Source organism: Malania oleifera, chromosome 10, assembly GCF_029873635.1.
Source record: "Malania oleifera isolate guangnan ecotype guangnan chromosome 10, ASM2987363v1, whole genome shotgun sequence".
Taxonomy (NCBI): domain Eukaryota; kingdom Viridiplantae; phylum Streptophyta; class Magnoliopsida; order Santalales; family Ximeniaceae; genus Malania; species Malania oleifera.
Window position 1 is genome coordinate 88,950,194 of NC_080426.1, and position 60,948 is coordinate 89,011,141.

The window sequence follows — 60,948 nt, forward strand, 5'->3', positions numbered from 1 at the left end:
GTACTCCTCCCTTGGTGATTTGAACACCACTTCCTTCCTATAACAGTTAATACTGGCATAACTGAAAGTTAGCCAGTCCTTCCCCAAAATCATGTCAATCCTATGCATATCCAAAAACCATTAGATTAGTAGGTAGCGTCCTCCCTAGAATACTAATTGGATAATCCCTGAGAACCCTTCTACAAACTACCACAGTCCCCATCGGTGTGACCATAGATAAATCTGTATTTAATAGCTAAACTTCTATTACACACAATTTGATATATTCCAGAGATATAAATAAGTGTGTTACCCCGGAATCAAATAATACAACAACTTTATTTGATAATAATAAAACATTACATGTTTTACGTCACTTGTATCATCTGCTTCTCCTGGTGTAAGTGAATTTACTTGCGCCTGGGCGGTGTTCCTCTGCTGGCTGCCTCGGGGTGCTTGGTTGTTTCCCTGGTAGCGGTTGGAGCGGATGCATTATTCAATATCCTATGACATTTACATGCAATGTGGCCGGGTCTACCGCATCGATAACTGGTCACCCTTCTAATCTGACATTCCCCCGAATGTCTCTTGTAACACCTAGGACAAGATGGGAGTGATGGATTGCCTTGTTTAGCTCAGTTTCCCATTCCCTGTCTCTGGACCACCCTATTTCTATCTCTTCTCCATGGGCCCTGACTTGTACCAGCTTGAAAACTAGGAGGTATGGACCTTTTCCACTAATGTAGCAACCCCACATTCCTCTGTAGACTAGTTTCCAATACTATGGCTTAATATACCAGCTCTGCGAAATTATGTACCTGCAAAGCCAATACCTACTGGGTTATACTACTTAGTACAAGATCTGAGTCACTGCCACCCCTACTGGAAGCCCCCACATTGCCACTTCTCCCAACATTTGCATCATTATTCCCAGGGCCCATCTTGAAAATTGGACAGAATACAATCTTAGAATTCCAATACCTTAACGTAGCTGACACAATTATCCAACTAAGAAAACAGTTAAACATCCACAATTCCAAGGTATGTCTCAACACACCACTCAGTCACAAAATCGTCGATGATTTGTACCAGCCATATAAAACCATCGACGGTTTGACCCAAAAACCTTAACTATCCTCCTTCTATGCCATTAGCCATTTTAAGGACCAAACCCTAAATCCACAAAAATTATGGCATACCCAACCAACTAACATCTCAAGTTCCAGTTCCTCTAATCAGAAAAAAAAATCATCAAGGATTTGCCATAATTTTCCTGAAACCTTCGTTTCTAGAAAATCATAGAAGAGCATAAATGGATTTCTGCCTTCAGGTTGCGAGACAAACCTAAAATTTCAACTTACTTAGGATATTCCACTTCACTATACATACTGTCACGACCTGCTCATTTTTCCACATATTTATTCATTTATTTATATTATCAACATCATAAGATCAATACTACATATCCCACAATCCAGCTCAGTAGGTCACTATCCACCTGGACCCGTGGATACCAGGGTTATAACAAAACATACAGCAGAAGCCAATGCAGCAGAAAGTATAAAATCATATACATCTCATCATAATATGCATAACACATACCAGAGTACTACAACCACTAACTCTCGGTATATACATCCCAAAAATAAATCTAGGGATAATTCCCTAAAAAATCTAACTGTCCCTACCAAGACTTACCCTTCGCAGAGGGCAGATAAACAACACTAATTCTGCGGGGCTTTTCCTGCTCTCCTATCAGGGGCTCCTGAAAAGTTAATGAAATTTAGGAGTGAGACACCTCTTAGTAAAGGAAATAAACTAATACTAGTGTGTGGCAACATGAGTAATTCGTGTTCAACATATATCATATATAACACATTTAGTACTGTTTCATCAAATCTGGGAAAACATATATATATATATATATATATATATATATAAATTAACATGGCAGAACATACTGCATTTTCATAACATATCTCAACTGATGTCATAATAATAATAATAATAACATAAAACAATCCTGGTAGGTTAGCTGGCTGTTGTCATGTATTACCCCCACATGACTGAGTTGTGTGGCCCGAAGGCGGGACCTGACAATAGTTGGCCGACCACTGCCAAGTCAATAGTCTAGTCTGTAGGTCCAATGGGTCTACCCAGACTGGTCCGTACACCAAGGGTGATAATAGCACACTTCTAGAAAATAACCACATCGACCATCCAATCTCACACCACTCCGTACAGCAGCGTTAACATAGATATCATAATCATGAGGATCATGGACACATAGCAACGGTACCGTGCAAGTGCTAGCCTAAACCAAGCCAACCAAGTTCTGATATCATATACATATACTGAAACCGTGATACATAAATATCTCATTTCATTTATTTTCACATCAATCATATCATTTCACATATATACATGTATCATAAAAATCATCAGCCCATATGCCGGTATTTCACATTTTATCATAGTTCGGCCCGTACGCCAACTACACATAGCACAGCCCGTACGCTGGCAAACAGTAATCATATAGCATGGCCCGTACGCCGGCAAATCACATCTCATAGCATAACCCATACATCGGCAATCAGAGTCACATAGCACGGCCCGTACGCCGGCAAATCACATAGCATGGCCCATACGTCGGCAAATCACATAACACGGCCCATACGCCGGCAAATCACATCCATATATATATATATATATATATATATATATAAACATCTCGGCCCGTACACCGGTTTTCCATCATAAAAATCCATCTCATCGACATTCCCAAAAAATAGCATTTCACAACATTTTTACTCATGCCACATAGTAGATTTTCCACATATTCAACATACGATCATTTTCACAATATTTTGCAAATATAAGACATATATACATAATCATATACATTTTCCATAAATCAAATGATAACTATATATATATATATATAAACATTTTCCAAAACAATACTAGCTTAGTTTATCCCCTTACCTGATCCCTGGAAAGCCCCTAATAAAACTGCCCCGCACCTACAGGGTTCCTAACTCAACACCCTGAAAATGAAAAATCCCAGAATTAAAGTTCAGTATTTCTAAACATACAATATTTTCCTCAACTGTCAAAAACTCAAATATTGAGTATAAAGTTGTTACCCAAAAGCATTCAAGTTTAATACCTGAGGGGCTCCCTAACCAATACTCTGAAACTGAAAACCCCCAATATTAAACTTCAATATTTTCATCCGCACAATATTTCTTATAACTAGCGCAAGACCAAATATGGCTTAAAAAGCCTTACCTCAACTCTGGGATGATTTCCAACTAGGTTTCTCCCACGATCCGCTTCAGCAGATTTGGAGAGAACTCTGCCAGGAGCGTCGTGGTGACTTCGGATCGTCGATTCGGCATAAAAATAGCCCAAAAATGAAGAGAGAGAGAGAGAGAGAGAGAGAGAGAGCCGAAGGGGGGGAGAGAGAGAAAGCGTTGGCTTCTTTAAGAAGCCAAATTATTCGGATTTTTCATACTTATAGGACAACTGAATTCGTCCACGAGTCCGACCTTCGTCGACGAGTTCTTCACAAATTTCATCGATGAAATCCACCCTTTGTCGACGAAATTCAGTCGGTTCAAAAACCCCTCTCGGCATTTTCTCATCGACGAAGCCCTGTGTTCATTGATGAAATCTCTGAAGCCTTTGTCGACGAATCCCCTGTATTCGTCGACGAAATCCTGCTGAACTCCCCCTTTCTTCTTTTCTTCTAGCTCGTCCAGAATTCAATGTTCGCGTTCATCGACGAAGTCAACGACTTCCTTCTATTTTCGGTCTCCATTTCCCTCTCTTTATTATTCTTTAACTACCATTTTATTTGGGTCGTTACACCCTCCCCTCCTTATAAAAATTTCATCCTCGAAATTTACCGTTCACATAACTTGTCATCCCTTAATAAAGAAAATGGTTTACTCATTTATTACCTACCCTCACTTATGGTGGAGGAATACTGTGGTTACATTCCAAGTAATGGAAGATTACATGCACAAAAGAAAACTTCCTTCAGAACTAAAATACGATGCTAATTAAACCATTACATGTACTTGCAAAAGAAACTACTTAACTACTTACTTTTATCCACTCATACCTTTTGAAATAAATGCGGATATCTTTGCTTCATCTGCTCCTCGGATTCTCAAGAAGGCTTTTCTACTGCATGATTCCTCCACAAAACTTTCACCTGAGGAATCTTCTTGTTACGTAATTCCTGCACCTTCCTATCCAGAATTTGTACTGGTACCTCCTCATACCCCAGTGAGTCACTAAGCTCCAATTCATCGTAATTGATGATATGAGAAGGATCTGGGACGTACTTCATCAACATAGCGACATGGAATACGTCGTGGATCCTGGACAACATAGGTGGCAAAGCTAGTCTGTAGGCTACCGATCCCACTTTATCTAGAATCTCAAATAGACTGATAAACCTAGGACTAAGCTTACCCTTCTTCCCAAATCACATAACCCCTTTCAACGGAGCTATCTTCAGAAACACATGATTGCCCACATCAAACTCTAAATTCCTGCGCCAATGGTCGACATAACTCTTCTGTCGGCTCTGAGCTGCACTGATCCTATCCCTGATAAGTCGGATCTTATCACACGCCTGTTGCACAAGCTTTGGCCCCACAACTCGCCGCTCACCCACTTCATCTAAAAAAAAAGGAGATCCACATCTCCAACCATATAGAGTCTCAAATGGTGCCATGCCAATGCTATACTGATAACTGTTATTATACACAAACTCTACCAATGGCATGAACTGAGTCCTGCTACCCCCAAATTCCAATACACACGCACGGAGCATGTCCTCAAGTATCTGTATTGTCCTCTCAGTCTGCCTATCTGACTGCGGATGGAATGCCGTGCTAAATGATAATTGAGACCCCAGAGCCTCCTGTAAACCCCTCCAAAATCGTGACATAAATCGTGGGTCTCGATCTGACATAATAGATACTGGCACTCCATGAGAACGAACTATCTCCTGAATGTAGATCTCCACTAAACGGCTGAGGGAGTAGTTGATCTTGATAGAAATAAAGTGGGCAGTCTTCGTCAATCGATCCACAATCACCCAGATGGCATTCTGGCCATGCGACGCCGTTGGCAATCCTGACACGAAGTCCATGGATATATGATCCCACTTCCACTCCGGGATAAATAACGGCTGCAATTGCCCAGCCGGCCTCTGGTGCTCAGCCTTTACCTGCTGACACGTCAAACACTAGGCTACATACTCGGCGATCTCTCTCTTCATGCCACTCCACCAGTACGATTCTCGCAGATCCCTGTACATCTTCATACTACCAGGATGAACTGTAAACAAGGATCTGTGAGCCTCCTCTAGAATGGTCTTCCTAATCTCGATATCTGCAGGAACGCATAATCTAAAACGGAATTGCAAAGCTCCGTCGTCTGCAATACTGAACTCCTCCCCCTGACCACTCTGCACTCTATCTATCACCTCTACTAATTCAGAATCCTCATTCTGGGCAGCTTTAATTCTCTCCTGCAGAGTAGGCTGTACCACAAGGCTGGAAATACACACTAGGAGATCACTCTCCACCAACTCTATGCCAAGTCTCTCCAGATCCATCATGATCGGATGCTGAATCCCCATAGCTGCCAACACTGGCTCCCTGGATTTCCTGCTCAATGCATCAGCTGCCACGTTTGCTTTCCCTAGGTGATAGCTGATGGTACAGTCAAAATCTTTAATCAGCTCCAACCACCTTCTCTACCTCATATTCAGTTCCTTCTACGTGAAGAAATACTTTAAGCTCTTATGGTCAGAGAAGATCTCACACTACTTTCCGTACAGGTAATGCCTCCAAATTTTTAACGCTTGTACCACCGCAGCTAATTCAAGATTGTGGGTAGGGTAGTTCTTCTCATATTCTTTCAACTGTCTGGACGCATATGCCACTACCCTGCCATGCTACATCAATACACAACCAAGTCCCTTCAAGGACGCATCACTGTAAATGACATACCCCTCACCCCCAGATGGGAGTACCAACACTGGCGCTGTGACTAACCTCTGCTTCAGCTCCTGAAAACTCCGCTCACAGCTGTCGTCCCACTCAAATCTAACATTCTTCCTTGTCAGTTGTGTCAAAGGTCCTGACAAAGCTGAGAACCCCTCAACAAAACGACGGTAATATCCCGCTAGCCCCAAGAAACTCCAGATCTCCTGGATGTTCCTTGGTCTAGCCCAGTTCACCACCGCCTCAATCTTACTGGGATCTACAAAAATACCATCTCCAGAAATAACATGCCATAAGAACACGACCTTCTTAAGCCAAAATTCACATTTACTGAATTTGGCGTATAACTTCTTCTCCCGAACTGTCTGCAAAACCTGCCTCAGGTGCGTCTCATGCTCCTCATAACTTCTTGAATAGACCAATACCTCATCAATAAACACAACAACAAACTGGTCTAGGTATCGGTGGAAGTCTCTGTTCATCAAGTCCATAAATACCGTAGGAGCATTCGTCAAACCAAACGGCATAACAAGAAACTCGTAATGCCCGTACCTGGTCTTGATGGCCGTCTTCGAGACGTCTTCTGCTTTCACCTTCACCTGATGGTAGTCAGATCTGAGATCAATCTTCGAATACACCCGTGTACCCTGGAGCTGGTCAAACAAATCATCAATACGGGGTAGAGGATATTTGTTCTTGATGGTCACTTTATTAATCTCCCTGTAGTCTATACACACCCTCATAGTCCCGTCTTTTTTCTTCACAAATAAAATTGGAGCTCCCCACGGAGATACACTAGGTCATATAAAGCCCTTATCAAGTAGATCTTGCAACTGATTCTTCAACTCTACTAACTCCACTTGCGCCATTCGGTACGGTACTTTAGAAATCGGCACCGCACCGGAAAGTAGATCAATAGAGAAATCTACCTCACGATCGGGTGGCAAGCTTGGTAACTCATTAGGGAAAACATCTATAAACTCCCTTACTATAGGCGTGCTAGCATGTTTCGACTTATTTTCTGACATCTCTTTCACAACAGCCACAAACCCCTGACACCCACTCAGTTGTAGTCTCCTAGCCTCAATAGTTGAAACTAACTGAGGCGGGGATTGCACTCGTGACCCTACGAACTTGAATTCTGCTTCCCTTGGAGATTTGAATATCACCTCTCATGCACAGCAATCTATGCTGGCAAAATTAGCCGCTAGCCAATCCATGCCGAATATAACATCGAACCCGTGCATGTCTAACACTATCAAATCAACAAACAATATTTTCCCCTAAATCTCTACTGGGCAATCGTGGAGTACCCTACTACACCTCACTACTAATCTAGTTGGCGTAGATACCAACAATTTAACATCTAATGACTGTGTTTTAGCCCCACATAATTTAATACACCCCGAAGACACAAACGATTGTGTAGCTCCTGAATCAAATAATGCAATAACTTTAAAAGAAAACATAATCACCATACCTGTCACCACGTCACCTGCCATCTCAGCCTCACCCGGCATCAAAATGAACACCCTGGCTGGAGCCGTATTCCTTTGCTGGCCCCTACGTGGTGCCTGGTAACCTCCCTGATATGGTCTAGGAGCTGGAATTGCATTTGGTGGTGTAGGGCAGTCTCGTACCATATGCCCCGGTTTACCACAGCGATAACACACTGGAACTGCATCTGATGGGGTAGGACAGTCTCGCACCATGTGCCCCGATCTACCACAGCGGTAGCACACTATACCACCAGCTCGACACTCCCCCCAGTGCCTCATACCACAAGTTTAATAGAATGGAGGACCCTGCCCTGTCTACACCTCACGTCCACCAGTCTCCTGTCTCCGTCCTCTGCCATGATTACCTCTCCTCCACTAGCCTGGTCTATGACCCTGCTGGTAGCCGGTAGATGCAGATCTCTTCTTCTGTCCCTATTCCTCTGCATCAAGAAGCTCCCCAATCTCTGCCAAAGCCGCCCTGTCGACTAACTCAGCAAAGTCTTGGATCTACAGCACCACCACCTGCTTGAATATACTCCGCCTCAAACCTCTCTCAAACTGTCTCACCTTCCTTACCTCATCAGGAACAATATATGGGGCGAAACGAGAGAGCTCAATAAAACGTGCTGCATACTGCTGGATGGATAACTGTCCCTGGTTCAGACTCAGGAACTCCTCTACTTTAGCCTCCCTGACCGTAGCTGGAAAATATCTACCAAAGAACAGATCTTTAAACCGGTCCTATGTCATAGCTATCGGAGTCACCCTCTGCTGCTCCAATAGTCTCACCGCAGTCCACCACCTCTTAGCCTCTCCTGTCAGTCTATAGGTGGAAAAGAGGACCCTCTGTTCCTCAGTACACTGTAGTACAGCCAAGATCTTCTCAATCTCCTGCATCCAGCTCTCGGCGGCTACAGGATCAACTCCGCCTGAGAACGCTGGAGGATTCATCTTCGTGAACTTCTCTATGGTGCATCAATGGCCTGCAGATGGACCACTCTACTCCCTCGAACTCCTAGCGTTTTCAGCCATAACCTGCTGAGCCACGCTACGTAATACCGCATCAGAGTCGATCCCAGATGCACCTGATGGTCCTGCACCATCACTGCCACTCGCATGGGCACTATTTCCTCCTTCTGGATCCATCCTGAAACAACAAACATCACTTAGAAATTCTATCCTCATAATCTACCCACCTATCCTCATCACTTATCTCAAAATTCCTAACTCATTTCAAATCCTCAGTCCTACATTCTAGGAACACAACCCGACAATAGTTTACTATGGTTTTTCTGAAATCGTCACCCCAGGAAAAACACAGAAACTACTACGGAAGTCCTGCTTCTAGACTGCAAAACAAAACCTCAAATCCTTTCCTAAACTCTGGTATTGTTCCTGCGGCACTCTAAAGTCTACAGAACCTAGCAAACTAGGCTCTGATACCAAGCTGTCACGACCTGCTCACTTTTCCATGTATTTATTTTTAGTTTTTTATTTTTTTTATTATCAACATCATAAGATCAATACTACATATCCCACAATCTAACTCAGCAGGTCACCATCCACCTGGACCCGTGGGTACTAGGGATATAACAAAACATGCAGCAGAAGCCTATGCAGCAGAAAGTATAAAATCATATACATCTCATCATAATATGCATAACAATACTAGAGTACTACAACCACTAACTCTCAGTATATACATCCCAAAATAAATCTAGGGACAATTCCCTCAAAAATCTAACTGTCCCTACCAAGACTTACCCTTCGCAGAGGGCAGATAAACAATACTAATTCTGCGGGGCTTTTCCTGCTCTCCTATCCGGGGCTCCTGAAAAGTTAATGAAATTTAGGGGTGAGACAACTCTCAGTAAGGGAAATAAACTAATACTAGTGTGTGGCAACATGAGTAATTCGTGTTCAACATATATCATATATAACACATTTAGTACTGTTTCATCAAATCTGGGAAAACATATATATATAAATCAACATGGCAGAACATACTGCATTTTCATAACATATCTCAACTCATGTCATAATAATAATAACATAAAACAATCCTAGTAGGTTAGCTGGCTGTTGTCATGTATTACCCCCACATGATTGGGTTGTGTAGCCCGAAGGCGGGACCTGACAATAGTTGGTCGACCACTGCCAAGTCAATAGTCTAGTCTGTAGGTCCGATGGGTCTACCCAGACTGGTCCGTACACCAGGGGCGATAACAGCACACTTATCGAAAATAACCACATCGACCATCCAATCTCACACCACTCCGTACAGCGGCGTTAACACAAATATCATGATCACGAGGATCATGGACACATAGCAACGGTACTGTGCAAGTGCTAGCCTAAACCAAGCCAACCAGGTTCTGATATCATATACATATACTGAAACCGTGATACATAAATATCTCATTTCATTTATTTTCACATCAATCATATCATTTCACATATATACATGTATCATAAAAATCATCAGCCCGTACGCCGATATTCCACATTTTATCGTAGCTCGGCCCGTACGCCAGCTACACATAGCACAGCCCGTACGCTGGCAAACAGTAATCACATAGCACGGCTCGTACGCTGGCAAATTACATCTCATAGCATGGCCCGTACGCCGGTAATCATAGTCACATAGCACGGCTCGTACACCGACAAATCACATAGCACGGCCCATACGCCGGCAAATCACATTTATATATATATGAAAACATCTCGGCCCGTACGCCAATTTTCCATCATAAAAATCCATCTCATCGACATTCCCAGAAAATAGCATTTCACAACATTTTTACTCATGCCACACAGTAGATTTTCAACATATTCAACATACAATCATTTTCACAGTATTTTGCAAATATAAGACATATATACATAATCATATACATTTTCCATAAATCAAATGATAACTATACATATATATATATATATATATATATATATATAAACATTTTCCAAAACAATACTAATTTAGTTTATCCCCTTACCTGATCCCTGGAAAGCCCCTAATAAAACTGCCCCACACCCGCAGGGTTCCTAACTCAACACCCTGAAAATAAAAAATCTCAGAATTAAAGTTCAGTATTTCTAAGCATACAATATTTTCCTCAACTGTCAAAAACTCAAATATTAAATAGAAAGTTTTTACTCAAAAGCATTCAAGTTTAATACCTGAGGGGTTCCCTGACCAATACTCCGAAACTAAAAACCCCCAGTATTAAATTTCAGTATTTTCATGGCACAACATTTCTTATAACTAGCGCAAGACCAAATATGGCTTAAAAAGCCTTACCTCAACTCTGAGATGATTTCCAACTAGGTTTCTCCCACGATCCGCTCCAGCAGATTTGGAAAGAACTCCGCCAAGAGCGTTGTGGTGACTTCGGATCGTCGATCCAGCGTAAAAATAGCCCAAAAATGAAAAGAGAGAGAGAGAGAGAGAGAGAGAGAGAGAGAGAGAGAGAGAGAGTGAGCCGAAAGGGGGAGAGAGAGAAAGCGTTGGCTTCTTTAAGAAGCCAAATTATCCGGATTTTTCATACTTATAGGACAGCTGAATTCGTCGACGAGTCCGACCTTCGTCGATGAGTTCTTCACAAATTTCATCGACGAAATCCACCCTTCGTCGACAAAATTCAATTGGCTCAAAAACCCCTCTCGGAATTTTCTCATCGACAAAGCCCTGTGTTCGTCAACGAAATCTCTGAAGCCTTCGTTGACGAATCCCCTGTATTCGTCGACGAAATCCTACTGAACTCCCCCTTTCTTCTTTTCTTTTAGCCCGTCCAGAATTCAATATCATTGACGAAGTCGACGGCTTCTTTCTGTTTTCGGTCTCCATTTCCCTCTCTTTATTATTCTTTAACTACCATTTTATTCAAGTCGTTACACATACTCTACCAAATCAACCATACAACACATAACCTATCTCATTTCTATTCTCATCACCACTCATTCCTATACTTTGGTAGTACTATCCATTAAAGTCTACAGAACCTAGCAACCTAGGCTCTGATACCACAACTGTAACGCCCCAAAAAATATCTGCTGAAATAATAATAATATTCATAATAATAAATCATCGTGACATCTCTGATACCATACTTTTACATTCCCATTTCTATTTTTTTTTCATTTTAATCATAACACATATATACATGATAATATAAATAATACATCTGCCCATTCACTACCTGTGGAAGCAAAAATAGACCTATTCATAACTGTATATACTAGAGTTCTACCTCTTAACCATCACTACACCATCTCCTCAAACAGAACTATAATCCAAAACTCTAAACATTTATATACACATATCCAGACTAACATTTACTCTATCTGTAATATCTACACTCCATCCTTGAGCTCCTAGGCTTGGTTACCTGGAAATCCTGAAATGTTGAAATATTAACAGGGTGAGACACCTCTCAGTAAGATGAAATAAATTAGTCTCAGTGTGTGGCAATGAGTTTATGTATATATATTCATATGATTCATTTCTTAATTAATTTAAATGAAATAGCAATTTAAACTATACTAATACCTATACAATTTCATAACACATATTCTGTTTCAGTTCATAATTCGGCTCAAAAGCCCTGTACATATAAATTACAAGTTATATGATCTGTACACATATAAATCATTCACTGCATGATTGAGGCGTTTCGTATAGCTATCCCTCAATCAGCTAATCATACATTCATTTATTATGATTGAGGCGTTTCGTACCGCCATCCCTCAATAAGCTAATCATACATTACACTCGCTGAGTTTGAGGCATTTCGTATCGTCATCCCTCAAACCAGCCATTCATACCCATACCTTAACAAACAACAATATGTTTTGGTGAGCGTTTTCGTCGTGTGATTTTATTCGCAAGTTTCGGTTATCCTAAGCGTAATTTGTGCATTATCGTTAAATATATGTTTCATGGTTTAAGACTATATGTTTCATGTTTTATAATTTGTCTAATTTATGTTTTACAATTTGCGTATAAGGTGAGGCTTTCTAAATGTATTCGTAAGTGGTGGAGGTACAATGTCCAAGCATTTATATGAATACAACATACTATCATGATTAAACCCCGTATGATTGGGTTGTGTGGCCCAAGGGCTGGACTTAATCATGGCTGGCCTACCAGGCTAAGTCAAACATAACATAATTACGCACGATTGCCCACCCATTATAGTCTGCCCATTCTACTCGCCACAACACTTCTTAGGTCGGCACACAGTGGGTATCATACTCGCAGCAACACTTCGGGGCTAATCAACCTCTGACTCAACACTTTTTGAATAGTGTGGTTGCACTGTCGGCTAAACACCCAACTTGGTCTACCCATCCTACTTGCTGCAACACTTCTCGGGTCGGCACATAGGGGGTTACACTGTCTATATAAATCATATTACATTATCATATCATATCTGTCATATCATAATCGGTAAAATAAAAACTTTCATATCATTAGTCTGTATTAAACAATGTCATATCATAACAAGCTACCATATCCATCATACTCCCAACTTTCCCTAAGTTCAGTACAAAACATGCATTGCTCTATATCATCATAAAATATACTATCAAGCTTACTTATACTGTAACATAGTTATTTCTCATGCCCCACAATTTAGACGATAATTCATATTACAACTTATGCACTATCATATCATTATTATTCGGTACTAATTTCATGCCACACAATTTGAGTATTACTTCATAAAATAAAAATTTTCCTGGGATAATATTATTTTTCTATTGATATTAATGGTATAACAAACTCTAGGAATATATAACTATAACAATAATAATCCAAATTTCCCATTTGCCCAACCATTTAGAAATTCACGTATAACATTTTCGTACTTAAAATCTCAGTTTTAAACGATTTAATCTCAGAAAATAAGTTGACTTAATTTATTCCCCTTATTTGTTTACTAAAGAAATGCCTGCAGGGACCTTGAAACGGTACATGCGGCTTTCAGAGCACAAAACTATATAACCATATATTTCAATTTAAACAGCTCAATCCTAATATAATTACTATTCTAGCATTCCTAGGCTCACACACTCCCATGAATCGGTTAAATTCTAAAAACAACTGAAAAATTCATTTTCCTTACCTCAACTTTAGAGTAGTGCCTAAAATCCTCAAACACCCAATCTAATCCGGTTAAACTGCTGAGAAACGTCACCGAGATCTCAAAATGACGTTTGTTAGTCGATTCGGGTTGAATTCAGGGTATAAATTGAAGAGAGAGAGAGAGAGAGAGAGAGAGAGAGAGAGAGAGAGAGAGAGAGAGAGAGAGAGAGAGTTTATCATTTTTTTTTCTAAACAAATGAGCTACTGCCCTATTTATAAGCCCCTGTTCTTGACAAAACCGTCAATGATTTCCCTGAAATCGTTGACAGTTTGGCTTTTAACCCAGCCAATTATTTTACCATTTTACCTTTACTAGGTTGTGATAACTCAAAACTCTCAATGGTTTTCTAAGCTCATCCAAAACCGTCGACGATTTGGCTTGTGTCAAACCAAATTTTCTCTTTTCTTTATTATTTTTATTATTACTATTTTTCGGGTCCCTACATGGATGATCTTAGCTTGGTCCTCTATCTTTCTTTCTATGCCTTGAATTTTTAAATCTTTTAAGCCCTTATAAACAACTTGTAATTTTACGAATTATTTGGTCATCCTATTTGCTTTACACTCAAGTTCAGAGATTTAAAGATCCTTTTCATTTTCAAAGGAAATCTGGGATCTTAAATTTTCAGCTCTTTTTTCCCACATTGTATTCATGTTATCTAATCTCATGATTTTCAAATATTTTTCCTTATCAACAAGAATTTTAGAATCTAATTCTTTTAGTGATGCATTATTCTTGTTTTTCAAAACAGTATAACAATTGTTTATTTTAACAAAAAACATATGAGTCTTAATATATTCTATTTTCAATTCCTCATAAGTGGGCATGCAATCATCATCAGATTCAGTACATGATTCACTAACAAATTTACTACAAGATATAGCTTATGAATCATCACATGAATCAGCAGTAGATATAGAAGGAGAAGAATATACCTCTTCGTTAGTCAAGGCAATTAAGCAATGATCTTCTCCTTCTTGAACGTTTGAGCTTGAAGCATTTGGAGTAGTGGACTCCTTTTTCTCAATTTCTCCATACCTTCTATTGAGTTCCTCCCAAATATCTTTAGCATTCTAACAAGCTATGATTTCTTTAAAAATATCATAATCTAAAGCACAATAGAGTATGTTCATAGCACTAGAATTAATTTGCAATAAACTATAATGATGCTTGTTCATTTCACTTTCTATCTTTGGAAACTCTACATTTTGAATAACTTTCATTGGGATATAGTTCCCCTGATCGATTACTTTCCAAGCCCTCCAATCAATAGTTTGAATAAAAATAGTCTTTTTTTTTTGTTTCCAAACATTGTAATTTTTACCATAAAACATTGGAGGCCTTGAACAAGATGGACCTAAACATAGATATACCATTCTGAGCCATTGCAATCTTTATGCAAATGCAGTTAAGCTTATTACAACCGGCCTTTGATACCATGTGAGGGGAATGGTGTAATCCCAAGAGTGGGGGGGGGGTTTGAATTGGATTTTAAAAAAACTTTTGCGGATAATTTAAACTATTCACCTAACAATATCCCAATCAAATAAAAATGTGTGTATGTAGAGAAATCATAGAAATTAATAAATAAACATACACTTGCAGGAATTTAAAGGAGATAAGAGAAAGGGAGAGAGTGACATCGATATTTAACGAGGTTCAGCTATACCCACCTACGTCCTTGCCTTGGGCAAATCCCCGAAGGATTTCACTAACTTTACTCACTTAACTGGGAGGAGCAGAAACTGTTTACAATCACTCCTTAAATGATGGAGCCCCTCTCTTTAGGCGATACCCCATGCCTGGCACACTCCTTACAGGATGGAGCCCTCCTCCTTAGGCCATACCCCACATCTAGAACACGATTCACAACCTGAATTGCAAGGATACAAAAGATATGAAAAATGATTTTTATACAATAAATAATGCTTCTAACAAGATGATTTGTATAAGTTAAAACTAGATGCACTCTCAAATGATTTATAGAATGAAGCTCGGTAGAGTATTTGATTTTTCTCTCAAAATATTTTTCAAGTAAAGACTGAGAGTTTGGAAAATGTTTTTCCTTCAAGATTGACCTTTATAAAATCAAATACAAGAAGCTTTTCAAGCAAAAGTATAATATATTGCTTAAAGCTTTCTTGATTTACTCAAAGATTTTCTTCACAAATAAATTTCAATGATGAAGTATATAGGGGAGTTTAATCTTTGAGATTAACACTAAATACAATAAAAGGCTTTTAAGTTGGATATATGAACTTGAATATAAGCTCAAGCTTTTTCCAAGAAACCCTTACAAATTTCTTCAAAAAAATTTTCAAAAGAAAGTATATGGGAGAAATTTGATCTTTGAAATCTCAAGAACAAGAAGCTTCTCAAGCAAGTATATATAAATTATATATGCTCAAGGCTTACTTGTATAACCCCAAGATTTTCTCCAAAAAGATTTTTCTAAAAGAGAGTAGGAGAAAATGACTTTGATCTTTGAAAATGAGTTTGAAATAAGAGAAACAATCAAGGAATAATCAAATATAATTTCAGAGTATTTCTCTAACATTTTAAAAGAGGTTTGGCCAAATATTTATAAGCATTTTGGAAATATGGTCGTTATATGACCGTTGGATATTAAAATAATAATATAATTTGAATTATTCTGACCGTTTTGAGCACAAATTGGCTCAACCTGAGAGGTCTGGCCGATTGGCCCGAGGTCCGATTGACTGACCAAATGGAGATTTCCTTTTTTGCGAGCTTTGGTCTGCCAGACACCAAGATCTGGTCTGCCGGATCATAAGGCCAGTCGACTAGGACATCTTAAATTACAATTTTAGCCTTATGAATTGGCTAGTCGACTAGGCCAAATAGACTTATAAGAGGTCGGTTGACTAGGCCCTTATAAAATTGCCCTTATGGTCACTTCGATTGAATGGGCTTGAATAACCGGTCGACCGAACCTTAACAAAAACTGAGTTTTAACCCTTTATTTGATTTCAAAATCATTTAAACCTTTGGTAGAAGTTTAATCTTTGTATAAAAAGGTTTTCTTATCTTTAGGATTCCTAAGGTCAATCTAGATCAGTTTTGAGCTTCAATATAAATCATGTAAGCATGCATGCACGAATAAAGACCTAATTACTATTACAACTTAAAATAGTGAAGTCTTCAGTCTTTGCTATTTGTAATTTATGGAATGTGCCACTTTGATGTGAACTTTAAGTTCTTTCATGACTTCCATATTACATCATCAATTGTGTTTGCTAACATTTAATCTGTTCATACACTCAGCACACAAATGAGATGTTGTGGTTTGTCATAATCAAAACAGGGATCGGACTCAAAAAGTCAATAGAGAATTTTAATATTTTCTAAATATAAAGTAAAATACAACCCAACAAATTAAACATTGAAGTTCTAGGGAAAAGAGGAAAATCGATGCAAAACATCCGCAAGTTACTCTTAGAATCTCAAAATAAAATTTAGCCTAACATGTTTGTAATATGAAATTTTCAAAACAACTTAAACAAAAAAAAATCATTGAAAATAATAAAAATAAATGAAAATGTAGATAAAGGAAGAGAGAAGGAGAGGAAGGAGGATCAAAAGAGTATAATGTGAAGAGATTGGTGTAATGTGCTAATGTCTTAGAGGTCTATATGACCCTTCATAATCCTTGCAATTAATAAATAAGGCATGTATAAATTAAATAGATAATATATAAATTCAAGGTATTCTCACATAATTAATATTTTGAATTTATAAAACACATGAACTAATGACTCAATTAAATAGATAAATGTTTCATTCTAAGGTATATACACTTTTTTAATATGATATATAAAATTATATATTAAAATACACCACAATTGCATTTGCACATTTCTTTGGTCATCTACTTGATCTATTCATTCATAATTTGAAACTTCTCTTCAATTATGAACGAATGATCCATTGCTACACTATTTTCAACAAATTCCTCACTTGGGTGCTCATATTGGCAGGGGCAATCCCCTTGATCCTTTCTCGGAAAGCTACAAATTGGGTGTGTATAACTAGTTCTAGTAAAGGATTAAAGTGAGCATCTTACAACCAACTTTGAGTGCTTCAATGGGGCAATTGACCTACGACCTCATATATAACATCCTTAGCTCAATGTGATGGCATATTAAAAGATTGGAGACAACAATGATGTGACAACCTATTTAATTTCCACATTTTTTTTTCATATTACAATATCACAAAGCTCAGCAGATCATAATCAACCTGGACCCGTGGGTACCAGGGATACATCAGAAATACATCATGGAAGCCTATGCAGCAGGAAACATAAATCATAAACACCTCATTATACCATACATCACAATAACAGAGTCACTACAATCACTGTATATATATATACACAATACACAACCCAAAAGATGTCTTAGGGCCATTTCCATAAAATACATTCGACCCTATCGAAACACTTACCCTTCTAGAAGGGCAAATCAACCGTGCTAGATTAGCAGGGCTTTACCTGCTCTCCTATCAAGGGCTCTTAAAATGTTTATAAAATTTGGGGTGAGACACCTCTCAGTAAGGGAAATAAACTAATAATAGTGTGTGGCAACATGAGTATTTCCATGTTCTATATAAAATCATACATAAACATAACTGTCTGTATCATATCTGGGAAACATATATTTTCAAATCATTGCAGAATATACATGATTTTCATAAATATAATTCATCTCGTATAACATAATATGAAAACAATCTTAATAGTTAGCTGGTTGTTGTCATGTATTACCCCCACATGACTGGGTTGTGTGGCCCGAAGGTGGGACCTAACAATGGTTGGTCGACCACTGCCAAGTCAAAAGTACAGTATGTAAGTCTGATGGGTCTACTAGACATGGTTCGTACACCAGGGGCGCTCACACACTTCTTAAAAACCACATCGACCATCCAATCTCACACCACTCCGTATAGCGGCATTAACATAAATATCATGATCATGATGACCACGGACACATAACAACGGTACCGTGCAAGTGCTAGCCTAAACCAAGCCAACCAGGTTCTGATATCATATAACATATATTGAAACTGTGATACATGGATATTTCATATCATTAACTATCAAATCAATCATATCATTTTGCATATATACGTATATCATAAAAATCATCGGCTCGTACGCTGGCAAATCATATCCATAGCATAGCTCGTACGCTGGCAAATCATTCCCATAGCTCAACCCACACACTGGCAAATCATATCCATAGCATACCTCGTATGTTGGAAAATCATTTCCATAGCTCGGCCCGTATGTCAGCAAATCATACACATAGATCGGCTCATACGCTGGCAAACATATATAAAAATCTCGGCTCATACGCCGATTTTTCATTATAAAAATCCGTATCATTAATACATTCTCAAAAAACAGTATTTTATAACAATTTCTACATATGCCACACGAAATAGGTTTTTCATATATCTAACATACCATCATTTTCAGCAGTATTTTTCAAATATAAATCATATATAAATATATTTATTTCCTTGAAATCAAATGCTATAATATTATACATACTTTTCATAAAATACTAGCTTAGTTTATCCCCTTACCTATGTCCTGAAAAGCCCCTAAATCAAATACTCCTGCACCCGCAAGGTTTCCTGTTTAACACCCTGAAACAACATTCCCCAGAACTAAAGTTCAGTATTTCTATGCATACAACACTTTCTACAATTGTCAAATAGGCAAATATTAAGTAGAAAGTCTTACCCTGGATTTGGGATGGTTTCCAATTCAGCCCCACCGACGATCCACTCTGGCAGATTTGCAAAGAACTTTCCTATGAGCGACGTGGTGGCTTCAGATCTTCGAACTGGTGGAAATCCAACCCAAAAACTTAGAGAGAAGGAGGAGAAACCGAAGGATGAGAGAGAGAGAGAGAGAGAGAAAGAGAGAAAGAGAGAGATTTTGCGCAGAAAATGAACTGAAAAATCACGTTTAACCCTATTTATACTGCGGGATTCATCGACGATCCACGTCACCTCGTTGATGAGTCCTGTAGAGAGTTCATCGACGAACTTCAACCCTCGTCGATGAATTTCAGGCTTCCAAAAATCCTCTCTCGGTATCTTCTCGTCAACGAGATGGAACTTCGTCGACGAGATCCTGAAGCACCCTCGTTGACGAAACCCCTGTGTTCGTCAACGAAGCTTGAAAAATTTCTTGGGATTATCCCACCCAAAATGCAACATCGTCGACACTACGAAGTCAGTTGTCTCCTTTCGTTCCTTTTTCCATTTTTCTTTCTTTTTATTATTTAAATACCATTATTCTTTGGGTCATTACATTCTCCCCTCCTTATAAAATTTCGTCCTTGAAATTTACTACTCACGTAACTCATCATCCCTTAACAGGAAAAGGGTCTACTTATTTTATTACTTATCCTCACTTATGGCGGAGGAATACGTGATTACATTCTGAGTCCTGGGAGATTACATATACAAATGAAAATTCTCCCAAAACTAAAATGCTACACTAATTAAACCATTACATGTACCTGCAAAAGAAATATTACCTAACTACTTACATTTTACCCAATTAGACTTCTTGGAATAAGTGTGGATACTTCTGTTTCATTTGCTCTTCGAATTCCCAAGAAGCCTCTTCAACTGTATGATTCCTCCACAAAACTTTTACCTGAGGAATATCTTTGTTACGTAACTCCTGCACTTTTCTATCAGAATTTGTACTAGTACCTCCTCATACACTAGTGAATCACTAAACTCTAATTCACCATAACTGATGATATGAGAAGGATCTGGGACGTATTTCCTCAACATAGTAATATGGAATACATCGTGGATCCTGGACAACACAGGTGGCAAAGCTAGCCTGTAGGCTACCGGTCCCTCTTTATCTAGAATCTCAAATGGACCAATAAACCTAAGACTAAGTTTACCCTTCTTCCTAAATTGCATAACCCCTTTCAACGGAGCTATCTTCAAAAACACATGATTTCCCATATCAAATTCCAGATTCCTACGGCGATTATCAGTATAACTTTTCTATTGGCTCTGAGCTGCATTGATCCTATCCCTGATGAGCAGAACTTTATCACACGCTTACTATACTAGCTCTGGTCCCACAACTCGCCGCTCACCCATCTCATCACAAAACAAAGGAGAACGACATCTCCTACCATATAGAGCCTCAAATGGTGCCATGTCAATGCTGGTCTGATAACTGTTATTATACGCAAACTCTACCAACAACATGAATTGAGTCCAACTACCCCCAAAATCCAACACACACGCTTGGAGAATATCCTCCAATATCTGTATCGTCCTCTCAGTCTGCCTATCTGACTGAGGATGGAATGTCGTGCTAAACAATAACTGAGACCCTAAAGCTTCCTACAAGCTCCTCCAAAAACGTGACATAAAACGCGGGTCTTGATCTGACACAATCGATAATAGCACCCCATGAGAATGAACTATCTCCTGAATATAAATCTCTGTCAAACGGTTAAGGGAGTAGTTGATCTTGATAGGTAAAAAGTGGGCGGTCTTAGTTAAACGGTCAAAAATCACCCAAATGGCATTCTGGCCATGTAACGCCGTCGGAAGTCCTAACACAAAGTCCATAGATATATGATCTCACTTTCATTCTAGGATAAATAGCGGCTGCAACTGCCCTGCCGGCCTCTGGTACTCAGCTTTTACCTGCTGGCACGTCACACACTGGGTTACATACTCGGCGATCTCTCTATTTATACCACTCCACCAGTACGACTCTCACAAATCCTTGTACATCTTCATACTACCGGGATGAACTGTATACAAAGATCTGTGAGCCTCCTCTAAAATAGTCTTTCTGATCTCAGTATTGGCAGGAACGCATAATCTGGAACGGAACCGCAAGGCCCCATCATCTACAATACTAAACTCCTCCCCCTGACCACTTTGTACTCTGTCTATCACCTCTACTAACTCTGGGTCTTCCTTCTAGGCGGCTTTAATCCTCTCCTGCAGAATAGGCTGCACCACTAAACTGGCAATGTGAGCCTGAGAACCACTTTCAACTAATTTGATGCCGAGTCTCTCTAGATCCATCATGATCGGATACTAGAACTCAATAGTTACCAACGTTGATTCCCTGGATTCCCTCCTCAACGCATCAGTTACCACGTTTGCTTTCCCTAGGTGATAACTGATGGTACAATCAAAATCCTTAATTAGCTCCAACCACCTTCTCTGCCTCATATTCAGTTCCTTTTGAGTGAAAAAGTACTTCCAACTTTTATGGTCGGAGAAGATCTCACACCGTTCACCATACAGGTAATGCCTCCAAATCTTCAATGCGTGTACAACTGCAGCCAACCCAAGATCATATGTAGGGTAGTTTTTTTCATATTCTTTCAACTGCCTGGACGCATATGCCACCACCCTGCCATGCTGCATCAATACACAGCCAAGTCCTTTCAAGGACGCATCACTGTAAATGACATACCCCTCACCCCCTGACGGGATGACCAATATTGGTGTTGTGACTAATATTTGCTTTAGTTCTTGAAAAATCTGCTCACAACTGTCGTCCCACTCAAATATGACATTCTTCCTCGTCAATTGTGTGAAAGACCCCAATAACGCTGAGAATCCCTTTACAAAATGACGGTAAAACCTAGCTAGCCCCAAGAAACTCCTGATCTCCTCGACATTCCTCGGTCTGGACCAATTCACTACGGCCTCAACCATACAAGGATCCACAGAATTACCGTCTCCAAGAACATGACCTTCTTAAGCCAAAATTGACATTTACTAAACTTGGCGTACAACATCTTTTCTCAAAGCGTTTGCAGAACCTACCTCAAGTGCATCTCATGCTCCTTATAGCTCCTCGAATAGACCAGTACATCATCAATAAAAACAACAACAAACTGGTCTAGGTATTGGTGGAAGACTTTGTTCATCAAGTCCATAAATACTATAGGAGCATTCGTCAAACCAAACTACATAACAAGAAATTCGTAATGCCCATACCTGGTCCTAAAAGCCGTCTTCGCGATGCCTTCTGCTTTCACTTTCACTTGATGATAACTGAATTTAAGGTCAATCTTTGAAAACACCAGTGTACCCTAGAGCTGGTCAAAAAAATCGTCGATACGGGGTAGAAGATCCTTGTTCTTGATTGTCACTTTATTAATCTCCCTATAGTTTATACACATCCTCATAGTCCCGTCTTTCTTCTTTACAAATAGGACTGGAGCTCCCCACGGTGATACACTGGGTCGTATGAAGCCCTTATCAAGTAGATCTTGCAACTGATTCTTCAATTCTACCAACTCCGCTGGCGCCATTCGGTAAGGTACTTTAGAAATCGGTGTTGTACCTGGAAGTAGATCAATAGGGAAATCTACCTCACGATCGAGTGCCAAGCCTGGTAACTCATCTGGGAAAACATCTATAAATTCCTTTACTACAGACGTGCTAGCAAGTTTCAATTCATTCTCTGACATCTCCTTCACAACTATCACAAACCCCTGACAACAACTCAGCAATAGTCTCCTAGCCTAGATAGTTGAAACTAGCTGAGGCGGGGATTGCACCTGCGATCCTACAAACCTAAATTTTGCTTTCCTCAAAGGTCTGAATATCACTTCTCATGCTCGGCAATCTGTGCTGGCAAAATTAGATGCTAGTCAATCCATGCTAAATGTAACATCAAACCCGTGCATGTCCAGCACTATCAAATCAGCAAATAAAATTTTCTCTTGAATATCAACTAAACAACCCCGGAGTACTTTACTACATCTTACTACAGATCCAGCCGGTGTAGACACTAACAATTCATTATTCAACAACTGTGTTTTTGCCACGCATAGTTTAACACACCCCGAAGACACGAACGAGTGTGTAGCTCCTAAATGAAACAATGCAATAACTTTAAAAGAATGTATAATAACCATACCTGTCACCACATCACCTGCCGTCTCAGCCTCACCCAGCGTTAGAGTAAACACCCTAGCTGGAGCCATATTCCTCTATTGGCCCCCACGTGGCGCCTGATAAACTCCCTAGTATGGTCTGGGAGCTGGAACTACATTGGGTGGGGTAGGGTTGTAACGCCCCAACCTGAGTCTGCTAGGGAGCACTGCGTCTCTCCTCCTCCACCTGGACCAGACAACAGGAGGTAGGCCTTATCGGACTAATGATTGGCCCCACAAACCAACACATGTCCTTTTCAGTGTGTTTTTGTCCTCACTCACACACTTCCTGAGAAAACTTCTCAGGTGGTCACCCATCCCAAGATTGCTCCAAGCCAAGCACACTTAACTATAAAGTTCTTATAGGAAGACTCCCCAAAAAAAAGATGCACCTTGTTAATATGGGTAGTAACATCTAGTCTTTTAAGCCTTTCATCCATGGGGTATCACATTCTCCCCCACTTATAGAACGCAATGTCCTAGTTGCGAATCCACATTTCCAAACCCAGGCGATGTGAATCTCATCACACTTCCAGCTGGGTGTTGGCTCTAATACCATTTGTAACAGCCCAACCTGGGTCTGCCAGGGAGCACTGCCTCTCTCCTCCTCCACTTGGACCAGACAATAAGGGGCGGGCCTTATCGGACTAATGACTGGCCCCACAAACCAACACATGTAATTTTCAGTGTGTTTTTGTCCTCACTCACACACTTCCTAAGAAAACTTCCCAAGTGGTCACCCATCCTAAGATTGCTTCAAGCCAAGCACGCTTAACTATGAAGTTCTTATGGGAAGGCTCCCGAAAAGAAAGGTGCACCTTATTGATATGGGTAATAACATCTAGTCTTTTAAGCCTTTCATCCATGAGGTATCACATTGATGTGACAACCCAAATAAAAAATGGAATTTAAATAATAAAGAGGAATGGAAATGAAAACAGTAATAGAAGGAGGAAGTCAACTTCATCAACGAATATAGGGGATTCTTCGACGAGGGTTTAAGAGAATTCGTCGACGAAGACTGAATTTCATCTGCGAAGAAATACCGAGAGAGGTTTTGAGCCGACTGAATTTCATCGATAAGGACTGAATTTCGTTGATGGAATTATTAAAGGATTCGTCGACGAATGACGTGACTCGTTGACGAATCCCCTGTTCTATAAATATTAAAAATTCGATTTTTAACTTCACAATTAAGTTAACTCTCTCCTCTCCCCCCCCCTTCGGACCTCTCTCTCTCTCTCTCACATTGATTTTGAGTCAAATTTACGCCGGATCGACAATTCGAAGTCACCATGACGCTCCTAGGGAAGTTCTCTCCAAATCTACCGGAGTGAATCATTGGTGAAAGCAAATTGGAAATCATCCCTAAGTTGAGGTAATACTTTTTAAGCCAAATTTGATCTTATGATAGTTATGAGAAATGATGTATACGTAGAAATACTGAAGTTTAGTACTGTGAGTTTTCATTTTCAGGGTATTGATTAGGAAATCCTACGGGTGTGAGATCAGAGTTTATAGGGGCTTTCTCAGTAGTCAGGTAAGGGAATAAACTAAAGCGGTTACTTTTCACACAAATTATTATTATTTATGAGTAACTTGATTTCCTGAAAGTATTTACAATATTTGAATATTATGGGATAAATGTACGTTTGAGAAGAATACTGCTAATGTGATGAAACGTATATATATATATATGAGATGCCAGAAATTATGATTTTTAGAATATAATGTATGGTTTTATACAGCAAATGTGTGGCATGAATATTATTTTCCATGGAAGAATATCATGATATGACGATGATATGAATGAAATATATTTTATGAAATTATGAAAGAGTACAGTACATTATGATGATTTTGAAATGCATGGTAATTGATTTAATTTCAGAATGATATGTATGATATGTTCGACACGAGGCTGTAATTATGATATGTTCGACACGAAGCCGTAATTATGATATGTTCAGTAAGAGGCTGTAATTATGATATGTTCGACACGAGGCCGTAATTATGATATATTCGGCACGAGGCCGTAATTACGATATATTTGACACGAGACCGTAATTATAAAAATCCTATATAATCATGTACTATATGTTATCAGAACCCAAATGTTAGTTTAGTTCAATTTAGGAGCTCAATATCGTAGCTATATAGATCAGATATTTATGTTCAGACTTGTGCTAACCATCCCACGAGAGGGTGGGAGACGAATAGTCGATGTGGCTTTCAGTGTAGAGTTGTAGACGTCCACCTAGCAATCTGGACCAGGGTGCCGCGGGCCCATCGTACTTATAGACATTTTTGACTCGGCAGTGGTCGGCCAGCCATTGTCGGGTCTCGCCTTCGGGCTGCACAACCCATCATGGGGCGTAATACATGACATTAGCTAGCTATTCATCCTGGGCATGTTTTTTAGTATTATAAGATATAACAGACGATTTATGAATGATATGAGTTACTAGAAAAATATGAAAGTATATGATGATTCAATATGTTATGACGTATGTTCACAGATATATGAAATGTATTGTATATGTATAACTGCATTATACACACACACACACACACACACACACACACACACACACACACACACACATATATATATATATATATATATATTCATGTTGCCACACAGCTGTATTTAGTTTATTTTCCCTTACTGAGAAGTGTCTCACTCTCGAACATTAAATGATTTTTTAAGAGACCCTGAGAGACCGGCAGTTCGTGGCCGTCGCTGAGTGAGTTGAGCTTCCCTGCTAGTAGGGTAAGCAGTGAACTAGGATCAGGAGATTTTTTTTGTATGATCCTAGTGGTATTTTGAATTTTTGGAGATTATAAACAAATACAGTATTATGATATTGTAGTAAACTCTAGTATTATGCTTATGGATGGACGATTTAGATTTTATGCATGCTACTGCTTAGGTTTTTGCTGTGATTGACAGGTGTCCCCGTTACCCACGGGTTCGGGTCGACTTTTCCAATTATTATGTTTCATTTTATATTAAGGAAATTGATGTCGTTACAAGGGCAGTCTCGCACCATATGTCCCGGTCTACCGCAGCGATAGCAGACCACACCACCAACTCGACACTCTCCCCAGTGCCTCCTACCACAAGTTTGACTGACTAGAGGACCCTGCACCGCCTGAACCTCACGACCACCAATATCCTACCTCCGCCCTCTACCATGATTACCTCTCATCCACTAGTTCTGTCTAGGACCCTGCTGGTAGCCGTAGATGCAGATTTCTTCCTCTGTTCCTGTTTCTCTCCATCAATATGCTCACCAATCTTTGCCAAGGCTGCCCTATCGACTAGCTCAGCAAAATCCTAGATCCGCAGCACCACCACCTGCTTGAATATACTCTGCCTCAAGCCTCTCTCAAACTACCTCTCCTTCTTCACTTCATCAGGAACAATATACAAGGCGAAACGAGAGCTCGATGAAACGCGCCGCATACTGCTGGATGGATAACTGTCCCTGCTTCAGACTCAGGAACTCTTCTACTTTAGCCTCCCTGACAGTAGCTGGAAAGTATCTATCGAAGAACAACTCTTTAAACCGATCCCATGTCATGGCTATCGGAGTCGCCCTTTGCTACTCCAGCAGTCTCACCGCAGTCCACCACCTCTCGACCTCTCCTGTCAACCTATAGGTGGCAAAAAAAACCCTCTTTTCCTCAGTGCACTGTAATACAGCCAAGACTTTCTCAGTCTACTGCATCCAGTTCTCAGCGGCTGTAGGGTCGACTCCACCTGAGAATGCCGGAGGATTCATCTTCGTAAAATTCTCTATGGTGCACCCTTGGCCTGCAGATGGACCACCCTGCTCCCTAGAGCTTCTAGCGATCTCAACCATAACCTACTAAGCCACGCTACGTAATATCACATCAGAGTCAGTCCCGCCTGCACCCGATAGCCCTGCTCCATCACTGGCACTCGCATGGGCACTATTTTCTCCTAGAACCATCCTGAAAACAACAAATGCAACTTAGAAATCCTGTCCTCTTATCTCAACACTCTTAACTTATTTCTAATCCCCAGTCCTACTGTAACGACCCGAAGAATAATGGTATTTAAATAATAAAAAGGGAGAGATATGGAAATAGTAACAGAAGGAGCCAGTCGACGATAACGTTCGTCGATGACATTGCATTTTGAATATAATAACCCAAGGGATTTTCTCATGGCCTCGTTGACGAACACAGGGGATTCGTCGGCGAGGGTACAAGAGGGTCTCATCGACGAGGGCAAGTTTCGTCGATGAGAAGATACCGAGAGAGGATTTTTGGAAGTCTAAAATTTGTCGACGAGGGTGCAGGTTTGTCGATGAACTTTCTACAGGACTCATCGATGAGGTGACGTGGCTCGTCGAAAAATCTCGCAGTAGAAATAGTGTTTAACTCGATTTTCTCGCAGAAAAATCCACTGAATTCACTCTCTCTCTCTCTCTCTCTCTCTATCTCTCTCTCTCTCTCTCTCTCTCTCTCTCTCTCCTACAGCTCCACCTCCTTTTCTCTTCGATTTTGGCCCTGTCAGTCGCCGGATCAACGATCCGAGGCCACCACGACACTCCTGGCGGAGTTCTCTTTAAGTTTGCTGGGGCAGATCGTTGGTGGGATCAAGTTGAATTTCTTCCTAGAATCAGAGTAAGGCCTTTTAGTCAAATTTTGGCCTTCTAGCAGTTGTAGAAAATGATGTAAACAAAGAAATATTGACATTATGTTCTGGCGAATGTTGTTTTCAGGATGTTGAGTGGAGGACCCTGTGGGTGTAGGACCCGTTACAGTAGGGATATTTTAGCAAAAATCAGGTAAGGGAAATATGTTATGCTAAGTTATTCGAGTATGATTTCAGTATAAAATTATATATATATATATATATATATTCTGCCAGAGTATTATTCACAGCAGAGATTTATATAGTTTATCAAGTATAATTAATATGTTTTAAAATTACTGTGTGGCTTGAGAATATAAATATAGTACAGAAACATGTTTTACAGTATTTTTCAGAGATATGTTTTTACAGATTATAAAGACAGTGAATATATTTTATAGTAATTACAGAATACCATGATTATATAGTTGATACAGATACAGTTTACAATACCATGACATGCCGTTTTACAGTTTATTTCAGAAAATACAGTTGATACAGATACAGTTTATCACAGCGTCATGGTTTATACAGTTATTACAAAATCATAGTAAAACAGATAGTTGTATATAGAGTTGTATTATATAGTATCAGACCTTGTTGGACCGTTACAGTTTATAGAGCACGGTACCGTTGCTATATACAATATATAGAGTGCAACCACCTATTCAGATAATACGTGGAATAAAGGTCGATCGTATAGAGCCCACGAGTGGACAGGCTCCCCATCAGATATGGGTTGAGGAAGGCTGATCAAACTGATGGAGTATAGTGATTTATTCCTAGTTGGCTAGTTAGGGTAGATCCCGTCTACGGGCCGCACAACCCTGTCATAAGTGGTTAAATCATGACATACAGTTATCCACATTGAAGTTTTCAGTTATTATTATGTTTATACAGATTTACAGAGACAGAATATATATATATATATATATATTATTAAAAGTATTTTAAGTAGAAACCTAAAGTACAAATATGATAAGCAACAGGAAAAAGGTGATGGTTTATATTTGTGGTATTGTATTTACAGATTTAGTGATACATGATTATATAGTAATAGATTTTCATAATATTGTAACTCATTTGCCACACACTAGCAATAGCATATTTTGTTTTACTGAGCGTCATCTCATCCCATTAAATTCATATTTTTTAGGTGATCTAGCCAGGCGAGCGGGTCAGGCTCGCAGGTAGAGGGGCTTCTGTACTGCCCTGTTAATAGAGTGAGTATTTTGGAAGTATTTTTGTATAGCCCTAGCCCAGTCGAGGGTATTTTGGGGAACAGCCATACATGTATATTTTGGGAACATTTTAGCACTCTGGTATTGTATATTTTGGATATGATTATATGAATTCAGCTTCTTGCTGCTTAGGTTGACAGTTTGGTATCAGAGCATTATAAATGTTATAATATAAAAAAAAAAACTCAATTAAATAGTAGGTCGTTACACCTACCTTCTAGGAATACAACCCGACAATAGCTTACTATGGTTTTCCTGAAATCGTCACCCTAGGAAAAACACAGAAACTATCACATAAGTCCTATCTATAGACTATAGAACAAAACCTCAATTCATTTCCTATACTCTGGCATTGTTTCCGCTGCATTCTAAAGTCTATAGAACCTAACAACCTAGGCTCTGATACCAAACTGTGACGACCTGCTTAATTTTCACATTTTTTTTTCCATATTATAATATCACAAAGCTTAGAAAATCATAATCCATGTGGACCCGTGGGTACCAAGGATACATCAGAAATACATCACGGAAGCCTATGCAGCAGGAAACATAAATCATAAACACCTAATTATACCATACATCACAATACCAGAGTTACTACAATCACTGTATATATATATATACACAATACACAACCCAAAAGATGACTTAGGGTCATTTCCACAAAATACATTTGACCCCATCAAAACACTTACCCTTCTGGAAGGGCAAATCAACCGTACTAGATTAGTGGGGCTTTACCCGCTCTCTTATCAGGGGCTCCTAAAATATTTATAAAATTCGAGATGAGACACCTCTCAGTAAGGGAAATAAACTAATACTAGTGTGTGACAACATGAGTATTTCCGTATTCTATATAAAATCATACATAAACATAACTGTATGTATCATATCTAGGAAACATATATTTTCAAATCATTGCAGAACATACATGATTTTCATAAATATAATTCATCTCGTATAACATAATATGAAAACAATCCTGGTAGGTTAGCTGGCTGTTGTCATGTATTACCCTCACATGACTGGGTTGTGTGGCCCGAAGGCAGAACCTGACAATGGTTGGCCGACCACTACCAAGTCAAAATTACAGTGTGTAAGTCTAATGGGTCTGCCAGACCTGGTCCGTACACCAGGGGCGCTCACACACTTCTTAAAAACCACATTGACCATCCAATCTCACACCACTTTGTACAGCGGCGTTAACACAAATATCATGATCATGATGACCATGGACACATAGCAACGGTACCATTCACGTGCTAGCCTAAACCAAGTCAACCAGGTTCTAATATCATATAGCATATATTGAAACTGTGATACATAGATATTTCATATCATTAATTATCAAATCAATCATATCATTTTGCATATATACGTATATCATGAAAATCATCGGCCCGTACGCCGGTATTTCACATTTTACCATAGCTCAACCCGTACGCCAGCAAATCATATCCATAGTACAGGCCGTAAGCTGGCAAATCATTCCCATAGCTCGGCCTGTACACCGAAAAATCATATCCATAGCACAAGTCGTACACTGGCAAATCATTTCCATAGCTCGGCCTGTACGCCGGCAAATCATCCACATAGCTCGGCCCGTACGCTGGCAAACATATATAAAAATCTCAGCCCGTACACCGGTTTTTCATTATAAAAATCTGTATCATTAATATATTCACAGAAAACAGTATTTCATAACAATTTCTACTCATACCACATGAAACAGGTTTTTCATATATCTAACATACCATCATTTTCAGCAGTATTTTCTAAATATAAATCATATATAAATATATTTATTTCCTTGAAATCAAATGCTATAATATTATACATACCTTTGATAAAATACTAGCTTAGTTTATCCCCTTACCTGTGTCCTGAAAAGCCCCTAAATCAAACACTCCTGCATCCGCAGGGTTTCCTATTCAACACCCTGAAAATAACATTCCCCATAACTAAAGTTCAATATTTCTACACATACAACACTTTCTACAATTGTCAAATAGGAAAATACTGAGTAGAAAGTCTTACCCTAGATTTGGGATGGTTTCTAATTTAGCCCCATCAACGATTCGCTCAGGCAGATTTGCAGGGAACTTTACCAGGAGAGTCGTGTTGGCTTCAGAGCGTCAAACCAGCGAAAATTCAGCCCAAAAACTTAAAGAGAAGGAGGAGAAACCAAAGGACGTGTGTGTGTATGTGTGTGTGTGTGTGTGTGTGTGTGTGAGAGAGAGAGAGAGAGAGAGATTCTGCGCAGAAAATGAACTGAAAAATCACGTTTAACCCTATTTATACTGCGGGATTAGTCAACAAGCCATGTCACCTCGTTGACGAGTTCTGTAGAGAGTTCGTCGACGAACTTCAATCCTCGTTGACGAATTTCAGGCTTCCAAAAATCCTCTCTTGGTATCTTCTCGTCGACGAGATGGAACTTCGTTGACGAGATCCTGAAGCACCCTCATCGATGAAACCCCTGTGTTCGTCGACGAAGTCTGAAAAATTTCTTGGGATTATTCCACCCAAAATGCAACGTCGTCGACGAAGTCGACTGCCTCCTTCCGTTCCTGTTTCTATTTTCCTTTCTTTTTATTATTTAAATACCATTATTCTTTAGGTCGTTACAAATGAAGTTGTCCCTAATGGAATTTGATTGCTTGAATCGTTCTAGAACAAACATAGAAAAACACACATTGGGAGGTGGCCTCTAGAAGATCTTTCCAATACGTAAGTGGGTTGCCCTTTTAGGAGGCTAGGAAAAATAAGCAAAAAGGAAAATGAGGAATGATAAGTACACTTTTAGGGGGGGGGGGGGCGGGAAGTCATTTATACTTTTTTGGGAAGAGGCCATATGGTTGGCGGGCTTGTAATTGGAAATCATTCATTCACTCCTTTATGGGAAGTTATTTCTAACTAATCATTTGCAATTCTTTCAAGTTTTTAGTTAGAGGATTGCACGTGGATGGTTTTGGTGGACATTTGGTATAACATGTAGATGATGTACTCCAAGCATATGGAGTGTTGCATTTTGAATGTTTTAAGGCCGAATTGGTGAGGGGTTAGCCAAACCTATCCTTTTAGTTTTTAGCACGTGGTTGATTTGATGTGTTCCTCATAAGGCTTTCTTAGTCACATAGTCAGTGTGTGTGTGATTGTTCTAAATTGCCTATTCTAATTGTCCAAGTTAATTTCAAACAAAACGTAAATTCCATAATACTACATAGAATAATTTTTGTTATTTTTCGAAATTTATCCTACATGTATATTCAAGAAGTGTTTACCAAACAAATAAAAATATTCAGCATTCGAATTCAAGACAGGCTTTGATAGTTTCTATTGAGTTATTTCCTTCCATGTGGAGGAAAGCCCAAGTGGGCTTTATTAAAAGTCTAAAGCCCAGCCCTTTAGTGTGATAACCTAAAAGAAGTTATAAAAAGAGAGGAGAGAAGGGAGGAGCCGTCACTTCTCAAAAGAAAGATAGAAAAATGTGATTTTTCTCATGCTACCCAGATTTCATCAAGGCTCTAATCCCGCTTCGTACGTAGTCCGATCGAGCTTAAATTTGGAGAAGAGGTTCACGACTCAAAGAGCTACAATATGAACAGTGGAGATCGGATTTTGATCTTAGGAGTTTGGATTTCTCCAATTCTCTTTGTATTTACCAAGATTGATGATATCTTGATGAGATATATTTGTAACCTCTAATTGCGATTAGAGAAGACTTGGTGTACTCATTATTTGGTTGATAGTGGAGGTTTCAACTGGACTAGGTCCCGTGATTTTTCTTCCTCATACTGGGAAAGTTTTTCACGTAAAAAATTGCTTGTGTTCTTGTGGCTTGGTGTGATTGATTATTTTTCTTATTATTTTCAGCACCTATAAAAGTAAAGAAACACTATATTTCTTGCATATAGGGGGAAGAATTATTCCACTGTGGTTGTTGGTTGATACTTCTCCCAACAAAGTGGTATTAGAGTCCGGTTGACAAATTGTCAGGTTGGCAGTTTGAGTTATGGAAGCAAATACGAGTAGAATGATTAATCTCAATGGTTCAAATTATCACATATGGAAAGGAAGATGGAGGATCTTCTTTATGTGAAAGATTATTACCTACCAGTGTTTAGTGCTGGAAAACCAGGAAAAAAGTCTAATGTGGAATGGATGCTATTACATCGACATGTGTGTGGGTATATCAGGCAGTGGGTAAATGATAATGTTTTGAACCATATTAGTGGAGAGACAAATACACGTTCTCTATGGAGTAAGTTTGAACAGTTATATGCTAGAAATACTGGAAATAATAAGTTATTTCTGATTGAACAAATGATGGCTTTGAGGTACCACGACGAGACTCCTTTATCTGATCACCTGAATACATTATAAGGAATTATTAATTAGTTGGTTGGAATGGGTATTAAGTTTGATGATGAGATACAGGGGTTATGGTTGCTTGGTTTATTACCAGACTCGTGGCAGTCTCAAAACTTCATTATCTAACTTTGCTCCAGAAGGTGTAATCTCAATGGATATGGCCAAAAGATGTTTGCTAAATGAAGATATGAGAAGAAAAATACAGGGATCCTCTTCATAGTCAGAGATCTTGGTTACAGAAAAGAGGGGGAGAAGTAAGAGTAGATGTCCGAAGAATGGAGATAACAGCAAAAGCAAGTCCAACAAGTTTGCAAATGTTGAGTGTCATCATTGCTGGAAAAAGGGACACATCAAGAAATATTGCAGGCAATTGAAGGAAGAAAACAAGAATAAGAAAGGGAAGGGAACGAAGAATGGAGATGACAAAGATGGTGATGATAGAGTTGCTACCACCACTACTGCAGACTTCCTCATTGTTTATTATGATGAGATGATAAATGTTGCATACTATGAGACAAGTTGGGTGATTGACAGTGGTGCCTCTATTCATGCTACATCTCAGAAGGATCTCTTTACATCCTATATATCTGGTGACTTTGGAACTGTAAAGATAGGCAATGATGGCTTGCTTAAAGTCATTGGAATTGGGGATATGTATCTGAAGATAAATAATGGCACGAGTTTAGTTCTTAGATAAGTGAAACATATTCCTGACATTCGTTTGAATTTGATTTCAATAGGTAAACTTGATGACGAAGGGTATTGCAGCACTTTTAGTGATGGCCAATGGTAGCTCACCAGGGGTGCTATGGTTGTGGCTCGAGGCATGAAGCACTCTGCATTGTACATTCTGCAAGCAAAGATCTCCAATGACATTGTTAATGTGATGGAGGATAATGGTACAATAGAGCTGTGGCACAAGAGACTAGCTCACATGAGTGAGAAAGGATTAGCTCTACTGAGGAAGAAAAGTCTGCTATAGGGACTAAAAAGTATAATTTTGAAAAGGTGTACTCACTATTTGTCAGGGATGCAGAGCAGAGTTTCCTTCAAGAATTCCCCTCATTCGAGAAAGTTAGAGATACTAGATTTGGTACATTCAGATGTGTGTGGCCCTATGAAGATGAGGACATTTGGTGGCTCCAGATACTTTGTGACCTTCATAGATGGTCATTCAAGGAAGTTTTGGGTATATACCTTGAAGTCAAAATACCAAATGTTGGTTGAGTTCAAGAAATTTCAAGCCCTAGTTGAGAGACAGACTGGGAAGAAACTGAGGTGCATCCGAACTGATAACGGTGGAGAGTATTTTGGTCCATTTGATGAGTATTGCAAACAGCAGGGTATTCGGCATCAAAAGACTCCTCCAAAAACTCCTCAGTTGAATGGCATAGCAAAAAGGACGAACAAAACACTGGTTGAGAAAGTGAGATGTTTGCTTTCACAAGGTTGGTTACCAAAATCTTTTTAGGGAGAGGCATTGAGCACTGTTGTTCATGTGTTGAATCTTACAACCTCTGTTCCTCTACAGTTTGATGTACTAGACCGAGTTTGGACAGGTAAGGATGTTTCCTATAATCATCTGCGTGCTTTTGGGTGTAAAGCATTTGTGCATATTCCAAAAGATGAAATGTCCAAACTTGATTAGAAAACGTGACAGTGTATATTCCTTGGCTATGGTCAAGATGAGTTTAGATACAAGCTTTATGATCCAGTTGAGAAGGAAATTGTGAGAAGAAGAGATGTCATGTTTGTAGAAGATCAGACAATTCAGGATATTAAGAAAGTAGAGAAATCTATGTCTTAGCAGGGTGATAGTTTGACTGATGTGGATCCAATTCCTTTGAAGATTTTCCATCTCAAGTTGAGAATGATGTTCAGGATGACCACCAGAGTAGAGGTGATGTGGATGTTCCCTTACAAGTTTAGGGAGATATTGGGACTGATAAGCAGTTGACAATGCCAAAGATTCCACTAGAGATTCCATCCAGGAGGTTAGCCAGAGACTGACATCCTTCAAGTCAGTATTCAGAAGAACAATATGTGTTATTGACTGATGGGGGAGAGCCTTAGTGTTTTGCAAAAGTCATGGAAGATGAACACAAGACAGAGTGGGTTGAGACCATGTAAGATGAGATGTAGTCATTGCATGATAACCACACCTTTGAGTTAATGAAGCTACCTAAAGGAAAAAGAGCTTTAGAAAACAAGTGGATTTACAAGAAGAAGCCAAATGAGTTCTTTTCACGGCTACAGTACAAAGTTAGATTGGTTGTAAAAGGGTTCGGTCAGAGAAAAGGTATTGACTTTGATTAGATCTTCTCTCCAATTGTAAAGATGTCATCGATCCGTACAGTACTCGGCTTAGCAGCTAGTCTTGACTTAGAAGTTAAGCAGATGGATGTGAAAACTGCCTTCCTTCATGGTGATTTGGAGGAAGAGATTTATATGAAGCATCCAGAGGGTTTCAGAGTGAAAAGGAAATAGGATTATGTGTGCAAGTTGAAGAAAATGTTATATGGTTTGAAACAAGCACCGAGATAGTGGTATAAAAAGTTTGAGTCTGTTATGGGGGAGCAAGGCTACAAGAAGACAACTTTAGATCACTGTGTATTTATTCAAAAATCCTATAATGATGCTTTTATTTTCTTACTGCTTTATGTGGATGACATGCTGATTGTTGGCAGGAATACTTCAAGGATTGACCAGTTGAAGAAGCAATTGAGTAAGTCATTTGCAATGAAGGATTTGGGGCCAGTAAAGAAATTCTTGGCATGAGAATCAGTAGTAACAAGAGTGCCAAGAAGTTATATTTGTCACAGGAGGAGTACATTGAGAAAGTGCTTGAGAGGTTCAATATGGACAAAGCTAAAGTAGTTAGCTCTCCTCTTGCTACCCACTTCAAGCTAAGTACAAAGGAATGTCCTTCTACAGATAAGGAAAAGGAAGACATGAACAGAGTTCCTTACGCTTCAGTAGTAGGAATTTTGATGTATGCATTGGTTTGCACAAGACCAGATATAACCTATGCAGTTGGTGTAGTTAACCAATCTTGTCAAATCCGGGAAGAGAGCACTGGAATGTAGTGAAGTGGATCATAAGGTATCTTCGAGGCACTTCCAGTTTAAGACTTGGTTTGGGAAACGAATAATTATCGTTAGTTGGCTACACAGATGCAGATATGGTTGGGAATGTGGATACTTGTAAGTCTACTTCGGGCTATTTGATAACTTTTGCAGGTGGGGCTATAGCTTGACAATCGAACTATTTCAAAAGTGTATTGCTATTTCTACAATAGAGGCAGAGTTCATTGCAATAACAAAAGAGACTAAAGAGTTTCTATGGGCAAAGAAGTTCTTGAGATAACTTGGTTTCAAGCAGCTGAGGTATGTGTTGTTTTGTGATAGTCAGAGTGTTTTTCATCTTGCTAAAAATTCCAGTTTCCATGCAAAATCGAAGCACATTGATGTATGATACCATTGGATCAGAGATGCGTTGAGCGATAAGTTACTAGAACTTGAAAAGGTTCACACTGATGATAATGGTTCTGATATGTTGACAAAGATACTACCAAGAGAGAAGTTTGAAGTTTGTTGTTCGATCGCTGGGATGACAATTCCCTTCACATAGTCATAAATTGGGAGATTTGTTGTGTTATTTCCTTCCATGTGGAGGAAAGCCTAAGTGGGTTTTATTAAAAGCCTAAAGTCCAAATCTTTAGTATGATAACCTAAAGGAAGTTATAAAAATGGAGGGGAGAAGGGAGGAACCGTCACTTCTCAAAAGAAAGAGAGAAGAACGTGATGTTTCTCATGCTACCCAGATTTCATCAAGATTTCGATCACGCTTCGTCTGTGGTCCGATCAAGCAGAAATTTGGAGGAGAGGTTCATGACTCAAGGAGCTACAATCTGAACGGTGGAGATCAGATTTTGAGTTAGGGAGTTGGGATTTTTGCATATGAACAGTAACCGAGATTTTGGTATATTCTCTCAAATTCTCTTTGTATTTACCAAGATTGATGATATCTTGAGGAGATATATTTGTAGCCTCTAATTGTAATTAGAGAAGACTTGATGTACCCATTATTTGGTTGATAGTGGAGGTTTCAACTGGAGTAGGTCCCGTGATTTTTCTTCCTCACATTGGGGAAGTTTTCTATGTAAAAAATTGCTTGTATTCTTGTGACTTGGTGTAATTGATTATTTTTCTTATTATTTTCAGCACCTATAAAAGTAGAGATACACTATATTTTCTTACATATAGGGAGAAGAATTATTTCGCTATAGTTGTTTGTTGATATCTCTCCCAACAATTTCATAATTAGATCCACATATTTAACACTTCCCATACCCTTAACGCAATGTCAATAATTAGGAAATATGTGAGCTAATTTTAAAATTATTTTACAAATGAAACACAAGAAAAAATATTTTTTATATTAAAACAAACTCTTTACTTTTTACATTTTTAATATGAATTAAAAAAATTTGAAAAGGAAGCTATTTTTAAAATATATATATTTTTTGCAAAATTCGAAAATATGAAGAAAAAAAAAAGTTTCCCCGGGGTGGTGGGGCTTAATTACTAACCTACCCTCAAGCCGAACCTGGATGATACGGAATGTGGGGTGGGTCCGCGCCAAGCATGGGGGCAGCGTCCAGGAGATGCGGGGCGAAGGTTCGGGAATGGTATTGCTCCAACTTGTCAGCCGGCCGTTCTCACGTTTGACCATGGAAGTCTCTCGCGCGCCCTAGTTGACCCGAAGCTTCTGGAAATTAAGGAGGCCCGAATGCGCAGGAGAGAGAGAGAGAGAGGAATTTTTGGCAAGCATACCCGCTCCCATAGCGACTCGGCGCTCTGTGTTCATTTCCATTTCGATCTTCTCTCTGGAAATCTGCTTGCTCTCTCTAAAAATCAAAGTAAATTGTTAGAAATCTTTCTGGTTGATCTGTAACCCCTCGAAATCCTTTACCTTTCTTTCCTCTATCTGTGTATTTGTTGGAGGCGGGCTCTGGATCTGAGGCTTGATTGGGAATTCTTGGGCTGAGTTCTCCACCGGCAGAAGGAGACAATTTGGCAGGCGGGTGGGGTTGTGGTTGTCAGTGGAAGGTGGGAATGGAGGGTGCTGTGTCAGAGAAGCAGTCGTCGCCTCCATCATCGTCTTCGTCTTCTTACACTTACTGGGTGAGGGAAGTGACGGAAGATGCTGCTCCTCTCCCTGTTCCTCGCAAGCTAGCCCCCGAGGACCTTCTTTCCAACCAATCCCACCCCGCTGCCTTAGGTTCTGTCTGGAATCGGGTATGCATTTTTATTCCCATCTGCTGCCTCTTTTGAACTTTTTTTCCCACTATTTGGTAGGTAGCTTATTTTTCTTATGCGAGATTTCAATGTTTTTCTTCTTTTGACTCCGTTTGTTCGTTCTCTTCGTCCCACCAGTTCAAAGTTTCATGATATGCAATGCATTGCCTTTACTCTTCTAATTTGTCCTCGCTAATCTGCGATTACTTGAATGATGGACAATGCGTGTATGCATGCGACTGGTAGTTGGTCTGATATAGTTCTGAAACTAGCTGAATCCTGCTCTAGATTGCTTAGATTGCGGCGGTTGATGCAGAGCTCGACAAAGATTTTAACTCTTCTGCAAATGTTTTAAACCATTTACCATATATTATTATGCATTTCTGATTGTTGAAATAATTTCATTCGGAACACATTCAAAAGGTTGGAAGTTGCTTTCTTGGATTCTTAGCATTTGAAAGGCTTGAGGGGACGAGTTAGAATACAGGAAAATGGGGAGGAGGTTGTGAGACTGTTGTAGTATATTCCAAACCTTTATCTTATTGAGCTTGTCACAGAATTTGGATTTTTCCCCAATTGATAGAAAAAAAAAATTATTAAGAGATCGAGAGAAAGAGATAATAAGAATACAAGGCGGAGGATAATACTTCCTGCCAAGGGATGCAGAAGAGAAGAAGGAAGACTAAAAACAACAAAAATCATCAAAAAGAAACTAGTGACCCGCTTATTTTCCTATAAAAATTTTAACGTGTGATGCACAATGCTCCCACACCATCAGGTGTCTAGAGAGATTGTTCCTGGGATTTGAACTTGCTATCTATGGTTGTCTTATCTGTGATTGATGAAAATTTGAGAAGCAATCCCATTAAATGTTACAGGATGAATAAGGCCACAAAGAAGCAGGGAAAACAATTATGATCCAAAGAAAATTCAAAAAAATTGAGTTACCATTAAAAATATGAGTACTCTTTCCAACCTATGATCTAGAGCGTTGCATAGACTGCATAAAATTCACAATCCGTTTGCATCTTTTCGCCTCGCAAAAGTACAAAAATCTCTGAAGTGCTCAGGCAATCAGGCACCAAAGACATGCCAAAAAAGGCAAATGCCTTGTTCAATAAATTCCAAGCTGCCAAAAAATATGGAAGGAAAGATGAGAATGTGACTTATTTTAATCATAGCAAAATACACCCAGATCAGCAGATAAAGCCTTATACGGCCTGTTAATTTGTGGCAGATTGTTGGTGTTAACTATGTCATGGATGGTCAACAAAACAAAAGTTTTGAGTGTAGTGAAATCTTGGCATTCCATCCAATTATATTTATGGCGAGAAACAGTAGTGTGGGAACGAATCAAGTAGGAATAAAATAATTAATATACAAGAAAATACTGCAGAACTATCCAAAGGTCAAATCCCAAAATCCTTTTGGAAGAATGTTGGACAGAGTCTAACAAATTAAAACCAACAAATAGGAAATAAGTTCATTCTGAATGGTTTGCAGAAGTGTTAGGGATAAGAACAAAGATGAAAAATGAAAGGAACAAGGATGGGTCTGCAAAAAGAATTTTCAATAGTTTTCATGGGTAGATCTAATGCCTATGTTAGTGTCCCATTCATTCACCTTTTAACCAAATCTACTCTTCATCACCTTATGCCAAAGAGAATAAACTACCAGTGGAAAACTCAATGTCCACTAGCCCACTAGACCAATGTTTCTGGGCACAAAGTTGCCAAGATCCAATCACCCATTAGCATACGGCCACAGACCACTTCCCAGCTCACTAAATGATTCCTCTTTGTTACCAATACCAAACCAAAGGGAATCCTCAATCACATGCTCCAGCTTAGGAGCTACTCCAATCTGAATCTTAAATGAAGACAAAAATAAATGGGAACTGAATAAAGAGAAGTTTAAGCCAAATTAACTTGCGCCATCCAAAAAAAGTGCTCCTCGGGAGTGAAACCCAACTACCCAAGTACGTAAATAGAAATTACAACCAAAAGAGTAATTGAAAAATTGACGGCAGCATGAACATGAACAAATGCTGATCATCAAATCAAAAAAAAAAAACACCCAAATTTCAAGCCATCTTTCCTTTGCGATAAAATAGAAGTTGTTATTCCTTCAAATCTCTATGTTTCTTTCCCTCCAAACCAACCTAAACTGGTCAGGCGAATCAGCTCTATATTTTCTTTTTTTACTTCTTTGTCTGTTGTAACTTGGAATATCTCTCCAGGCCTGCAATTTTCCCATGCTAGAACCAGTTCTATAGCCAGTGATATAAAAATTGGTGGACTATTCGTGGCTAATAGGCAGATGGTAAACGCTCTGCCGCCTGTTTGCAATGAAAGCACCTGTTAACCACCATGATTCGTCTACTTTGATTTTAATCCAAGGTCAAAATCCTTTGGCATGCAGCTTCGCATGCGAAGAAGGCTACTTTAGTGGAGCATTTATATTCAAAGCGGCTCTCCATTCAAAGTCACTCCTCTGCCCCTCCTTAATTAGTACCATCAATCACCCAGCAACTATATTTAACATTAATCCAGCCTTTTCTCGTGCTCTTCTCACCTTACCCTATCCTCTTTGCTATGCACTGTCAAGGACACTCCCATACATGCTGTCAAAGGATTTTGCACTAAGTTCCCGCTCCCAATATTGTGCCTTCCCCAAGAAAGATGCATCCCTAGTCATATGTATGCGCAGAAATTAATCAAGGCAACTCTATCCAGCCAATAAATAGAAGTTCAGAAAATTGATTTTTTAAAGGAGAGTCCTCACAAGGCTTCTTGCCAAAACAGAATCAAATAATATTAACCAACAGATCTGACCTGGTCAAAGAAAACCTCTCAAGCTCCCCTTTTGTTTGCCCATACACCCACCCATTTAATGTTCATGATTTTACCTACTCATTGTGATAGGATACCTTGTTGACATCTCATGTTTCTTGTTACAAAATGTGATTCTTTGGGTTAATTTTTTATAAGTTGTTTATTTCTGACTGTGTTGTGGATCTACTATGCAGGCTGGAACGTGGGAGGAGAAGAACCTTAACAAATGGGCAAGTGATAGGATTAAGGTTTGTGCTTAGCACCTGTAAAATCTTGTGATGTTGATTGTTGCTGATTTGGATAAGACTTCTGTTCAAGCATTTCATTGTCTAGAGAAGAATTTCATAACTAACAGCCAAATCATCAAATTCACTGTTAGGATAAAGGTCTTTATTTCCGCACTCTTGCAGATTTGGCTAATCGTTTTCTAACCTCTGTATTTGTTGGATGGTGTTGTGTTTAAATATTACACTATTGAGAAAGGTATTTTTGATGAACCAAGTTATCGGTTGTGTTTAAATATATCACTATTTTACTTGTAGGAGTTGCTTTTATCTGTGGGCTCCCTGGACTTCAATGGTGGCAAAGCAGAAATAGCGGATGTTTCCAAATGTACAGGCGATGTGCGTTCCTCTAGTAATAATGATGCACATAATTACTTATTTTTAGCAATTTCAATTTTTTTAGTTCTTGTTGCTTAGTTAGTCTGCTTATGGCTGCAGTGTTTTTGTCATGCTAATATAAATGGTATCATTGTGATGGTGTTGTTTATTTAATTTATATCTATGTTGGGCGCAATAAATGTTTTGTCAATCTAACACATTTTCTTGACCAAAAAAAAATCCTTACCAGGAGTTTCTTTCGGGGAATGAGATAAATGGGAATAGGATTTGCGTCCTATGGGAAACTAGATTACTGAAAATTAAAATTGTAATGTTTTGTGGGTATAATGTTTCCATAAAATCCTAGATGCTTGTCACATAATATTCCCAAAATGAAACATACAGAAAGATTCCCAACTTAGATTCCCAGGAATCTTTGAGGATTCCTTGAACCAAATGCCTAGATAATTTTTCTTATAATTTTTCCATTTAATCAGACATTGCCTTATCCTAGCGTCAATGTAAACAATCCTTCATTTGTCTGGTAAATGGGAAAAAATTACGATTGATAAGGTTCATAAAGCTGTTAGGGCTAAGTCCCTCAGCCACCTGTGCAGTCACGCTCTTTTAAATTTCACCAACTCTACTATGTTTAATCATCCAGCAATAAAGGATTGTACTTTATCTTGTTAAAACATATCTCCCCTTTCATTGCATTAAATACACCCCGTGTATAAGATTTTTGACAAGTGATGGTGTTGTATAATACATTTGAAGACTCCATATCATATCTTAACCTGATGTTACCTATTTTTGCAGACAGTGGTATTGACTTGGTACGCAAAGAGTCCTAAGAGTATGTCTATTATAATTCACAACTCTTTCTCATGGTCTTAAATTTCCCCATATTATTGAAATTTTCGCTTCTATAACCCTCGAAATCAAAATGGCAGTCAATTTCCATCTTACATAATTTTTGTCGAAATTTGAAGCATCATCCGAAGTTTATTGAAATCTCAAAATATTAGTGAAACTTGTCAAAATTTTAATGAAATTTCTTTGGAATTTGAATGTGATATTTAGATGCAAATTGAAATTTCCTTCTTAATTTATCTTATTTTAATTGAAACTAAATATTTATTACAAGAGCTTTTGAAATTGTATAAAGAATTGAACTTACAACAACATTTTATTTAAGCATTAATGTCTAAATTTTATTTATTTGTATAATAAAGTACATTTAATTGATTTAAGAATTTCATTTATTTATATTAATCAAATATGTTTAATACACATATTATATTACAAACTATTGCACCTCATACACAAGATAAATGTATTTAATTTATAATATATTAGTCTCAAAACTAACATTATCATGTCTATTAACTATTTATTTTCATAAAAGAATTTGATGCTTTACTACTATTTTCATTCGTGTTTTTTTTTTTTTTTTCTCAAAATCAATATCAAAATTGACATTGAAATCGAAATTGCCATAGATTCTGTACTTTTGGAGCTTTGAAATTTTAATGGAAATTGAAATTTACGATCTTGCTTTGTGTGTGTGTGTGTGTGTGTGTGTGTGTGTGTTTCAGTGTAAAATGTGTTAGACAAATTCCATCTCCTTGTCTCAAAATTATTCCTAATTCCTATACCTAGATGATACAAACAAAAAAGAAACTTAAAGTAAACAAAAACACTTCAATCATAAAGGAACTTCAATCATCTTATCCATAATCTTGGTCAATAAAAAAACTTCTCTACCTATTGTATTGTTATTGTTTCGGCGGAAGCAGTGGCGGTGTTGTCATTATTTAATTTATCCTATTTATTATTATTTTCAGTTTGGGTGTTTATCTTTTCAGATCATCTCTTGTCGTTTTATATTTAATTTCTTATACAATAGAAGTTCCATATGTGGTACACAATCATTTTTTTTTTTCTTTTGGATAAAGAGTGCCTTTACAATTTTTGTTATATGCTATTTTGCCATGACTTTTTATGAGTAGTAAATATATTTCATATTTCAGGATGAGAGTTAAAGTAACAATGTGGTTGTAATCTAGGAAAGATTTTAAAATAAGGAGTGCGTATAGTTAGTGGGAGATAAACTTGAACGGAAATGATGCAGTCAACTTTTTGTTTCTATTCGCTCCTGCAGCTATTGTAAATTAATTTTTCTATGTATATCTCATTTTAAGGCTACTTCAGTTATCCTCAGTCATTGGATTTGCTAGCAGTTTGCCGTGTGAAGCATAGATTGGCAATTGCATTGATGCATAAGTAAAATTCCAATGTTTTGGATTGCCTGTTTTTGAGTAATATTTATGTTTCAGCTCCTTGTATATAGTGATTGTTGTGTTGCAAATTCTAGTGATATTTTTTTCAAGTTATGTGCAGGCATTCTTGGTGACAGTACGAAACAAGAAACGTGTTGGCTACACATACGAGTTGACATTGAAATTTAAAGGTAAGACCTGTAAAATAATTTCTTAATATCTTTCTATCCTTCTCTCTTCTATTTTGTGTCTGTTAAATATGAATATGGTTGGCATCAGGAGAATGGTTTATCAAAGAGGAGAAGAAAATGGTCAAGGGCCATATCAATATACTGGAGTTTTCATATGGTGAGCTGGATGACTTGCAGGTATGTTCTTTATTCCTATTGATTTTCTTTGAAGAGACGAGGCACAATAGGAATGTGTGAAGGAAGGGAATTTTGCTGTGATAATCTGTATTTATAATGCATAAGCCCTGAGCATCTGGTGTGTTGCATCTAGCGAGTATACTTGCTGTGAGTACAACAGTGGCTGGCAGCAGGGAAAAAGGTGGGGGGAGGTGAGAGGAACATGGATAACACTAATTTCCTCTGTTCCTCCTAATTTGTTTATTTAATTACTTTATGTATTTATTTTTGTTTCACCATTGGTTGAGACACTGGTGGACTTTCTTTCCTAATTCTTGTATTACAGGACTGGAATCTTGCGCTATACGTAGAAACCATTTACAAAAATATAATTCAATGCAACTCCAACATTAGATGCATTACTTTCATAGATGATTTAATTATACATACTAATTCAAGGACCCAAAATGAGTGGTATGCTATAGTTGGGGTTAATATTGCTTATTCTGAGTACATGGAAATTTGTGCATCAAATTTATCGATCCTTTCTTCCTTCACGTTCGAGTGTGTCGTGAGGAGGGAATCTGTTTCTTGGGGGATGATTGCATTGGGGAGGCTCCTTTGGCTATCATGTATCCTCATCTCTTTGGCTTATTGTCTTTTCATAATACCCCTATTTTTTCCTTTTTCCTTTTCCTCTCTCAAGAGAGTGGGTATTCTTGGGATTTTCATTTTGTGAGGAACCTTAATGAAAGAGAGACCAATGGGCATGGTCCTTTCATTAATGTGCTTCGTTCATTTTGGTTCCAATTGGGGAGTGGCAAAAGAGTTTGAGGTTTAGGCTCTGGGGATCTTTCTTGTTAATCAGTTTTTACTCACTTGACTTGTATGCCTAATGTCACTCCCTTTGTACCTTTCTCTTTGATTTGGAAAGCTAAAGTCCCTTCTAAGATTAAGGCCTTCATGTGGACAGCAATAATATCGATGACTTGCTTCAGAAATTAAGACCCTATAAGTGTTCTTTTTTAATTTTTTATTTTTTGTAAGTAAAGGAAAACTATATTGAAGAGGCATCAAGGGGATGGCAGCCCATGTTACGCAAAATCAAGCACCTTGAAGGGTCTCACACAAATCAAAGATTACATCAAAATCATTAATAACAGTTCTACTATGCCATCTATTGACCGCAGTAAACCCGTGCTCTTTGCAAGGGGAACGAGGGACAAAGAAAGCTTCGTTGCTTTGTTTATTTAACACACCCAAAGATAAGGCTAAGAATGTTCAGGCCACCACTGCAGTTGGTCAATGCGTGCGTTGGCGAGGCAGACGAAAGAAGCCAAAGTTACCTAGGCTAGAGGGTTATGTTTGTACATCTGCAGATCAACAGGAAGAGCACCTGTGCTGTGATGGGTTACCATCATATAAGTATTTGTAAAGGTTTTATACCTTGAGTAGGTGTAAGACTTGGTATGATAGGGGAGTATGACTCACACAATTTGATTTTTCTTAGTGTTGGAGCTAAAATAACATATAAAACTCTTTATGGGAGGGTGAGTGTTCATCAGTTTTCTAAAACTCTCTAGCATTTGTTAATTATGTTTAGCATACTTGCCTCTCTCACTAAACATACGTTGCTTATGGAGGTGTTTGTTAATGACTTGCATTGCTTCAATGTTTATTGCTTGCTTGCCATTTGTTTTCATAAATTTTTTACCACTTCCACTTCCTTTATATTCAACCTCTATGTTCTTGTAACAAACTGCGGTAATCTTTGGCTAACTAGTTAGACAATAGTGCTTTAGCTAGTGCCGCACGGCCCTTGACAAGGTGTGAAATTCTCAGGGAGATCTATGAGATAGAGGGGGTTGTGTTGATCTTGACATAATCCTCCCTTATGCCCATAGCGTTTTATTCAAGGCTCTATACAAAATTTTCAAGCTTCCCAGCATTCCTAGAGCCACTATAGGATTTGGGATGTGGAACACCAACTTTAGAAATAACATGGGTTTTAATCATACCTTGGGTTACTGCCATCTCGCAAAGAGACAAATTTCCCTTGGCCTCTTTGATTTCTTTACCCATGGCCACAAGATCAACTTGGGAATAGCTTACTCAAGGCATAAAGTTGGCTCTCCCATTAATCCACTGTAGAGTTGAGGCTGCCTTGCATCTCCCTTCGGCCTTCATAGCTCATCATATTTTGATTCAAGTCCTATGATGCTTTGGCCAATCGTCGTGCTCTTCCACACTGGCGACATTGAAATCGGACTTCTTGCCTTGTCAATTCCTCACATTTGATGCCATTCATCACAGGCCTAGAAATCCTAAGGCTTCGTAGCACCCTCTCTTGGAATGCTTAAAGCACAAGTGAGCCTTGATTGAATCAAGCTTACAAAGGACAAGAATGATCAAAATTGTGAGTAAGGACACTTTTTCTCGCTTTGTTTGGATGGTTAGAAATTATTCCTGTCCCTATTTATACTGCTGGCCGTCAACCAATGATGTGGATTTACTCAATCCATTGGTCTACAGTTAGCATATTGAAATCTCCATGGAATTCTCCATGTGCGAAAAAATTTTCGCCTAACCTCTGGGTGCCTCACATAGCATGCTATTGTTCATGTCTTCACCTATGTGCAGAAGTTATTTGAAATCTATTTGGACCGACATTTTGTACCACTTAAGGGATTGCATATAATTGCAGAGTAGTATGACTTAATGGATCACCTAATTGGAGAAGTAATTTTCGAACTTGAATTGAGTATTATTTCTAACCAACCAACTTGTACTTGGAACATGAAAAAAAGTGGGGGGGGGGGGGGGTGGTCTGCTTTTTCTATAACTCAGTTAACAATTTAAACAATCAGAGTTGATCTCACTTGAGAACGCTTCATAAGTCAAAGCTCATGTCAAAAACAACAATCTGTGTCTAGTTATTAATAGTTTTCCCCCTCTCCAGTCTGATGAACTTGTGTTTTTCCTTTGTAGATTGAGGTGAGAGTAGGTGAGGACAAGGATCTTCTGCATCAAGATAAGCTGCGGATCTGCCAGGACTTGAAAATGTTTTTGCAGCCAGTCCGTGAAAAGCTGCTTCAATTTGAGCAGGAAATTAAAGATAGGTAGGGGGCACTAATTTTGATTCTTCCTGTTGGAGAAGCATTGATTGGAATGATGGTTGTAGCTTATAATTTCTGATTAGCACAAAATACAAATACGCTACTGCAAAGAAAAAAAAAAAGTGTTATTTATGGAGGCAAGGCTTCCCTCACTTTTCTGTTGAGTCATTGTTTTCCCGAGGAGCAATGGTGATGAACTCTTTGCTGGGTGTAGTAGTTGTGATGAATTGCAAATGCTTTATGCGTTGAACCAGCCTTTCATCTGTTTAAAGTTTGGGAACCAGAGTCATACGTGTAGGGTATGGCATTTCCCTACTTGATATTTGATTCCTTAATGTCGTGTAACTAACTGCTTTTAATGTCTTCATTTGATCTCAACGAACGTGTTTGTGCTTGGAAAAAAATATGTTTGGTGTCCAACATTTTTTCAGCACTGAACTTTTTCCTAAGTCATTTTATTACTATTATTTTTTGTTGTAACGGTGGCTTCTTGTTGCCCTCTTCGTGGTGTTTGTATTTTGCATGCCTGCCAGCCAGATTTCGTAATGCATGGGGTCAATTAACTCTCTAAATTATTAATTAAATTGGAATTTTGGTTCAAACCAAAATCTAATTAAAGTTTAGCGAATCGGTTTTTAGATTATTATTATTCAATTGTTAAAAGAGCTGAATTGTTAAATGTAATTTAAAATTTTGAATTTAATGTAAATAAATAGTTTTTTCATAATAATTTAACATATAAATATAAAATATTCTTCATTAAAATTTAAACGTAAGTTTCAGTGTACTGTAACTTTTTAGTTTGAAATTTTAAAATATTATATTTATATGCTGTTATAATATATTGGTTGAAAATTAGAAACAGAAATTCAAAATTAGAAATCAGCAATCAGTTTAGTCAATATTTTTAAAATTAAATTAAAAAAATATTTATTTTCATCTTTAAATCAAATAATATTATAAAAATAATGAAATTACAAATAATGCACATTAAAAAAGTACTAATAAAATGAAATTTATTGTAATTATTCTGCTTTCAAAATTTATTTTACAATAAAAGTTTTATTAGGCATGATAATTGTATTCTGTAATTGGCTTTGTTGTATGCTCCGTATGCTTGAAAAATTGCATACTCCATAATTGCTGTCTTCATTTGCCTACAGAGAGGGAATCTTTGAAAATAGCTCTTTGAAAATTGCTGTCAGTTTCCAAGAAAATTGAAGTCATGGCTAACTTCTTCTTCTGAGGAAGAATTGTTTGTTGTCATTATCCTGAGTATTGCCTTGAATTCTTCGGGAGTTTTTGCTTGAATTTTGTTTGAAGAAATTCATGATGAGATTGAGATGCCAGCTCTGGAGACTTGGAGAAAGTCGGGTTTTCAATGAACCATTGCTTGAGATAGTTTTCATCGAGGTGGTCCATCTTCATGCCGCTCCACCATTTGACTTGAGATTGCCTTCCAAAGTACAAGACTAAGTTTATTTGAAAAAATATATTAAAGCATTAAAATCCATGTTAGAGTGAAGAATTTGAAGAATAGAAATAATTTAGGGAAATCAATCCATTCTTCTGGAGGGGTTCAATTGCTTAACCAGAAATTGTAAGAGGATTTTAATTTTATTGGGAAGATTTTAATACTAGGATCAAATTTGTCTCACCATTAATGAAATCAGAATGGTACTTTACTAGAAAAGTTTTTGTCAAAATAGATGAACCAAGAGAAAGAAAATATTTTGCTTTGTTGTAAAATTGCCTTAAACCAAACATTCCTGTAATCTCAATAGTTTGTGGCTAGAGAGTTACACACTTGGGAAAATTTTCTTAGTTTAGAAGGATTTTCCCATTCTGAGGGGGGGGGGGGGGAAAGAATTTTGTTAATTTTCATTTTTGAAAATGCAACCCTTGAGGGGTCATTCTTGTCAGTTTGCTCAAAGATGCTGGCAAAGTTTCTATGAGAATGAACTCGCATACTAGTTGATTCTTTTTAGGATCTTCATAAATCTTATCAAATTTGCTATCAATGTGATGATCTGCTTAAGTTCCACCATTTTTTTTTCCTTTTTTTTTTCTTATAATATAATACAATATCACAAAGGTCAGCAGATCATATTCCACCTAGACCCACGGGTACCAAGAATACATCAAAACACATAACGGAAGCCTAAGCAACACGAAACATACAATCATATACATAAATACAAAATCATCCATCACAATACCAGAGTTACCACAATCACTGCATTTATATACACACAGTACGCATCTCAAAAGATATCTTAGGGTCATCTCATAAAATACATCTGATTCTATCAAACACTTACCATTCTGAAAGGGCAGATCGATAGTACTAGATCAGCAGGGCTTTACCCGCTCTCCTATCAAGGGCTTCTGAAATGTTTATAAAATTTTGGGGTGAGACACCTCTCAGTAAGGGAAATAAACTAACACCAGTGCGTGACAATATGAGTGTTTCCGTGTTCTATATAAAATCATATATAAACATATCAGTATAACTATCTGTATCATATGTGGGAAACATATATTTTCAAATCATTGCAGAACATACATGATTTTCATAAATAAAATTCATCTTGTATAACATAATATGAAAACAATCCTGGTAGGTTAGTTGGCTGTTGTCATGTATTACCCCCACATGACTGGGTTGTGTGGCCCCAAAGGTGGGACCTGACAATGGTTGGTTGATCACTGTCAAGTCAAAAGTACAGTCTGTAAGTCTGATAGGTCTGCCAGACTTGGTCCGTACACCAGGGGCGCTCACACACTTCTTAAAAACCACATCGATCATCCAATCTCTCACCACTCCGTACAACAGCGTTAACACAAATATCATGATCATGATGACCATGGACACATAGCAACGGTACCGTACAAGTGCTTAGACCAAGCTAACTAGGTTCCGATATCATATAACATATGCTGAAACTGTGATACATGGATATTTCATATCATTAATTATCAAATCAATCATATCATTTTGCATATATATGTATATCATGAAAATCATCGGCCCATACGCCGATATTTCACATTTTACCATAGCTCGGCTCGTACACCAGCAAATCATATCTATAGCTCAGCTCGTATGCTGGCAACCACATCCATAACTCGGCCTATACGCCGAAAAATCAGATACATAGCACGACCCGTACGCCGGCAAATCATATCCATAGCTTAGCCCATACGTTAGCAAATCATATACATAGCTCGGCCCATATGCCGGCAAACATATCAAAATCTCGGTCCGTACGCCGGTTTTCCATTATAAAAATTGGTATCATTAATACATTCCCAAAAAACAGTATTTCATAACAATTTCTACTCATACCACACAAAACAGGTTTTTCATATATCTAATATACCATCATTTTCAGCAGTATTTCCTAAATATAAATCATATATAAATATATTTATTTCCTTGAAATCAAATGTTATAATATTATACATACTTATCATAAAATACTAGCATAGTTTATCCCCTTACATGATTCCTGAAAAGCCCCTAAATCAAACACTCCTGCACCCGCATGGTTCCCTGTTCAACACCATTAAAACAACATTCGTTAGAACTAAAGTTCAGTATTTTTATGCGTACAACACTTTCTACAACTGTCAAATAGGCAAATACTGAGTAGAAAATATTATTTTGGATTTGGGATGGTTTCCAACTCAGCCCCACCGACGATCCGCTCTGGCAGACTTGCAGAGAACTTTCCCAGGAGCGTCGTGGTGGCTTCAGATAGTCGAACCGGCAGAGAATCGGCCCGAGATCTTAAAGAGAAGGGTAGGGAACTGATGGATGAGAGAGAGAGAGGTTCTGCGCAGAAAATGAACTGAAAAATCATGCATCACTCTATTTATGCTGCGAGATTCGTCGACGAGCCACGTCACTTCGTCGATGAGTCCTGTAGAAAGTTCGTCAACGAACTTCAACCCTCATAGACAAAATGCAACGTCGTCAACGAACATGAAGCTTTCGTCGAAGAAGTCGACTGCCTCCTTCTGTTCCTATTTCCATTTCCAATTCTTATTATTATTTAAATACCATTATTCTTCAGGTCGTTACAATTAATATATTGTTCTGCATATCTTTTTGGGTCTAAGTTTGCTTCGAAGAATGCTTCTTTGACTGTGAATTTTTTTTGAAAGTATGCTTTGTTTATATATGGGAAGTTTTTAGAGGAAGGTTTTGCCAATGGAGAAGAAAATTTTGCCATTAGAGGAAGGTTTTTCTTTGAGGGCGAAGCCTTAGAGGATTTTGCCTTTGAGATCTCAGGGAAGCTTTCTAATTTTGCCTTGAATGAATTTCTTGAAATAGCCTCAAAAAGTGCCCGAAATTCTTCTTTTAGCAGGGAGAATCTATTTACGAGAGAAATTGTTGTAGATTTCTCCCTTTTAGGGGTAGAAATTGCCTTGGGGATATTTGTCAGGGATAAATTGCCCAAAATTACCCGTTTTGAAGTAGAGGAGATTGCCTGAGAAGGAGGTCCATCGGATGCTCTTAAAATTACATATTTATTTTTTCCAGTCTTCTTTAGGGAAGACTCACTCATTTTGCTCCCTACAAATATTCACGAGTTAGAAAATCTAGCAGATAATTTGCTTCTCCTTTAATAGATTCAATATCAAAGTCAAAAACTGACAAAAGAGCTTGTCATCTTGCAAATACCTATTTATGAGCCAAGTTTTGGACACTTTTTTCTAAAACATATTTTTCTGATTAACAATCTACGCATAATAAAAATTTCTGGTTAAATAGATCATCTTGAAATTTTGAGATACAAAGGACAATTGATAAGATTTCCTTTTTAATTGTAGAATAACATTGTTGAGTGTCATTCCACCCTCCAAAAAGAAACCTCATTAATTGTTCTTTTCCTTCTTTAATTTGTTTTAGAAGACCTCCGAAGCCAAGATCAAAGACATTTGTTTCAACAATTTTGAAGGCATTGGGATCATAAATTGCCATACAAGGGATTCTTTTAACAAGGGATTTAATTTTTCTCACCACTTGGGTATGACTCTGGCTCCATAGAGGAGGATTGTTTTTCAATCTATCATATAAAATTTTCAATTTTTTTGATATTTTGATAAAAATTAAAGATGTAATTCAAAAATCCAAGAAATCTTTATAATTATTTTTTTATCTTTGATTTCATCTGAAAATTTGTTTGTGATACTTCTATGTATTGGAATGATTGTTCCATTTTCAATATTGTGTCCAAGGAATCTAATTTTAGTTTCGAGCAGGACTGTCTTTCTTCCCGAGATAGCAAGGCCATTAGTTTTAACAATGTTAATAAAAATTTTAAGGTGTTTGATGTGTTGGTCTAAATTCTCAAAAAATATCAAAACATCTTCTATATAAACAATGATAAATTGCGAATGACGATTAAATATGTCATTCATAATGCTTTAAAAATCACTTGGAGCATTTTTTAATCGAATGACATAACATTCCACTCATATTGCCCAAAGGGTACTGTAAAAGCGATTATGTATCTGTCTTTCTCAGAAATCTGTACTTGCCAAAAGCTTGACTTCATGTCAAATTTTGAAAATATTTTTGCATCGTAAATTCTTTTGATTTTGATGCTTTTCTTGGTTTTTATAAATTTGTTCTTGTAAATCTTGAGTTATTTGTTTAAGGATCTTAATTTCTTCTTTTAATTGAATTATTTCTTTTTGCAAACCTTGAATTGAAGTTTTCCTTGGTTTTAATTTAAACTTTTCTAAAACTTCTTCTTCAAAGCTTAGAATTCTTTGATAGAGTAATTGGTCATTAATATTTTCAACCTTACTTGAACGTTCAAGTTAGTCAAGAGTTACTTCTTGTTCTCTTGATCGTTTTAGTATCTTTAGATAGATTCCTTTTGAATTGGATCTTCAATATTGTCTACCATTTCAACAAGCAGTTTATAATCTTCTATGTTGACCTTATAGGTCACACCCAGTTTTGATAATGAGAAATACTCTAGTATTTGATGACTTTCAAGTTTGTGTGCAGGTTTATATCAGTAAATTAATTGATGGCACGCGAAGTAAAGCCTGAAGACCCTGAAGATGACTTATTGTTGTAATTTATATTATTTGGGTCTATAATAATTTATATTGGTCTATAATAATCTCTGCATGTCATGCATGTAGGTATGTGTAAGCTTATAAATGCCATAGACTAACCATAAAGACCGAATGACCTTAAGGCACGCCAGGTTTTTTGGCATTCTTGAAAAGACCCTAGGTTCGCACACATTGTGTACAAAGTCCCATAATTACTTACATAATATCAGGGGAATTAATCGAAGTGAAAATGAACTTAAAAGGCATAAAATGTGTGAGGTCGGGCGACCGAACGCCAAGTGAACAAATCACCTCAAGCGCCCGAATTGTTGAGGAGCCAATAGTTTGACCAGACTTCGGGCGACCAAACCTATTTTGATATTACGGTCCTCGGGCGCCCGAATCCCTCAAAAGGGACTCCTCACCAACTTGGGCTACCAAACCATACAGTTCAAATCAGACCTCGGGCGACCGAACACACTAGTTCGAGCTACCGAACCTATGACCGGGCACCCGTAGTTACAAAGAAATGTTTCTGACTTTTGTTCGAGCCACCGAACTGAGACTCGGGCTGCCGAATTGATTTAAATGGCTTTAATAATTGTGTCTGTTCGGGCAACATAACCTAGGTTCAGCCACCCAAACCTCGGTGGGTTAAAAATTATTTAACTGCGTTCAAACAAGGTTAAGTTGGGTTAATGAGCTTTTAACATTTTGAATCTTTTCTAATTATTCCCAACAAGTCCCCGACGGTTATAATTTTACCTCTACCTATAAATATGAGTTCATTTGTGAGGATTAGGTAGAGATTAGCCAAAATCATTAGTATAAATCCTCTCTATCTCAAAATCATATTTTTGCCCAAATACTCTCATATCCTTATACCCTTGATACATTTTGGTATTGTGGGAGCATATTGGTTGTGTTAGTGCATATTAGGTTTTGCTAATACTCCCATTATTCTTGTTTGATTAATTGAGCTATTTTTGGGGAGTTAGCAAAGTTTATCCCACAGATTTGAATATAATAAATCTTGTGTTGGGATAAACTAGCAAGCTTAGGGTATTTGCATTGTTATTGCAAGTGCCTTATAGCTTTGATTTTTTCATGCAAAAACATTTTCTACAAGCTATAATATTCTTCAAACTACTCTTGAGCTCATTACATTGAAGGAAAATATTTTGAGTTAGTTTGGTTGTTTGATTAGCATCTTTGAAACTCCGATTAGCTATTGAGATTTGATATAAATTGTTTCAAAGATATAGCTTGTCTTAGAACACTCTTGAGCATACTTGTTATCATATCTTGTTGAGTGTAGCTTGCACAAAAATACACATCACTGAGCTTACATTTACCTACATTGTTGATGTGCATTTGATTGATTAAGTATACTGCGCGTATCTGGGTACACATCTGCTTTACATGAAAGCATAATTACTGTACCATTTCGTTGTATTTCAAATATTGTTGTATTTCCAGGCACGGGCCTGAAGAGGGAGACTAGCCCTTTGAAATAGTCCCGGATTGGCTTTGACCCGGTTAGGAAAGCTAGGTGCGCCATCCTGGTAAGGCGTGTTGGTTGAGATCAGCCTTTTAATTGACTTGGTTAAGGTTGAGTTCAGCCATGTGGTAATTGACCTCGTTGTATTAGGTACCGCTCCACCCGTTAAGTGAGTCATTAGTGGAATCTTCGAGCTTGCGAGCTAGAGGCGGGGACGTAGACATAGTTGGCCGAACCCCGATAACATATCGTGTGTGTATTTATATTTTCGCACTTTATATTTACCGCACGTGTATGTTATAGTGTGAATGATGTGCATGATTTAAATTTCCGCATATTATTTGCACATTTGGAACTGCATAAACAGACCCTAGGTTGTGAATGTACTGCTGTTGAACTAGCTAAACCTGGGATTAAATTTTAAATTCCAATTCACCCCTCCCCTCTTGGGAATACACCAAAGCTAACAATTGGTATCAGAGTCTCGTAGCATTGACTTAAACGTTTTTGCTAAAAGATCGAGATGACTCATGTTGGTGTATCCCCATTCGGCAAGGGACAATCACTTTCCAGTCCTCCATTATTTTGTGGGGTCGATTACACCACCTAAAAAATTAGAATGACCATATTTTTGAAATCTATGGACTGGAGGGTCTGGCTTGTGACTGCTAAAGGAAGATGTGCATAAATAAATGAAAATGATTTTAATATGATTAATTCTAATGCCATGGATATATTGTACTATGCTTTAGAGACTAATATTTTTGTTGAGATTGTGGCATGTAGTAGTGCACAGGATATCTGGGATGAACTCGAAAGGAAATATAGAGAGTCCCAGGAGAATGAGACCACCACTCAGGAAGTGGTAAATAATAGGGCAATTGCATTAACAGCCGGTGAGGTATATGTTCCTATCTTAGCCTCCGTAGATGATTCTATTGCTGAATGCTATGATGTATCTGATGCTGAATCATCTGTTGAATATCGTGATATTTATGTTATTGATGCACTTGATGATTCTCATGTTGAATACTGGAATATATCATGCAATGAATCATCCGATTGCCCTAGTGATAATTATGCTATTAGCTCACGTAATAATCCATGTGATGCATGTTATGATGACTCTTGTGCCAAATCTTGTGATATATTGTATGATGAGTCATCTATTGGTTCTGATGATAATACTATATGCATTAATTCATATGAATGTTATAGTGATAAATTTTGTGATGAATCATGTATTGAATCTTACAATGAAAGCATGCCCTCACATATAACACTAGAAAATGAATCATTTAAAATGCGTAAGATTCTAGTTGGGATGTCTAAGAACAAAACCTTTTTGAAAAATGAGAGTAATAGGTCGGCAAAGCAATTAGAAAAGTTAAAAGAGTATCGTGCCATCATTGAACAGAAAAAAATTTAGAAGATCTTGAAAATCATCTGCTTAGAGAAAGAAATAGATGATTATTCTAAAGCTGCTTCCAAAGTAAAATATGGAAAGAATAATCATAATAAACCCTTAAGATTCAAAAGAAATAAATTCTTCAAAAAGGGTTCATATTATAAATCCCATAATCATGCTTCTTCGTGCAAACATAAAGTCAGAAAGCATACTCTATCACACACATACATGACTTGCTTACACTACAAAAGAAAGGGGCACACTAAACATAATTGTTCATCTGAAGATGCCCATGGCTTGGATAAGAAAATGATATGGCTTATCATGAAAGGAAACCCCGTAGGTCCTAAGGAAAAATGGATTTAAATTAATATTACTTTATTAAATGTTTCCTTAATTCCTAGGCTTAGGTTAAGGGGGTCGTGATAACTGCAGGCTTAGGAAGTAGTTGTTGCTTAAAATGAAAATCTTAGTATACACACTTACTAAACACTATCCTATTATGCTAAGAACCTTTATCCACTTCCAAATGGACGTGGCATGATTGCCTGGTAATTAATTCTAAAAGCTTAACCCATGCTTAAATATAATACTTTAAGTTGAGTCATTGTTGTCCATTGCATGAGATTAAGTGTTAGGGATCCATCTTATATCATATATCACTATACCCTAAACTCACTTTTGAATATGAAATCCCTAAATCAAAATCAAGTCATCACTCTAGGCCTAAAGCATTATTGATCACAAATGACTAATATATATTGAGTGCTTCTCATAGCTATAACCAATTAGAGGCATCCACTAGGGGATTGGTCCCTTTGAGTTTAAATTGTAAATCCTCTAATTTTGGTTCACCATCCCATCTATAGGAAATCCTTACCAAACCACGTTCATATTCGGTAAGGTCCCTCTACTCACCAGCTGTATCCTTGCTTCATAATTATAATTACATCTAAAGGATACATACCACTATTCAAAGAGCTGTTTTCAAAATTCATAGTCTCCTAGACGCTCTTTGTGCATACTTGGACATGATTACTAAGTATAAAAACATTTTTGAAAATGTCCACTCATTCTAAATACTCTTCTGAACTAAATGATAATTTGATTGTCAAGAGTATTTACTCATCTTCACTTCACAAGCTCTCAAATTATTAAGTCATATCTTTTAGAGCTTTATATACTCAAAGATGAGTTGAATGACTAACTTGATTGCCTAGGTCTCAATCTAGATGAATGCATAAAATTCAAGTAGACCTATGCATGTGTACTTTTAAATTGAAAGTCATTCTAACTTGTGCCTCTCACACATATCGAAATTCATATCAATAGAGGCAATACTGGCTTAGCTCACTTAAAGAAATATTTGTTGTGACTGTTTGGTCCTCTAAGCCTATTCATCCAAAGCCAAGCATAAAACATTGAAAATCTTATATCTCTTGGCTAAAGAACTAGAAAATGAAAAAGGCATTTAAATGAGTTGAGTGCATAACTCAGGGGGAGCTCTTATTCTTCATAATTATATATATTGAAATGCTCTCTTGATATACTACCTTTTATGCTCACATGCTTTTATGAAATCAGCATTGTTTTCCACTATCCATATATACTAAATGATTGAATTTCCTTAATGGATAGATAATATTTTATGAATTGTTGACTACTACTGGATTGCATGCTTAGTCTAGAATGCCTCCTGCATGGCGGATGCAGTTGATATGTAATTGCATGCTGGTAGTGGATTATAGGTTCTTGCATGCTCAAATTGAATTATTTTGAATTGGTTGCTTGAATTTATCAGGTTTTGGTGCATGAAAAATTTGAGAAATGTCCGATTTACAGACGGCATGTTGCCAAAATTTCGACAGGATTTTTCCCAAACCAAAACCTTGTATTAAGGATGATTATGAAGTAATAAATGATAAAATAGTTTTGAAAGGATGAGTGAAAATTAAATGAAAATCAAGTTTCATCCTAGCATAATCATGAATGGTTTAGACAGACTCCGATCCATCCCTATAGGAAGAACATAAATGATCTATATGCATCACTTTCATCCACTGAAATATTGAGGCTCTTCTGAAATCGTTGAACATTATATCTTGCTTTTAAAACTTTATGTTTTGATATAGAATGTTCGTGGGCCATGAACTCTATTGCCTGTCTTAATATATACCTTCTTATGCATCCATGGTCTATAGGGACAACTATACTCATCAAGTGATAATATGTAATTGACAAATACTCAGTATAGTTGATTTTAAAGACTTGGATTAATGGCTTATACTACTAGGCATAATAAAACAATTCTTTATCTAGTATAAGCAGCTTATCGTATCTAAGCATGAATTCCAAATGATAGGGGGATCATCTAATTGTTTTGCTCACAAATATCTTTAGCTTAGATCTATTGTGAACTAATTATGGCATGTGATTGAATGAAATATTTTTATTGAAAATCATAATCTGAAGCATGTTTACATTGCCACAACTGTTTGTGTTTGACATATGATCTTGCATGTGATTGTTGAATTTTAAGATTATTATAGCTTTGGTTTTCTGGTTTTGTTATGAATGTACTTAAATGCTAAAACCAGAAAATTTGTGTTTGCTTGCTTGTTTCAAAATTAAAATTTCTTTTTCAGCAAGCAGCCCCCAGTACTTTTTGAAAATATCAAAGGGGCATATATATATATATATATATTTGTATATATATACATATATATTTAGTGTAATACTTTATGGCAAGAACTAATTTCAAAACTAAACTTTTTTCCTTTTTGCCTTATTATTATTATTATTATTATTATTATTATTATTATTATTATTATACACATATATGTTTTTAAAACTGCATAACTGGTTAAGCAACTTTACATAAAAATGCATGCAAACTAGTTAGACTATGTTTATGCTCAAAAATTCTATTTAGTATCATATGCCATGTGTTTTTAAACTCAAATCTTTCATGGGTCTTATGATATGCTTCAATTGCCATGGTTTGTGCATATTTATGGTTTAATTTAGTTTTCATGTCGTTTAAATCTTTAAATGGCCAGTCATAGAGTTTGTGTGCTTAATTGCTAAACCCGTCAATGCTTTACTCTATGAAATTATTTGTGCTATAAAATGCATGACTATCATATCTCTTGCATGATTGATAGTTATATTTATGTTTTGAGAATACTGAATTGTTTGAGTTGATTGTTGTGAATATATTGTAAAGTTAAAACTCAATCAGTTCATTTCTATACAGGTATTTTTGGGAAAATGCTCTACTTTCAAACGGCATCTCGCCGAAATTTCTAAAAATTTTCTTAATCTTATCTTGTATTTAAATGATTCATACCCACATGCCTTTCTTACATGATTTATTTTATAGCCCTTTTTGCTGTTGCCAAAAGGGGGAGAAGAGGCAAAAATTGGGTACTTGGGTACTTGAAAAATTGAAAATAGTTTGGATTGACAAATCATTAACATTATGCTATACCCACTTTTTGCACAGTATATTTGTCATCATTAAAAAGGGGGAGAATGTTGATCTTATAGGTCAC

At 37.7% G+C, this 60,948-nt stretch overlaps 1 protein-coding gene across 1 annotated transcript; it reads left to right on the plus strand.

Moving 5' to 3' along the window:
- Window positions 1-38,534: 38,534 nt before the first annotated feature.
- Window positions 38,535-48,782, plus strand: LOC131165947 (uncharacterized). Its single transcript, XM_058124126.1, has 6 exons — window positions 38,535-39,223; window positions 42,252-42,305; window positions 42,600-42,680; window positions 45,063-45,132; window positions 45,221-45,309; window positions 48,277-48,782. Exons 1-6 carry the CDS (start codon window positions 39,041-39,043, stop codon window positions 48,409-48,411), a joined length of 612 nt encoding a protein of 203 aa, XP_057980109.1. The 5' UTR covers window positions 38,535-39,040; the 3' UTR covers window positions 48,412-48,782.
- Window positions 48,783-60,948: the final 12,166 nt, after the last annotated feature.

Coding starts and splice junctions, on each gene's coding strand:
- LOC131165947 (XM_058124126.1), top strand. CDS start 39,041: ATGGAGGGTGCTGTGTCAGAGAAGCAGTCGTCGCCTCCATCATCGTCT. Junction 39,224..42,251: donor TAGGTTCTGTCTGGAATCGG/GTATGCATTTTT, acceptor TCTACTATGCAG/GCTGGAACGTGGGAGGAGAA. Junction 42,306..42,599: donor GGGCAAGTGATAGGATTAAG/GTTTGTGCTTAG, acceptor TTTTACTTGTAG/GAGTTGCTTTTATCTGTGGG.